At 38.4% G+C, this 72089-nt stretch overlaps 1 protein-coding gene and 1 long non-coding RNA gene across 5 annotated transcripts; both read left to right on the top strand.

The window, feature by feature from the left end:
- Nucleotides 1–23165: 23165 nt before the first annotated feature.
- Nucleotides 23166–67909, top strand: LOC114278618 (Transducin/WD40 repeat-like superfamily protein). 4 transcript variants are annotated; one of them, XM_028220702.2, is made up of 16 exons: nucleotides 23166–23499; nucleotides 24650–24994; nucleotides 26326–26455; nucleotides 26604–26644; nucleotides 38056–38144; nucleotides 38515–39929; nucleotides 45267–45398; nucleotides 46020–46089; nucleotides 47486–47525; nucleotides 47754–47826; nucleotides 62117–62182; nucleotides 62396–62473; nucleotides 62594–62766; nucleotides 64831–64877; nucleotides 66915–67170; nucleotides 67404–67909. In XM_028220702.2, the coding sequence occupies exons 4-16, from the start codon at nucleotides 26608–26610 to the stop codon at nucleotides 67724–67726; spliced, it is 2799 nt and encodes a 932-aa protein (XP_028076503.2). In that variant the 5' UTR covers nucleotides 23166–23499; nucleotides 24650–24994; nucleotides 26326–26455; nucleotides 26604–26607; the 3' UTR covers nucleotides 67727–67909. The 4 variants fall into 4 exon arrangements, 3 of the variants coding, with proteins under 3 accessions (XP_028076503.2, XP_028076501.2, XP_028076505.2); XM_028220700.2 differs by having other exon boundaries at nucleotides 23168–23499; nucleotides 38051–38144; XR_003634976.2 differs by having other exon boundaries at nucleotides 23170–23499; nucleotides 38051–38144; nucleotides 64788–64877.
- An 811-nt stretch (nucleotides 67910–68720) lies between these two features.
- LOC145798672 (uncharacterized) lies at nucleotides 68721–69436 on the top strand. The gene is made up of 2 exons (XR_014340031.1): nucleotides 68721–68960; nucleotides 69075–69436. It is a non-coding gene; the product is annotated as an uncharacterized LOC145798672 (long non-coding RNA).
- The last annotated feature ends 2653 nt before the right edge of the window (nucleotides 69437–72089 follow it).

Here is a 72089-nt window from a genome sequence, read left to right as displayed (position 1 = left end):
AGGTAAGCTACGGCACAGACTTTCAGCGGAAGGGGGCACGTCACAAGGGACAGTGAAATGATTACCAAAGGATATAAGCAAGAATAGAAAGACAAGAGAAAGGTTAAGTCTTTTATCTCTCCATCTCCCTCTCTACATTTCCTGCTTCCTCTACTAATTCTCACGCCGGAGGGTTCACTGGGGGACTGCCCCGTTCCCCTTTGGACTTGCATGCAGGTCATTTGACGGAATCATCACCCTAAACCGGAACCTGAAGAGCCTGGACCAGCCCGACCCATCCACCCGGGACGGACAGTATCATCAGTTTGCGCCGTCTGTGGGAACCCTGTGGTTTATTCGTGCGCTAGTTGTGTTCGCTATCGCCGGAGCCCTCCTTTCTCACTATTACCTTTTTCCTCTCACCCATCCAGGTGTATGGTCACGACTAGGTCCATGGCCTCCCACCATAATACCACCGATTATCAAACAGACCCTTCCCATCCAAACAACCCACCACAGTACATCATCGAACTTACCAACAGTATCAACCGCATGGCCGAGCAAAACCAGGCCCTGATCAATGCTTTGCTCCAAAGAAACCTCCTTGCTCCACCCCCAGACATTCCACCCAACCAAGAAAGAACCCCAGACCACAATGCTCCACCACCCCTTCCCCCTAACCCAGAAGGTTTACAACCCCCTCCTCCTCCACATATGAGCCTCCCACGTCTGCCTCCACGCCCGCCAGTCGTGCCACTAGCCCCTGAGGGGGAAGCCAGCAGTGTCCAGCCCCCATTGACCGACCATGGCGACAACATTCCCCTCTGGGACGCAGAACTCCGAGCTATGAAACTCCAACTACAAGGGGTCATGCAGAACATCCAGCACAAGCCCTCAGCCACCGCCAACTCGCCTTTTGTTGCCTCCATCCACGACAAACCGTTGCCCGCCAAGTTCAAAATGCCTACCATTGACTCCTTCGATGGCACAACAGACCCAGTCGACCATCTGGAAACCTACCGCACCCTCATGATCCTCCATACTTTCCCTGACAAGATCATGTGTCGAGCTTTTCCAGTGACACTAAAGGGATCAGCTCGATTATGGTTTAGCCAGTTACCGGCGGACTCCGTCTCCACCTTCCAACACCTCAATGACTCTTTCCTGAGCCACTTCATCAGGGCCCAGCGTCAGAGACGCCCAGCCACCCAACTCCTAAACATTCGTCAGACCGAGGGGGAGTCGCTCCGCAGCTTCGTCACCCGCTTCAACACCGAGGCCCTTCAAGTAGCGGAGAATGACGACAAGGTCATCCTCACCGCCTTTATGGCCGGCCTGCGGTCGTCGGATTTCCTTTTCTCCCTCTCCAAAAACCCTCCAACCACTATGGCAGCCCTACTATCCAAAGCCCAGAAATACATGAATGCTGAAGATTCCCTGGCCGTTCGGCAAGAGCCCACCCCTAAAAATCCGATCCCTAGAGACAAGAGGAAAGACTCCGAACCCAGAGCCACCCAGTATAATAGCCAAGCACCCCACTATAATGACCGACCCCCCCGTACCGACCGGTCGACTCTGACCCGACCGCCCGGTCGATTTGAGCGATACACACCTCTCAACTCCCCTATGGAGCACGTCCTCAATCAGATCCAGCGGGACTACCCCCTCAAGTGGCCCCTACCTTCACGAAACCCTTCCACTCAAAAAGATCAGTCCAAATACTGCCGTTTCCACCAAGACCATGGTCATACCACCGACGAGTGTATTAACCTCAAAGATCAGATCGAGACCTTCATACGTTAGGGCCGCCTCAGCTGATTCACAGACACCCGCCCTCCACAGAGGCAAAGAACTGACCTCACCAGGAACAATCACCGACAAACACCACCCCGCAATCAAGCCCCACCTAACCAAGGCCACGATCGCCCCCACAGCCTCGGCCTCCTGGTAATCCCCCTCCACCAGTCGGAGAAATCCGAGTTATTTCAGGCGGCCTCGCTTGCGGGGACCATACCACTCGGCTCAGAAGGCAGAACTTAGAAAAATCAGGCAGGGCTCAGACAAAGCAGTGGCGACGGTGGACCGACCTCCCAAACAGTCAAAACAATGGATCGAACCCATCACCTTCACCGACACTGACTGTGCAGGAGTCCGTTACCCACATGATGACCCCCTTGTCATTTCTGCCATCCTCTCCAACTACAAAGTCAGACGAGTCCTCATAGACAACGGCAGTTCTTCAAACATTATCTTCCTCAATTGCTTCCACCAGCTCAAGATTGGGGAAGAAAGCTTGTCTCCTCTCCAAACCCCTCTGGTCGGCTTCACCGGCGACCGTGTGACCTCCATCGGCTCCATCGATCTACCTATCACCATTGGCGAGCACCCGCGGCAGACCACTAAGTTGCTCACCTTTCTTGTGGTCGACTGCCCCTCTGCTTACAACATCATCCTTGGCCGCACAGCCCTCAACGCCTTCCAAGCCATCACATCTACATATCATCTTGCCATCAAATTTCCTACCGATCTCGGTGTCGGAACTGTCAAAGGAGAACAGACCGTGGCCAGGGAGTGTTATGTTGCCTCACTCAAAGAAGTCAAGCTAAAAGAGGCCATGATCATCGAAGGGCTTCACGTCCGAGACGAGGACGAGCTGGTCAGAGGTGAACCTGTAGAGGAACTTGTTGAAGTTAACATTGATCCCACCAACCCAATCAAAACCGCCAAGATTGGCAGCCAATTACCTCCCCAAGCCAAGGCCGACCTTACTGCTCTCCTGACCGAGCACAGAGATGTATTCGCCTGGACCCATTCTGACATGCCAAGCATCGACCCCTCCTTCATAACCCATCGCCTCAGCATCAAACCCCACTTTCGACCCCACCGCCAGAAGCAACGCATTTTCCATCTGGAGCGCAACACTCTTATAGCCGCCGAAGTTGACAAACTCCTCGAGGCCCAATTCATCAAAAATGTGGACTATCCTAGGTGGTTGTCCAACGTGGTCCTCGTCCGCAAACACAATGGAAAATGGCGGCCCTGTGTCGACTACTCTGACCTGAACCGAGCTTGTCCCAAAGACAGCTACCCCCTTCCCCACATAGATCTGCTGGTCGACGCCACGGCCGGTCATCAAATGCTCAGCTTCATGGATGCCTTCTCTGGGTACAACCAAATCCTGATGCACACATCTGACCGGGAGCACACATCATTTATTACCGACCGAGGTACCTACCACTACTGTGTAATGTCGTTCGGATTGAAGAATGCTGGGGCCACTTATCAGCGGCTGGTTAACGCCGTTTTCCATCACCAAATAGGTCGGAATATGGAAGTCTACGTCGACGACATGCTAGTCAAAAGCAAATACTCCTCCGATCACCTTACTGATTTACGTGAGACCTTCGCCACCTTGCGCAAGTACCAGATGAAGCTCAACCCAGAGAAGTGCGCCTTCGGTGTAGGGTCTGGCAAATTTTTGGGCTTTATGGTCAGTCAGCGTGGCATCGAAGCTAACCCTGAGAAGATCAAGGCCTTGGTTGAGATGCAGTCACCTAGGACGGTCAAAGAGGTTCAGAGACTCACCGGCCGAGTGGCGGCCCTCAACCGCTTCATCTCCCGTGCGACAGATAAGTGCTTGCCCTTCTTCAAAGTTCTTCGGCAGACTTTTGAATGGACAGCTGAATCCGAAGAGGCCTTCCAACAGTTAAAGCAATGCATGGCCAACCCCCCATTCTCTTCCAAGCAATCACGGGTGAACCCCTCTTCCTCTACCTAGCAGTTTCGAGAACCGCAGTCAGTGCAGCTCTCCTCAGAGAAGATGGCTCAATCCAACGGCCGGTCTATTACATCAGTCGGGCTCTCAGGGGCGCGAAGCAGAACTACCCCTTGCTGGAAAAACTGTCCCTGGCCTTGGTCATTGCCTCCAGACGACTCCGCCCATACTTCCAAGCCCACTCCATAGTGGTCCTCACCGACCAGCCCCTGAAAAAGGTCATGCAGCAACCAGAACTCTCAGGTAGACTGATGCAGTGGTCTGTAGAACTCAGCCAGTTCGACATCTCTTACCGCCCTCGGACAGCAATTAAGGGGCAGACTGTAGCTGACTTCATCATGGAGTTCACCAAGCCGACCCCGACCACTACACCTCCGCCCCCACCAACTCCAACAGAGCCAGAAGATCCTCATTCTTGGACTCTTAATGTCGACGGTTCGTCCCGAAGAGAAGGAAGTGGTGCCGGCCTCATCCTCACCTCCCCTGAGGACGGCTACTTCAAATGTGCCCTCTGTTTCTTGTTTGAAGCAAGCAACAATGAAGCCGAGTACGAGGCATTAATAGCAGGACTTCACCTTGCCAAGGACATAGGGGTCAGCCACCTCTGAGTATTCAGCGACTCCCAACTCGTCGTCGGTCAGATGACGGGGGACTTTGATGCCAAGGAAGACACGATGCGAGCTTACAGGGACCTGGCACTCCCCCTTGCTCGCCTCTTCAATACCTTCCACATCAGGCACATTCCTCGGGCGGAAAACTCCAAAGCAGATGAGATGGCTCAGTTGGCCTCTGCTGACCATCCTACTCTCAGCCATGATGTCCGCGTCGAATATCTACACCACCCAGCCATTTCACCCGATCTGCAAGTTGTACAATACATCCAAAACGAACCCATCCCTTGGGCATCCGACATTCTTCTATTCTTGACCACAGCAGCACTCCCAGACGACCAGCAGCAGGCTGCCAAAGTCCGATCCCGAGCGTCCAATTACGTCATTGTCGACGGTATATTGTACAAGCGCAGTTTCTCTCGGCCATATCTACGGTGCCTCAATCCAGCTCAAGCAACTTATGTAATGCAGGAGATCCATGAGGGAATTTGTGGTAATCACTCAGGTGGCAGGTCCCTTGCCCAGAAGATACTCCGTACTGGGTATTTTTGGCCAACTCTTAATCAGGATGCGACCGACTTCGTGCTCAAATGCGATAAATGTCAACGCTTTGCCAACATCCCTCATGCTCCTCCTACAGAGTTAATCACACTCTGCAGCCCTTATCCGTTTGCCAAGTGGGGGATCGACCTAGTTGGTCCACTTCCCACCGGTCGAGGCCAGACCAAGTTCGCAATTGTCGCCATTGATTACTTTACCAAGTGGGTCGAGGCTGAACCCCTTGCCACAATCACCGAGCGGAACACCACCAGGTTTATCTGGCAATCGATCATTTGCCGATTTGGCATCCCTCAAGCCATCATCTCTGACACTGGCAAACAATTCGATAACGCGAAGTATAGAAAATTTTGTGCAGATCTCCAGATTCAACCATGCTTCTCCTCCCCCGGTCACCCCCAAGCAAACGGCCAAGTTGAGGTCACCAACCGTTCCCTTCTGAAAATCATCAAAACCAAGCTCGAAGCTGCTAAAGGCCTTTGGGCTGAGGAACTACCAAACGTACTCTCAGCTTACCGAACCACTGCTCGCACTCCCACTGGTGAAACCCCTTTTCGCTTAACATATGGCGCTGAGGCGGTTATTCTGGTGGAAGTCGGTTTGCCCACTCCTAGGGTTTTACATCCGGATGTGGCCGCAGCCGAAGAACTCCATCGAACAGACTTGGACCTCGTCGAAGAGCTCAGAGAGACCGCTGCTGTCAGATTGGCTTCGTACCAGCAGAAAATGAGAACACACTACAACCGCCGAGTTCGACCACGAGAGTTCTCCGTAGGGGACCTTGTCTTACGAGAAGCGACTCTTGCCACAAGGAATCCAACCGAGGGCAAACTGGCAGCCAAATGGGAGGGGCCCTACGTTGTGAAAGCCCGACCACGACCAAGCACTTACCGACTTCAAGACATGGAAGGCCGAGACCTGCCCCATCCCTGGAACGCGGAACATTTTAAGTGTTACTATTAATAAGTTCATACTTTTGTATTGACAATATTGTTGTATTTCCCTTTTTATACATAATGCAAACTCCGACTGGTGACCTTGGCTTTCATAATTCAACTGTCTCTATGTCGCTCCCATAACTTTTTCACTTGCAGCATTTCAAAAGCCTCAGCCAGACTGAGCACTTCAAAGCCTCGGCCAGACCGAGCACTTCAAAAGCCTCAGCCAGACTGAGCACTTCAAAGCCTCGGCCAGACCGAGCACTTCAAACGCCCCAGCCAGACCGAGCACTTCAAAAGCCTCAGCCAGACTGAGCACTTCAAAGCCTCGGCCAGACCGAGCACTTCAAAAGCCTCAGCCAAACTGAGCACTTCAAAGCCTCGGCTAGACCGAGCACTTCAAACGCCTCAGCCAGACTGAGCACTTCAAAGCCTCGGCCAAACCGAGCACTCAAAAGCCTCAGCCAGACTGAGCACTTCAAAGCCTCGGCCAGACTGAGCACTTCAAACGCCTCGGCCAAACCGAGCACTCAAAGCCTCGGCCAGACCAAGCACTCCAAAAACCTCGGCCAGACCAAGCACTTCAACAGCCTCAGCCAGGCTGAGCACTTCAAAGCCTCAGCCAGACCGAGCACTTCAAAAGCCTCAGCCAGACTGAGCACTTCAAAGCCTCGGCCAGACCGAGCACTCAAAGTCTCAGCCAGTCGGAGCACTCAAAGCCTCAGCCAGGCTGAGCACTTCAAAGCCAAGCAGAACCACATTTTTAACACTTAGTCACATTTTGAAGCTTCTTCACAATTCCAGGACCACGTTTTTACCTAGTTAAATTCCAAACATGCTCTCACGTATTTCATTTACTAATCAGATTATTTGCCACCTCACCCAGTTTACAATTAACTGTTTAGTTACAATTTGCAACCCGCCTCTTGCCCTCATCCATGGATTCTTCATCCGTGCTTAATATTATGTTCTACAATTTCCTACTCCAATTTTTCAATCAAACACTATTATCCTTTCAATTTTTCAATCAAACACTATCATCCTTTCAATTTTCATACAACTCCAATCACACTCCGTAGGGAAGAACTTTTAACTTTCACTTTACACGATATTTTTATTGACCCAATCTTTATGACCAGTTTTCATAACAACACTTCATTCATTTTGGCAACATAAGCAAAATAAACAAAATAAACAAAATTCAACTGGCAACATAAACAAAATAACCTTTGTACACAAATTCATTACAATTAAATTCTTCATACATTCATTCATTCACTCATTCCTTTCCAATGTGTTCACAAGTTCATTACACCAAAAAAAAAAAAAAAAAAAAAAAAAAAAAAAAAAAACACACACACAAACACAGAGCACGCCCAGCTCTTCTTCTCCTTTGCTACTCCTCCTCGCTAGACGCCAGATCTTCTTCGTCAATGCCTTCGTCCAGGGGGGTCTGGGCCACATCATCTTCACCTATCGTTACACTACTAAGGTCCAAGTGTGGGAACAGCTCTTCAGCTCTGCGCTTGAACTTCTTCCAACCGCTGTCCCAGAACTCGGCCATTTCGTGCTTGTAGAAGTCTGACTGCTGGAAGCTTTCAATCACCTCTGCCTTTGTCCTACCTCCAGCAGTCTTCCTTGATGGGCCCACCCCCCCAGACTCTTGCCCAGCCAGACTCCTAGCGACAGCGGCGTCTACCGCCATCTGAAATTCGAGGGACCCTTTATATTGCTCCACTGCTGCGACGCACAAATCAGGGTAGGCCGCCCTTTCAGACGCCGCCTTCGCCCTCTCCTCGTCCAGCTCTCTTTGCAGGGCCCCCCTTTTAGCAGCCGTCGCCGCCCTCTCCTCTTCCATCCCCTTCTTCAGACTCTCCAACTCCGCCACCGCCTTCGCCTTCTCTATTTCCCACTCCCTCAGAAGCCTCCCCTTCTCCTCCTCTGCTCTGGCCCGCTTCTCCCCCAACTCCTTCAACAGATCTCCAATTCTGGAATCTGCTTCATCCTTTTGACTGACCAGCTCTTCATTGCTGATCATGGCCTCTTCATGCCGCTCGACTGCCACGGCGCAAGCCCTTTCAGACTCTTCCAACTTTTTCTGTTCACCAGCTAGTTGGAACTCGAGCGACACGACCTTACGGCGTGTGTCCTCCAGCTCCAACTTGACTGCTGGCAGATTCGGCATGGGCAGTCTTCCAGTCGGCACTGTCCTTCTTCAATTTGGCCAACTGGGCCTTGGCCTCCTCAGCCTTTAACTTGGCAGCCCCTGTCTTCCTAAGGAGGGCCCCTGCCAAGGTAGTTACCTCCATTTGGGCGGAGCATAACCCCCTCAGCAGGTCAGCCTCATTATATCCTGATGCCACGCGCAGAGCTATCTCCTCCACAATCTTCACCAGGCGGTCTGCCCCCGCCCTGGCTGGGCCTTCTTCTCCCTCCAACCTTCCAGCTACCGCGCGCGCATGATAGATCGCCGTAGCCAGACGAACCCCTCTTTCCTGGGGGTCAGGCCTCTTCTGGACCTGTTCCCTTCCGCTCGGCACCGCCTCAGTCAGCCCAGCCTCCACTTGCACTGTTGGAGCAATCTCCACAACCTCCACCAGTGGGATGATCTCCACCACCTCTGGGGCGTCCTTGGCCACAGGGACCTACACCTCAGTTGGGGCCACCTTAGCCCTCTTGGCCCCAGACTCATCTGCGACTTCCTCTGGGGCACTCCTCTTCTTCTTCTTCTTCTTTTTCAGAGCCTCCCCCTCTTTTCTGGCCTGTTCTTTTACAGGGTCTACAGGAGGCAGCCGCGGCTCAAAACTGCTTAAGTCTTTTTCCCCCAACGGCCTTGGGCGCGGTCGGATCCTCTCTCGCGCGATCGGTTGAGGCGGTCGGTCCCTTTGCGCTTCCTTCAACTTCGTGGCCTTGGCCAGAACGGCCCAATCCTCTACCTCCTGAGCTTTTCTCCTCGCCTCTAACTCTGCCCGGCCGAGGTCCCCGCCCTTCGGCTGCGGTCCCAGCCCCGCCTCAAACAATGCAGACGGTTGGACAAGCTCGTCCCATTTGGCCTTCTCTCTCTCTTTCCACTCCTTCACTCTCTTTACCCTCTCTTCCGCCATCGCCCCCAGTCTCGACTCCATCGACCTGGTTGGCACCTTCCAGATGGTGCGCACCCCCATTCCCCCATTAACTGGCACGTAGAACCACCGTGGCCGCCACCCCTTGATCGATGTAGGCAGCCCCGCCACCAATCCCCTCCCCATCACCGCCTGTAGGGTGACCCAAGTTTCTTGCTGCCCAACGCCTTGTAACACGAAAAGAACTCGTCTATCATCATGGCCTCCCCCCCATTCGCCTTAGGCCACGCACTCGCGCAGGCCAGCAGAATCTTCCATGCATTGGGCATCAATTGCCTCGGCGCTACCTCCAGGCGATTCAGCACGTCAACCACCACTTGAGGTAGTGGCAACCTCAGCCCACCTTTTAGCGCCTCCTCGTACAGGGAAAACTCCCCTGGCCTCGCAGTAGACGGCCTTTCCCTTGATGTTGGCAGCAGTAACTCTACCTCCGCCGGAATCTGGTACCGTTCCCTGATAACCTCCAAATCCATCACCGTGAGTGTGGATTTGTCCGCCTTAGTGTGCCACTGATCTGGCTCTACCTGGCTTAGTGGCTTTGGAGCCAATATCAGGGCCGACACCTGCGATTCTCCCACCGCTTCCCCCACCCCCGCCCCCACCATCCGTGTCTCCGTCCTGTATCGCGCTGCTAACTCCTCCGCATCATCATCCCCCAGTGGGTCCACCCTCATATTGACTACTTCTTCTTGCGCCATTTCTAGGGTTTGCTTACAAATCACTTCTGACGCAGGAGCAAGGAAGTTGAGAGAATGCTACACAGGTGTGTCGTACGCAGTGAAGGAATTAACACTTGGATATTTTGAGTTTTTGTAAAACAGTAGGTGAAACGCATTATACCCAACACCCACGGTTTACCCGTATTCCATGGATCCACATTAATTTTCGCCCGTTTCAAAACCTTTCAAATCAACCGCCAAAACCGCCTTTTCAAAACCCCCCTCGTGACCTATCGTTTCATTTCTGCTCCAACGCTTCACTTCCCCCACGATATTACCACGTGTATGGCCACGATGCACTGTCCCCTCCCCTTCCCCTATCCTTTCCATTTCAAATCATCACATGGCCCCACCCTACCCCCTCTCTTTTTGAGCCCCGCGCCGTCCTGGTCGGCACGCCTCTCAGTCGACCCCTCCCGCTTGGCCACCCTCGCGGTCGGCACGCCTCTCGGTCGACCACTCCCGCTCGGCCACCGTCCTGGTCGGCACGTCTCTCGGTCGACCCCTCCCACTCGGCCACCCTCGCGGTTGGCACGCCTCTCGGTCGTCCTTGTCGGCACGCCTCTCGGTCGACCCCTCCCACTCGGCCACCCTCGCGGTCGGCGCGCCTTTCGGCCGTCTTGGTCGGTACGCCTCTCGGTCGACCCCTCCCGCTCGGCCACCCTCGTGGTCGGCACGCCTCTCGGTCGATCACTCCCGCTCGGCCACCCTCGCGATCGGCACGCCTCTCGGTCGATAACTCCCGCTCGGCCACCCTCGCGGTCGGCACGCCTCTCGGTCGACCCCTCCCACTCAGCCACTCTCACGGTCAGCTTCTCCCGATTCAGTCACCCTGGCGATCGGCACGGCTTCCCGTAGACCTCTCCACTCGGTTCGAACTTCCCTTCCTTATCACTATTCCCTTCGTTGGACTAAAGCTGCACTCGGAAATGGGGGACTACTGACATGGACAGGCCCACGAGGCATACGGCCCACAGCAAACCACCCCGAACCCATCGCTTAGGACCAATAACATAACCCGATTGGCAAAGCCCAGGACAGCTGGAGGCCATGTAGATATGGGGGGCCAATGGCATTCGGGCACATGGCAGGTGGAACACGGGCCACATCAACAGACAAAGATCTGCAGAGTTATTACCACAACACATCACCATTAATGCACCCCATCACAGCATTTATTACGACAACACCTCCCCGTCGGAACAGAGCCCCCTCACCCTGAACAAGGTAAGCTACAGCACAGGCTTTCGGCGGAAGGGGGCACGTCACAAGGGACAGTGAAATGATTACCAAAGGATATAAGCAAGAATAGAAAGACAAGAGAAAGGTTAAGTTTTTTATCTCTCCATCTCCCTCTCTACATTTCCTGCTTCCTCTACTAATTCTCATGCCGGAGGGTTCACTGAGGGACTGCCCCGTTCCCCTTTGGACTTGCATGCAGGTCATTTGACGGAATCATCACCCTAAACCGGAACCTGAAGAGCCTGGACCAGCCCTGACCCATCCACCCGGGACGGACAGTATCATCAAGAATCATTAAACTCCAAACTCTTGGAAGGGAGTTAGAATATATAAAGATGAAAGAATCTAAAACTTTAATTGATTACTTCTCTAAATTGATGGAGATTGTCAATCAAATGAAATCATATGGTGAAAGTGTTGAACAAAAGAGAATTGTTGATTCTGGTTAGTTTACTAGAAAAATATAACACTATGGTGGAAATAATTGAAAAACAAATGATATATATGAAATAAGTGTCCAAGAATTGATGGGTTCTTTCAAACTCGTAAACAAAGGTTGTTAAAACAATCAGAGAAGCCTTTTGAGAGTGCATTCCAATCAAAAGATAATTTAAATTCTAAAGTCATGGAGAATCATCAAATAATGAACAAAAAAGAAGGGAATCATCAAGAGGTGGTAAACAAGGAAGGTGAAAAAGCAAGAGGTAAAGGAAGAAATTCATCAAGGGAAGAGGTAGCAATATGTTACGAGTGTACGAACGTACCAATTATGGGAGAAATTGAAATCCATAAGAATACAACAAAAGATTTACCTGTGAAACGCATCAACACATTGGTTGTTTGTGGGTATGTGAACTTTGAACTGTAAAATGTGTGTTCAGTTCAAACGCATTTCAAACATGTTTCATCAGCATACACCACAACCCAATATCCGAACAAAAACACACACACACACCCCACACACATTACTGTGGATGAAATCTAACCACTGCTCCATAGACTACACAATTTCTCAAGCCGACAACCGAACACACTACCAACCAAATGTGCCCCCCAATATTCAAATACCCATGAATCCCAAGACCTACAAAATCTTCTCATATTTGACCTTTTTCCAAAAAGTGCACAACAAACCAATGAAATAATGGAATTCAGAAATCTTGGCTAAAGCGTTTCACCCACAAAGAAAGGATAAAATAGTCGCCAAATCCATTCCACAAATATCAAATGGGATCTTGCGGATCACATTATCAACAACTAAGGACTTACCAATGTATTAAAAAAAACAGAGGACCCCTTGGACTAAAACTCTCCCAATTGGGATTTTCCAATAATTTCTCATATGTTTTATTTTAACAAAATCAGTGTATAAATTTTAAAATATAATTCTAATTTTTATAAAATTAATATTATTGAGTAGATAACCACAATATCTCTAAAACAATATTAATATTAAATATATTTAATTAAAATTTTAAAATAATATTTGAAGAATTTTTTAATTAAAATGAGATGTATTGTTAACTAAAAATTATAAAATTACTCATAAAATTAACTAAAATTCAACCAAATATTTTATATTTCAACTTTAAAAATAGTTACAAAAATTAGTTTAAAAAATTAATCGCATAGAATAAAAATTTAAATTAGTGATTCAAACTTTAAAATGATTTGTATGATTTAAGCTAATATAAATAATATATTTTCTTGAAGTACTTTTTAAATACAAAAATTATTTTTATTTGTTAAGAGAAAACGTAGATACTAATAAGAATAATAATCATGTTAGGAATACCAAAACAACTATTTGAAAATTTATCAAAACACTCACATAGGTGCGAAACCCACACCTATATGAGTGTTTAGTAATTTTTTTGTTAAACATTTCGTGTCTCTAGTATTTTTGTAAAATTATACAATTAAAAATAAAAAATAACCAGTGTGTTTGGTTTTATTTTTTGAAAACTGAGTTTTTTATTTTTCGTATTTTTTTATTTTTAGTGAATATTTTTTAAATTTTAAGCATTTTTTTTTTACTTTTTTAAATGCACCTTACTTAAATGTATCTAAATAGCAAAATATTTATGAAAAAATATTTTAAAAAATTAATAAATATACAAAAATGTGAAAAATGTCTGAATTTTAGTATTTTTTTGTATTTTTTTGTATTTAGTGTATTTTTTGAAGATTTTTTCACAAATATTATACTTTTTACGTATATTTATTTTAGGTGTGTCTAAAAATTAAAAACAACCGCTTAAAATATTAAAAAAATTCACTGAAAACATTAAAATACGAAAAATAAAAAGTAAAATTTTTTGAAAACCAAAATCAAACAAGCTGATATTCAAACATACAAAAAAATTAATATTTAATCCATGCAAATATTAATTCAAATCAATCCAATCACATATAATAAAAAAATTAAATCGAATCCAATATAATAAAAATAATACTTAACCGGTACAAATATTAATTCAAATCATACAAATAAAATATATATATATATATATATATATATATATATATATATATATATATATATATATTTAAACCATACAACTATTAACTCACAGATTGGACTTACACACATCACAGATTAGACTTCCATCATGCACGGATTAGATTTGCATTTGACACAGAGTGAACTTGCACCCTATACAAACTAGATTTGTACCACACACAAACTAGATTTGCACCAGATATAGATGAGAATTGCACTCTACATACATTCAATTTGCACCTCATACAGACTAGACTTGCACCTTACATATAGTCAACTTGCACCCCACACTCCACATAGACTAGACTTGCACCTCCATATGGATTGGACTTGCATCCCACACAGATTCGACTTGCACCATACACAAACTAAACTTGCACCCCCACACATATTGGACTTACACTCGAGCACAAATCGAATTTGAACTCCCTCATATATTTGACGTGCATCGCGCATAGAGTAGACTTGCACCCCATACAGACTAGAATTGCACCCTACATTCATTCAACTTGCACCTCACACATACTGGACTTGCACTATCACACAGATTAAACTTGCACTTTACACAAATTAGACTTGCAGCCTTACAATCTATGCTAGAGTGCAAGTCCAGTTGGGTGCAAGTCTAATTTGTGTGGGTTGTAAGTCTAATCTGTGTAGGGTGCAAGTTGAATGTATATAGGGTACAATTCTAGTCTGTATGAAGTGTATTTCTAGTTTATGTGTGGTTTAAGTTAAATATATGAGGGGGACAAGTCTAGAGAGAGTGCATATAGGTATGTATGCATGATGTAAGCAAGTAAAAAAGAGAGAGAGAGTATGTGTTAGAGAGGAGAGAGAGTATTAGACCAAAGGAGTGATGAGAAAAAAAATGGGGATTTTTTTTTAAGGTCCCTGGTATTAAAATTTTATAGCATAAAGGACACCAAATATTTTCATAATGTCTAAGGTCCCTTAATTTGATTCAGAGAATTTCTCTCCAGAGAAATTTCTCTCCAAAATTTCTCTAGACCTCTGAGAGAATTTCTCTGGGAGGTTTCTCTATTTCTCTGACCTTTCAGAAAATTTCTCAGAGAAAATTTACACAATGGCCAAAATCCCAGAGAATTTCTCTAGATAGAAATTTTTTCCAAAGAAAATAAATGAAGAATTTCTTTGGATCGCTTTAAGCCAGAGAAATTCTCTCAAAATCAATGAAATTCCCAAAGAAACATTTCCAGAGAAATTCTCTTTAACCCAGAGAAAATTCAGTTCAAATAAAAAAAAATTCAGTCCATACAAAGAATTTCTCTGGACTAACCCAGAGAAAATTTAGTTCAAATCAAAATTTCTCTAGTCCAAACACACACCATATATATACAACACATTTATATATATTCATACATATTTGAGTGGGTTAGCCAGGAAGCGGTCCGGACCAGGCCAAGAGTAGGACCCGTGTGGAACAGTAATGAAAGTGTCGAGATTAAGCTTGTTGTTGAGGACTGAGTCAATGTCAAGAGAACCATCTCGCCTTCGAAGAACCCAGAGACCGATACGTGTACGATTTCAGAGACGTCCAATTCGTCCCACCCGCCTTCTCTCAACACCGACTTGATTTGGTCAATGTACTCATCGACCCGTTTTGGCATTTTGGATCTAGGCATGTCGAAGTACCGTTCTGGGGACGAGGAGGAAGAAGACGACGAATTAGAGTTCCTTTGCCGCCGATCCACAGCGATGTCGCACCAAAACTCAACCTATCTGGGGGTTCTACCGACGGTCATGGCGTCGAGGCTTCTCCGAGAAAAATTGGATGACGACCCGACAGATTTCTCGTTGAATGATCGTTGTTTTGATAGGACCTGAGGGTCTGAGTTGTTGAACAAAGAAGACTCGCGATCAAAGAAATCAGAGAGATCGAAACCACAGCAAAAGATTCGATTCTCGTCAATAAAGAAGATGGGGTTTCCAACTAAGCAGGGATTACAGGGAATGTAGCAATGGTTGAAGATGGGTATCAAAAGGGGCGCTCGTTTGACTGTGTTTCTGGCGATTTTGAGGGCTTTTTCTGGGTCGGAGGGTTTGAGTCCCCAACGCTTTGACCAGAGAGCGTTGCGTGATCGAATTAGAGAGAGAGAGAGAGAGAGAGAGCAAGAGAGAGAGAGAGAGATTACATCTAATGGTAGAAGTGAAAAGCTTAGAAATGTGTTCATGTGTGTAGAAAGAGAAAGTGAGAGACTGGAATTTCTTTGGATATATGGGTGTAGGATTAAGGGACCTTAGACATGACAAAATAATATTGTGGATCTCTTCCATCACCAAAAGTGGAAGAGGGACCTTAGACTAATTTTCCCAAAAAAAAGAGAGTAAATTATCAATGTATTATAATTATTGGACTTGATTCTTATAAAGTCCTATTGAAAATAAATCATAGTAAAATCATCGCAAAAAATATTTTTTTTTGTAACTATTTTTTACAAATGTCACTAAAAATTAATAATTAGTGACTTTTTTATCACAATTTTTATAAATTGTTATTAAAACTTACGATTAGTAACGTTTTCTGTGATGAATTTTTTAAATTGTCGCTGAAAATTGAAAATTAGTGACCTTTTTTTTTGGTCATATTTTTTAAGGGGGACTTTTGTATAGGTTTTACTAAGTGAACTTATTGTCCAATAGGTCCTATGATAATTAATAACATTTTTCATTATACACTATTAAAAAATGTCACTAATTGTTAATTTTCAATGATAGTTTGAAAATTTTATCACAAAAAATGTCACCAATTACGAGTTTTAGAGACAGTTTAAAAAAATTGTCATAAAAAAAATATCACTAATTTTCAACTTTTCGTCACAAAAAAATGTCAATAATTGTAAGTTTTAACTACAATTTATAAAAATTGTAATAAAATAGTCATTAATTGTCAATTTTTAGCGACATATGTAAAAAATCATTAAAAAAATTATTTTTAGCAATGATTATGCTAAAACATATTTTTATTAGGATTTGATGAGAATTAAATCCAACTATTAAAACTTATTGGTGATTTACCTTTTTTTAAACTATTAATAAAACTTATAATTGTGACAAAAATTTTAAATTGTCATTAAAAATTAACAATTAGTGATATTTTTTAATAATATTTAATAAAAAAATATCATTAATTAATATATTAAACAATATGTTTACCTATGACCTACATGTAAATAAAGACTATTAAAAAGGGAAAAAAAAGCAAAAAAAAAAAAAAACCATTTATTTGTATATAGATGATTGGAGTCTTTTGGACTGTTGAGGAAGGGGTTGCAGTGTATAGATGATGGCCACTGCCGGTGATTGTGCCATGGGAGTAGTAGAGAGAGAAACAGATTCGGTGGGAAAGTGAGAGAGGTAACCGTAAGTCTAGATTTTCTGATTCCTCAGCGTCTCTTCTTTTCTAGCGCATGAAGCCCACACATTTTTTGGAGCAACTGGCAAACACAGCAGCAACGCATTCGGGCATCCGACGACCCACAAAGACCGACTCAACAACCACCAACATCAGGGGCTTTTTCCAAATTAAGGTAAAGTAGCAACTTTTTTTCCAAATTAAGTTTAGTTTGGACGGAATTTTCAAACTAAACTAAAACGTTATTACAAACCACGCTTTCACCATTTTTGTGGCCTTCCCGCGAAAAATTTGTAAAATCGTAAAAGCGTGGTTACAAACCACGCTTTTAATTAAGAAAGCGTGATTACAAACCACGCGTTTAAGAAAATTTGATTTATACATAAAGCGAATCACGCTTTTAAGTAATTTTTTTTCTCCAGAAAACGTGGTTGGGAACCACGCTTTTACTGTTGCTATTAGCGTTGTTAGGTCACAATGTAAAAATATGTTTTCAAAACACGTTTTTAATAAAAAATCAAAACCAGCACTCACACTCTTCTTTCTCACTCTCTCTCTCTCTCACACCCACAACACTTACACACTCACATCAAACATATATAATTTTTAATATATATAAATTTTATTTTATAAAATTGAGACCAATATTAAATATATATATATATATATAATAATTTATAATACCAAATAATAATAACTATATAAAATGATTACTTTTTTACTTTAATTCTGAAAATTTATTTATTTTTATTTAGGTAAATTACACTGACACCCCTTGAGGTTTATGTTTATTACAATTCCCTCCTCACCTTTCAGAAATTACATCTCTCCCCTGAGGTTTAAAGTTTCATTACAGATTCCCCCAGCAATTTAATTTTTTTAAATACCAATTTTGCCCTCACTGGATAAATTACATTGACACCCTCACATTTTAGAAATTATAATCCCCTCCCTAAGGTTTAAAGTAGCATTACCAATTTCCCCCTCGGTTAGTACTAGTTAGAAAAAAAAATTCATTGAAAAAAAAATAAAATTAATTGGAAAAAAAAAGTTATTTGAAAAAAAATTAATTGAAAAAAAAAATTGTTAGTAAAATTTTTGTTTAAAAACTAACGTAAACTCATTTTTTGAATTTACATTTTTTCCTCAAATTTACAAATTGAGACAACCATTTATAAACCAAAAAAATTATCAAACCAGTTTTTATTATAGTTTTTAAAATTTTTGTAAATATAAATTGAAAACTGAAAACGAAATGGTTACCAAACATGTCTCAGATGGTAAAAATGTCGTAAAATTAACAAATAATTAAATAAGTTACCAACGTAAGAAATGACTTATCAAAAGATTTTTAGGCTATGTATGGTTTGATTTTTAGAATTTTTTTTTAAATTAAAAATTAATTTGGTTAAGAAATAAAAAATAAAAAATAATTATCATTTAAGGGCAAAAAATAATTATCATTTTAACTTTTGGGCAAATTATATACATACGTATAGTTGTTTCAATTTAATTTATAAAAAATTATTTCTAACCACTCGAATGATAAAAATTATATAAAAATGATTTATATTTACAAAAATTATAAAAATTATATAAAAATTATTATTTGCTGTTATAAATTATTATTATTATATATTTAATATTGGTCTCAATTTTATAAAATAATATTTATATATATTAAAAATTATATATGTTTAATGTGAGTGTGTTAGTGTTGTGGGTGTGTATATCAGAGAGAGAGAGAGAGAGAAAGAAGAGTGTAAGTGCTGGTTTTGATTTTTTAATGAAAACGTGTTTTGAAAACACGTTTTTACATTGTAGCCTAACAACGCTAATAACAACAGTAAAAGCGTGGTTCGCAACCACGTTTTCTGAAAAAAAAACAAATTTTACTTAAAAGCGTGATTCCTAACAACGCTTTATGTATAAATCAAATTTCCTTAAACGCGTGGTTTATAACCACGCTTTCTTAATTAAATACGTGGTTTGTGACTACGCTTTTACGATTTTACAAATTTTCCGCGGGAGGGCCACAAAAAACAGTGAAAGCGTGGTTTGTAATAGCATTTTAGCTTAGTTTGAGAATTTCGTCCAAACTAGCCCTAGTTTAGAAAATAAGTTGCTATTTTGCCTTAATTTGGGAAAAGTCCCCAATATCAGCCCCACTGGTGTTTCCTCTCTCTCTTTCTCTCTCGCACCATTGTTGGATAATTGTTTTTGAGGTTTGCTTTATCATTATTTTTTTGTTTGATTTCTAATATACACTAATGATAGAATAGAATAGATTTGGGGTTTCTTTTAGATATTGGGTCTCTAGATGGCAATGGGGATCTTACCCTATGATACCATGGAGACCCTATCCAAATATATGGATTTTACCTTTTTTTTTTTTTTTTTAACCCATCGGGTCAATTAAGTGGCTTTTTAAAATATCCATAAGATATAGGTCGAAGATGGGTGCCGCCCATTTCCCCATATGTTGTGTTTCCCCACAGTAGCATCACAGATTTCATTCAGGGTGTGTTTGTTTGGACGGATTGGATAAGGGGGATTGTAATCCATCAGACTGTTAGTCCCGGGATACATTGTCCCCGGACTATTTGGTTGGATTCGATTGGATTTGTATTCTATGTTTGTTTAGTCATGGAATTAGACGTTTGGATTTGACTATTTTTAGTGAATCTAATATTTGGTTAGACAGACTGAATAAGGATAAATGTTTAAAAGACTATTTTACCCTTGTAATTTATAATTTTTATTTAATATATAATTTTAAATTTGTAATTTATAATTTATAATTTATAATTTAACAAGACTAAAAAAATTTAATTTATAAGACCATAATTTTTAATTTATTATTTTCAATTAAATTAAAATTAAAATTTATATTTTTTATTTAATATATAATTTTAAATTAACGACAATAAAAAATAATTTTATTTAATATATAAATTAAATTTTCAACAACACTAAAAAAAGGGAGCTTTTTTGATAAATCCATTTTCTAAGAGCTTTATTCCATCAAACCCATATTCTTTTTTACTATTCCATTAGGTCCAATTTGAGATAAGAAAACCAAAATACCCTTTTCATCTACTTATGTTCCATTTAGTTCACATTATTTTCTTATGTTTCAATAAGTCCTATGGGTGACATAATTACCAAAATACCCTTAATGTGAATGTTTACATTGTCAATGTAAATGTTCATATTGTCAATGTGTAGGGGCCCGGCCCATGTCGATCCTCGTAGGTGCCCAGAAAAATTCGAGTCGGGCCGGGCCGGCTCACATGCCAAAAAAATAGGTCCGGCCCGGCCCGGCCCGTTGATAATAGGAATATTCACATTGACAAGTTAATATTCACATTGATAGGAGTGTAAAATTGGCCTGCAGCCCGTGGGCGGCCCGAAACCAACCCGCCGCCTGGGCGCGGGCCCGGGCCGGCTCGTTCACAATGTGAATATTCACATTGACATATTAACATTAACATTAACATTGACAAGAGTGTAAAATTGGCCCATGACCCATGGGCAGCCCGAAGCCCGGGCCCGGGTCGGGCGCGGGCCCGGATCGTTGACAATGTGAATATTCACATTGATATGTTAACATTCACATTGATAGGAGTGTAAAATTAGCCCGCGGCCTGTGGCCGGCCCGAAACTCGCCCGCGATTCGTGGGCTGCCCTGGGCGGGCCCGGCCCGACCCGTTGATAATATAAATATTCACATTGACATGTTAACATTCACATTGATAAGAGTATAAAATTAGCCCGTGCCCTGTGACTGCTCGAAACTAACTCGCGGCCCGGGGCGGGCCCGGCCCGGCCTGCTGACAATGTGGACATTCACATTGACATGTTAACATTCACATTGATAAGAGTGTAAAATTGACTCGCGTTCCATGGGCGGCCCGAAGCCCGTGGCGCGACCCGGGGCGAGCCTGGTATGGCCCGTTGACAATGTGAATATTCACATTGATATATTAACATTCACATTGATAGGAGTGTAAAATTGGCCCGTGGCCCGTAGGCGGCCCAAAGCTCGCCCGCTGCCTAGGGCAGGCCCGGCCCCACTCGTTGACAATGTGAATATTCACATTGACATATTAACATTAACATTGATAATAGTGTAAAATTGGCCCGTGACCCGTGGGCAACCTGAAGCTCGGCCCCGGGCCGGGGCGGGCCTGGCGCGTTGACAACGTGAATATTCACATTGACATGTTAACATTCACATTGATAAGAGTGTAACATTAGCCTGTGCCCCATGGCTGCCCGAAACACGTCCACGGCCCGTGGGCGGCCCGAGGCGGGCCCGACCCGGTCTGTTGACAATGTGAATATTCACATTGACATGTTAATATTCACATTGATAAGAGTGTAAATTGACTGGCGTCCCGTGGGCGGCCCGGGGCGGCCCGGGTTTAGGTCCGGGCCTACCTCAGGCAACGGATAAATTTTACACTCCTATCAATGTTAATGTTAACATGTCAATGTGAATATTCACATTGTCACGGGTCGGGCCAAGCCCGACTCGGGCTGCGGTCGGGCTTCGGGCCGCCCACAAGCTGCGAGCCAATTTTACACTCCTATCAATGTGAATGTTAACATGTCAATGTGAATATTCACATTGCCAATGGGCCGGGCCCGCCCCGGCCCGAGGTCGGGCTTCGGGTTGCCCACTGGTCACGGGCCAATTATACACTCTTATCAATGTTAATGTTAACATGTCAATGTGAATATTCACATTGTTAACAGGCCGGGCCGGGCCCGCCCCGGGTGGCCTACGGGCCGTGGGCGGGTTTCGGGCAGCCACGGGGCGCAGGCTAATTTTACACTCCTATCAATGTGCATGTTAACATGTCAATGTGAATATTCACATTGTCACGGGTCGGGCCAAGCCCGCCTCGGGCTGCAGTCGAGCTTTGGGCCGCCCACGGGCTGCGGGCCAATTTTACACTCTTATCAATGTGAATGTTAACATGTCAATGTGAATATTCACATTGTCAACGGGGTGGGCCGGGCCGCGGGTGGGCTTTTGGCCGTCCATGGGCCGCGGGTCAATTTTATACTCTTATCAATGTGAATGTTAACATGTCAATGTGAATATTCACATTGTCAACGGGCCGGACCGAGCCCGCCCCGGGCCACCCATGGGCCACAGGCGGGTTTCGCGCCGCCATGGGACGGGGGCCAATTTTACACTTCTATTAATGTGAATGTTAACATGTCAATGTGAACATTTACATTAATAAGAGTATAAAACAGGACATGTGAACATTCACATTGTCAACAGGCCGGGCCGGGTCGGGCAGCCACGAGGCGCGGGCTAATTTTACACTCCTATCAATGTGAATGTTAACATGTCAATGTGAATATTCACATTGTCAACGGGCCGGGCCGGGCCCGCCCCGGGCCGCGGGCGGGCTTTTGGCCGCCCATAGGCCATGGCCCAATTTTATACTCTTATCAATGTGAATGTTAACATGTCAATGTGAATATTCACATTGTCAATGGGCTGGACCGGGCCCGCCCCGGGCCGCGGGCGGGTTTCGCGCCGCCATGGGACAGGGGCCAATTTTACACTCCTATTAATGTGAATGTTAACATGTCAATTCACTTTGTCAACGGGCCGGGCCCGCCTTGGCTCGCGGGCGGGTTTCGGGCAGCCCACGGGCCAATTTTACATTCCTACCAATGTGAATTTAAAAATATGAATGTTCACATCATTAAATTGCTAATCGTTCAAAAAATATTTATAAGGGTATCAAAATTAAATATAAGGGCATAAGTGTCCAAGAAAATAGTGTAAATCAAGAAAATGGACTTTATGGAATAAAACTATACATACATGAGACTAAATGGGTTAAAAAATTCCTTCATGGACTTCTTGGGTTAAAACACTTATAAATTGGACTTATCAATAAAAATCTCCTAAAAGAATTTAATTTATAAGGTCATAATTTATAATTTATTATTTTTAAATTAACAACACTAAAAAAATAATTTAATTTAATATGTAAATTTATTTTTTTAACAATACTAAAAAAATTTATTTTATAAGGTCATAATTTTTAATTAAATTAAATTTAAAATTTAAATTTAAAATTTTTTATTTAATATATAATTTTAAATTAATAATACTAAAAAAATAATTTATAAATGTTCAAAATACTATTTCACATTTTTCTAATTATTTACTAAATAATAGCATAGAAGGTAAAATGGATATTTCATAAAATAATTCCATAAAATATCAAAGAAACACCAATTCCATGATTTCTATCCTACCTTAATAGAATAGTACCATATTTATAGGAGTATTATTAGTGGAGAGCAAAATTTTTCAAATAAATAATGCATTATTAGTATTCGAAACAAACACACCCTCATAGGATATGGGTCGGCGATTTTCGAAGGCAAAGATATAGCGGCGGCGTTCTCCGTCGGCGTTACTACGGTGGTCTCTCAAACCTCGTTTTTCTTCTTCTTCAGTCTTTGCCTTTAACACAGGGGGACTCTTGTTCATCAATTTCGTCGGTCTCTGCTGCAACTCCTCCAGACAAACTCGATGTAAGAGACTCGGAGATTCTTCGACTACTCAGAGATTACACGGTTTATCAGCTAAGAATTGGTCTTCAATCAGAGCTGTTCTTGATCTTCAACGCCTTAAGTATGTTGCATTTTGAAATAATTTGTTTGATTTTGGAAATTTATTGTGGTATTTCGCATTTGTGAACTATCGAATGCTTTGTGAAATTGTGATGCTGTTTGGCAGGAGTATAGTTTCAATTTTTTTATTTTTCTCTCTCATAATGTAAATGAACCAAGATTCGAGTTCATTGCAGGCTGGATTTTTGGATATTGATTTTGAAGGGAGTTGATTGTTCCCATATTTTTTTTTTTTTTTTTTTAAATTTAAAGAAGAGCAATTTGAGTTTGCAATTTATGAAACTTGGGTTTTTTTATTTGGGGTGGGGAAAATCCAAATCCATTAGGAGATGGGGAGGGTAGTATCCATGGAGAATGGGGAATGGGGAATGGGGATGGAGAATTAATATCCATCCCATTAACCCCCATTGCCATCCCTAGTCTCTTGTCAAGGGTTTTTTATTTTTATTTTTATTTCTACAATAATTTTCCCAAATATTTGATTGTCTTGGTGGTCGGGACTGGAGAAGCCTTAGTCATTGTTGGAAAAACCCTTGCCAGGTCTGGCATTGGGTGTTCCCTTTGTCATATGCCTAACGTTTGTGGTCGTTGGTAGTTATATTAGTTATGACGTAGTGTGATATTAATTATGCCATTATTTTGGTTTTTATGACTCAATTTCCTTTTTTAGTTATGACCTCTTTGGTTCATGATTTGAGAAGCGATTTGAAAAGGGAAAGGGAAAGGGAAAGGGAAAAGGAAAATGCGTGTGAAATGTGGTTATATTTGATGGACATTATACCTACCTTTTTCCTTTTCCCTTTTCCCTTTTCCCTTTTCCTTCCTAAATCCCCTTCCGAATCTATGAACCAAACACAACGTAAAAGGATTCAGTTATGCCATTTGTGGTAATCAATCCCACAAATGTCCTAACTTGCATATGGTACAAACTCTTTAGCATAACCCCAATACTATTTACTTTGAAGTTGATATAAAAATATATATTTGTATATTTTTGTGTGTATGTGTAAAACACATATTGATTTGTATTTATGAAGTATGTACTATGTATGCATGTGTATCTTTTGTAATGCATGTATATTTTATCCAGCACAAGGGTGAGTATGATTCAGAGAATTGAGGAGATTACTGTATTTTGACTTGCTTGGCAGGAACATGGAAGGAGTGGTGGACGTGGACGTGGACGCTACGATTGCTGAAATGGTGACTAAAAAACGGGGGAGGAAGAAAGTGAATATTGCGGAAAGGAAGAAAACAGGCCAAGGCCGAAAGAAGAAGGTGCAATCGGTTGCAATGGATGGGGAGAGTTTGCCCGGTTCTGCGGAGGGGCACAATGATAATAATCCTCTGGGAATCACAGTTTCAATGTTTGATTATTCAGTCAAGAATCACTTTAGAGCCATGAATAGAATTCGTAAGTTATGTGGAGAGGAAGAGTGTGATGATTTGGACAAACGGGAGTTTGAACGGTTGTCCTCCTCAATCACTTTCATAAGGTACTACAATGGATTTCTAAAGAGCTATAGTATGTTCTTGTTATCTTTTATTTGTTTTTGTTTTTGTTTTTGTTTTGTTTTGTTTTGTTTTATCCGTTGTGTGATTATCTTTTTGTTAGTGTTCATTTTTAGTTGTTTAGGTTTTAAGTGAAGATATTCTTGGCTAACAACGATAGTTAAGTATGTAAATGAGTTGAGTAGAGTTGTGCATTGGTCTGTTCTACTTAGCATAGTTGAACTTAGCAATTGGTGGAGCTTACATCAATTTTGATTGTAGCTGTGACAAGTGACAAGCCCATTCAAGTTTATATTTAGGCTGTAGCCAACCCCATTTGATAGGACTTAAGGCTTAGTTTGGGTTGGTTTGGTTATGGTTGACTTGTTTTAGATTGATTTCTTAACAGATCTGACTTAGGCCAAGTTTGGCATGTCTAGAAAAAGCTAAAAAGTCAAAAAGTTACTCAAAAAGTTAAAAAGTTAACACTATTTACCAAAAGTCAACAATTACGGCTGCACAACTCCCAATCCTAATTTTCTCCTACAAACCAATTTTTACAATTTTTTATTACACATTTTTCCATAAAAAGTCAAAAAGTTAACCCAAACATCTATATTGTCTTCCTCAATTTTTTAGTCCAAAAAAACAAAAAGTACACTTATTTAGGACACCCCAAACAACCCCTTAGTTTATTTGTTGAGTTAATACAGCAATCAATTCAATGGCCGGTTCCAAACTCATACGTACACCAAACAAACGAGTAATTATAATGTATTGGCAGCAAGAGCTTGTTCAATGCTTCATTTTATGGCCAAATATCATCTATCAACTATCTTCTAAATTATTTTTTCTCTAATTGTGTTTCTTAAACAAGTCTATATTTCTTGTTCCACCTGTTGACATGTTTAATGGTCTTATGTTGCAAAATCTTGTTATGTTGAGCAATTGAGCTTGAAGTCGAAGGGTCGGGTTTGGCTGATTTGATCAATAAAATGTCTCTTAACTTGGTGAGCTAGGTTGTTGACTAAAACTTGCCTGCTTATGCTTGTAGGAAGTATCTTTCGAGTTGTAGCTTTTAAACAGATGAAAAATGTTTTCTTTTTTGTGCTTTTTTGAATTCCAGCATTTCACGAGGAATTTATGTATGAAATATTTGAAGAAAAAAAACGAAGTGAAAAAATTGCTTATCATTTACTTTCCACTTGTCTTCGATACCATGGTTGTGCTCTTCATTGCTTGTTTTTAGAGTTAAAACTTTTAATTTATTTAAATATAAATTTGTTACTTAGTGTTGTTATGCCTGTACATAAACTAGATCCTTGCATGTGTACAGAGAATGGACGCATTTTAATTACCAACCAAGAGTAGTTCGGTTTGCTTGTCAAAATGAAAGTAGTCCTCAGGGAAAAGATGTTATTGGTGGGATAACTTTATCTCAATTCTCGGCTGCTACTGTTCCTAAGGTACATGATAAGGAATTATTTGTTGAGACTTGTAAATTTTGGTTGCTTCAATTTTGACTCTCTTTGCCATAGGGTTTCTTGAAAGAGTTGTACAAAGCCTATATAATTTTTCTTTCCCTCTGATAGTTTGGTTTTCATATTGATGCAGAAGGATGGCCAAGATGGGAATATATTATCTCCGGTATCCAGGTATGTTGATTAGTTTGAAGCGATCCTTGTCTTTGGGATTCATTGTACTTTCCTTTTATTAGCTTTTACTGAGAAGGATTCCTCATCCATTTCCTTTATTTTCATCTTTCTTTTTGTTTTATTTATATATTTTTTTGATACATATTATTTTCTGTAGATTTTTAATGAGAAACTTCTTATTTTTTTAAAATTTTTATGGTGTGTCCTATTGATGTTATCAGGATAAATTTTAACTGTTAGTAATGGTGTCAGTGAGGAATAACAGGTAATCAAGAATCTTAATCAACTGATGTTGGGGGAACAAATTGCAGGCACATCCAACGATTAACAGTAGACTCTGTGATGTGGCATGAGTGCAGGTAACACTGTTCTATAAGCAGTGAGCCCAACATTAATGTAGAGCAGTGGAAAAGTAGGTTGTTGGAGCTGATTTTTGTTATTTTGTGAAGGATGGATGGGTTAAATTTTGGGGATTCCAGGATTTCAAAAGGTGCAACAAAAGGGTGGGGTTTGATAATGAAAATACAAGATTTTGGGGACTTTTCGGGGGAGATATTCTTGCGCTGTAAACAAACAGCACCCTTGTCAACAGTAGCATAGGGTTGTTGTCGGTTATTTTAGGAATTACGACTATGATTGACAACAAGTTAGGGTTGTGAAACAGTTTTTTATGGTTGGAAATGTTTAAAATAGATATGGTTCTAGAGTATTATAGGCTGAAAGCACAAAAAATTAAGATGAAACAAGAAGAAAGTCTAGGCATCACAGCTAGAATCCCATTGGCATCAAACCTAATGTTTGATTGCATTGCACAATTCACAGAACAAAGATATTAAGCTTTGAAAATTCTCTAAACATTGATATACATTGAACTAGAGGCATTGCCTTACTTTATACAAAAATTTCCTAAACAAGAAACTATGGTAGCGTTTGGTTAAAATTTAGAATCATGATTTGGATAAAAAATTTTGAAAACTATTTTCAAAACTCATAACCAAACAAAGATTTCAAAACTCAATTTCATAACTCTTTTCAAAACTCATAACCAAACTTTTTTCAAAACTCTTTTTAAAACTCTATTTAAAAAAAAAAAATTCAAAAAAATTATTTTTTATTTTGTTCTTTAAAATTATTATAATTTTTTTTGAAAAATTATTTTTTTCAAAAACTATATATATTTTTTATACTTTTATTTTTGAGGAAAAATAGTTAATATTTTTTTTATTATTTCGAAAAAAATATTTTGTTATTTTTTAAGTATTGGCCAAATAATTTATTATGATTTAGATATATATGGGTGATCTAAAATTTTTTAAAATTTAAAAAAAAAACTTAAAAAAATTAAATAGTTGAAAAAATAAAAAATATTTAAATATTTTAAAAAATAAAACATTAAAAATAAAAATTATATATTTAACATAAAAAAGTAAATTTTTTTAAAATTTTGAATATTCAAAAACATAGTGCACAAATGTGGTAAATACAACGCACATTAAAAAGAATAAATATTTGCAATAAAAAATATTTACCCTAAAAAAGTAAAAATAAGAAAATTTTTAAATATTTAAAAAAAACCCAAGATAATTTAAAAATATAACTCAAAATTCTTTTCAAAACTCATAATGAAACAAATTTTCTCTTTTCAAAACTCAAAATACAACTCAAAACTTAAATCATAATTCAAAAACTAAACCAAATGGAGCCTATAATTTTTGATTTATATAATCTATCTAAAACTAAATAAGACAAATAAAACCATAGTTACCAAGCCATAGCTACCCATGGCCAACCCCTACAATTTATGTCTTGAAAATTCTAAAATTACCAAGTTACTCATCTACAAAACACTAGAAAACATATAAACATATAAAGAAAAAATGATAGTTAATTCTAACCTAAATAATCTTAAAATATGATTTTACTAAGCCTAAAAACTTAATTATACATGACTTTAGAAAATGTATCCATCTTTGTTCTTCTTGTGGGTACCGGTATCATGCCCGATATGTGGCAAGCCCTATGGGTGGCACATCATCAATGTGATGCCTGCGTGGCAGACCGATAAGGCACCACACAGGCATATCACATGCCCAATGCAAGGTGAGCCCTACGGGTAACCATGTTTCCAATACCCTGCCTGCATGACATAGCGACAAGGCACTATGCAAAACCAAGACTACATGTTTAGCTTAAGTGGGTGCATGCACACAGGTCTAAGTATGAAGAGCCCTACAACAGGCAACCCAATGGCCCCTCGCAGGCCCATGGTCTTTTATACCTCACTCAATCCAAGTTTGCGTACATTGGACCTTTAAGAATGAGCCCTCGGTTCTCCCAAACATTGAGATAGGCCCTTGGCCACTTATCTACTCAAGTGCTTGGGTTGGGAGCAGGACCCAGGCATCACCGCTTGCAATCATCAAAAGATTTTGGATTGGAGGCTGAGGCCAGGGGATCATCAAGATGGTTGTCTTCTTACTAAGTCAACTCCATTTTGATCAGGCTTGGAGAAGAGGTGATGGGGACCTTACCCTCTTCACCTAATGTATGTATGATATGTTGCTCTCCCTCTGCCATCAAACCACAAACGACAGTAGGGCTTATATCAACTTTCGACAGAGTTGGAAAGAACGAGCCATCTGTTCAACAAATTGCTTGGGCTCCAATGCTCTGGAGGCCTAAATAACATATTATATATGCAGTAGGCAAAGACACACGGACTCACATTCACACTCAGATTCACATTCACATTCGCACTCATACTTACACTTGCTTGTCCAGTGTTGTGAAGGGCGTGCTTAGGCGCAAGGCGCAGGGCGCAGTGAGGCCCTGGTGTAGCAAGGTTGTTAAAATCGGGATCCTACGTTGGATCGTTGGAGGTCTTTATAGAATCGGATCGTAAAATCGGATCGAGGATTGTAAGATCCTACCGAAAAAGACAAATTACATAATAATTTAATTTAAATAAACATTTCTTAAAAAGTATACACAAAATGAGCCTATATTCTATTAAAAAGAAGTGAAAATATTGTAAAAAATATAATATTCCATGTAAAATGTACATATAATGTTGTACATATAACATTATACAATAGAAAACTCGATGGTAAAAGTTTTGTATTTCATCAAAAAAGAAGGTGAAGAAGAATAATTCTATAACAAAATACTTTATAATCTACAATAATGCATAAAAAGTGAAGAAAAAATATTTAACAAAGTAGGATATGAAAATAGATTAAGAACTCAAAAAGAGCAGCGTAACCGAATGATAAGGTTTGTTGTTAGCATGCCTAGTGGAGCGGATTCGAGTCACAAAAACAATCTCTCCAAAAATTGGGATGAAGTTACAATCATCTTACCCTCCTTAGACTCCACTAAAGCTAAGTTTGTTTTTCCGACTAGTTAATTTTCTTAAATTATCGCAATATTTGAATGTTTGTTTCCTAATTTGTTTTTCTTAGTCTATTTAATTTAATACTACTTAATTTTTATTATTTATTTTGATCACATAAATTGGTATTTAGACAGCAAACATAAAATTTATAATAAAATATGTCATACAATACAAAACAAGGCTTGTAAATTAGATCGGATAGGATCGGATTAGAATCGGGATTCCACGATCTTATAAGATCCCATTAGCAGGATCAAAAGATCCTACCTATAAGGAATTTTTTACACGATTTGGATCGATTATATTCAAAGGGATTGTAAGATCGTAGGATTGTAAGATCTGGATCGGGATTCTGATAACCATGTGGTGTAGTGCTTGAAGCCACCCAAGGTGAGGCGAGTTGAAGAAGGAGCGCGACTTGGCTTGGCAAACAAAGGCGCAAGTTGCGAGGCTTTTGTAATTTTTTATTTTATTTTTGTTCTTGATTGAATCTAACAGTTCATATTGTGTTTTTAGAGGCCCCAATTACAGAGGATTAGAACTCTGAGCTATACTACTCAATACCTAGCCCCAAATCGACTCGAAATGCCCTAATTGATTCGAAAGAAAGAAGAAATCTTGTAGTGTCTCTTCTCTTCCCTTCGGCTCATCTAGTCTCGTCTCTGGACCAGATGAAGTCTTGCCTTGGTTGACTCAAGCAAGACCAGGTTGGTTCTTTTTCTTCTACTTTTCTTCATCTTTTTTTTTTTCTTCTCCTTTTCCTTCTTCATTGATGTCTTTGTTTTTCTTTTGTAGCCTTTTTTTTTTCTTCCTTTATCTGTCTGTCTTCTGCATCGTCTTCTTTTTATTTTTCCCTTCTCAACCTCTTCGTCTCCTTCTTCTTTTGTTTGTTCTCCTTCTTTTGGACACACAGCTGTCTATCTGTCTAAGATATTTTTTTTTTTTTGGGAACAAGTTTGTCTATGATTCTTGTAACTTGGACAAAATATAATGTTTTAGTACTCATCAAGCATGTGACACTGTCTCTTTAGTGGAAATTAGCACGGTGGCTTCCCAAAAATATTATACATTCATAAAAAAATTTAAGAATTTAATTATTAATATTTATAAACTTTATCATTGATTTGTAATTAATTTTCAAAATATCTACTGAATTGTTATTTTCTCTAAAAGGAAGAAATTAGCAAACAGTGGTGACTTCACAAAAATAGTATAAATTCATGAAAAAATTAAGAATTTAATTATAATATTTACAAACTTTATATTATATAAAATCCTTTATTTTGAAGGGTTGGTTCTTTTGTTTATTTATTTATTTAGTCTGTTACTTTATTAATTTTTTTATTGAGACTGTGCGCCTTACTTCAATAAACCTCGGGTCTCGCCTTGCGCCTTGTGCTGAAGCCTCAAGAGACCTTTGGCACCTTGAGCCTTTAAAAACACTGTGCACGTCTACTTCTACACTCACACACTTGTATTCATATACGAGTGTTCAAGGTCCATCACTGCTAACCTCTCCCTCTTCAAGATTTGCTTGGCCTTCTTCTCTCCACCTCCTGTGATCTCAAGCCCCACGATCTTCTCAGAGGTCAACGACCGACTACCTCTACCCACAAAACCCACACTTCTCTATAAGTGCAATCCACGATATTGATACTCAATTCTTTAAGCTCTGTGAAGATCAACTGATTCCACATGCTAGACATAATAGAATAGAAGTCTTGAATACTCCAATTTCCTTGAGAATTATCTTGGATCAAATTCTTCGATTGATATTTATAGGCAAAAGTTGGTTGAGCATAAACCAAACCAAACCAAACTAAGCCTTAAGTCCCATCGAATGGAGTCGGCTGCATGAATTCTTCTTCTCCACTCGACTCTATCCATAGTCATTTGGTTGGTCAAATTAAGTAGATTCATATCTCTATTTACTACACTAACCCACGTCAATCTAGGTCTGTCCCTTCTCCTAACACTTCCCCTTATTGTCACTGTATCGTATCTCTTCACTACTGCTTCTGTTGGTCTTCATTGAATATGACCAAACCATCACAATCTATTCTCTCTCAGCTTATCTTCTATCGGTGCTACTCTTATCCATTTGCGAATATACTCATTCCTAACTTTGTCTTTGCTAGTGTTGCTACACATCCACCTTAACATCCTCATCTAAGCAACATTCATCTTATCTACATGCTCTTAGTTGCCTAACATTCCGTCCCATACAATATCGCTGGTCTAATAGCCGTTCTATTGAACTTTCTTTTTAGTCTAGTCGGTATTCGTTTATCGCATAGTACTTCAGACGCACTCCTCCACTTAAGCCACCCCGTGATGCAGGATCTTTAAACTTCAGCACCAAAATAGGGTTAAATAAAGAGAGAAAATAGGCTAAATAAGAGAGAGAGAGAGAGAGAGAGAGAGAGAGGGGGGGGGGACATATTGTGGTTTGGGTCTGGTATTCTAAAGCAAGGTTTAAGAAGTTCAAAATTGAGTTTTGAGACACAATCAACAGGCTGGATTTGATGTAAAAAATAAAAAAAATGCAGCCAAGGTAATGAAATAAAGCATGTAAAGAAAGCAAAGATAACTAGGCAATCACACCCAAGAAGAGATGTATCACACATCCAGATATATAACAAATATTTCTTATTCTTCAAGTTGTGCTCAATACATTGTGAGCTTACATATTTATAGGTATCTCAATACAATAGAAGACCAATACAAAATTCAAAGTAAAAGATACACATTAATGAGACTTTCAAAGTAAAGATATGCTTGGACTTTGTTGGTGGCTGGTGGCTAAACTTTCAACATTAACATGCTAAAAATTAGACTTTATTGGTGGTTGGTGGCTAAATTTCCAACACTAACATGCTGAAAATTGGCTGTTTTCAGACATCATTATTAGGCTAATTCTAGGGTAGAATTTTGCCAAATAGTAATGCTAGCTTTTGAATTTGGTTTCCCTCTCCTTTTGTAATATTTTTCAAAAGGAGTTGCCATATCATTTGCGTCATTTCTCCCCGGCTTGGGAAAACTTGACTCCGGCGAGTTGAAAGATTGGTACTTCTCATACAAATCTCGATCGATGTTTTGAAATTCATCATTAGAAATTCAAGTGCAATCTGACAATTTTTCCACTTCATCAAGTTCTTTTGGTATCCACCACTTCGAGTTGCAACAACACTAGTAGCCACAACATTTTCTATTTCATCACGAATGTTAGTAGCTGGAGGAAGGCGAGTAGTAGCAACATTAGTAGACGAGATATCAACATGACCATGATAGAGGGTTAGGTCTACAATATTAAAAATGTTGCTAATTCCCATGTCATCTGGTATTTCCAAAACGTAGGCATTTGAATTAATCTTGCGAAGAATTTTATACGGACTAACGCTTCGGTATTAAGGCTTTTTATACTTATTAGTTGGAAAATGCTCAGGTCGGACACGCACCATAACTTTATCTCCAACTTCACATTCAGCATGGTGATGACGTAAATTTGCTTGACTTTTGTAGCTATCATTACTAGTAGTGATTTTACGATGTACATCAGCATGAATGGCTCTGACGTGCTTAGCAAATTCATTTGCTTCCATGCTACGCCGACCAAAATGAGGCGAAGGAACCAAGTCAATTGGCTTTCTTGGTTGCATGCCTAACACGATTTCAAAAGGGCTACGACCGGTGCTCACTCTTGATGCACTTAACCTGATTAAAATCTCTAGTTTTTCTCTCTCTTATCTTAACAAGTTTGTATGTTCTCTTCTCCCTCCTTACTATTTAGTCTAGTGTATAGGTTATCATAGGCTTTCAACCTAGCCTCTCTCACTACTTTTTTGACCTCTTTATTAGCCAATTTATAGCTCTTAGGTTTTGTCTCAGTTCTATCATTTTGCCACTTTTTGAAGCACTCTGTTTTTGTCTTTACTACTGCTTGAACCTCCTCCCTCCACCACAAAGTTTTGTTAGAGTTGGGTCCCCTTCCTTTCAACTCTCTACGTACTTCTCTTGAGATGCTCTTCATACAATTAGCCATCGAGTTCACATAGTGTTAGCATCATCTTCCAAATCTCAAGTACTTTCTTTATTCATTCTATTCTTAAATATTTCTAGTTTATACCCTTTTAGGTCCTACTATCTCGTCCTACGACGCCCAATATACTTCCTAGCTTGGTATTGCCCTTTAAAGCATAAATCTAGTACCAAAATCCAATGTTGAGATGTCAGGCTCTTTCTAGGAAACACTTTACAGTTGCTGCATTTTAGACAGTCCACTTTTCTTACTAGAAAGTAATCTCTTTGACTCTTAATTGACCCACTCTTAAAGGTTATCAAATACTCTTCTCTCTTCTTATACATAGTATTGGCCACTACTAGGTCAGAAGCCAACGCAAAATCTAAAATACTCTCTCTAGCCTCATTTCTATCACTAAAACCATACCCACCATGCACTCTCTCATAACCTAGTTTATCTATTCCTACATGGCCGTTGAAATCTCCATCTATAACTAGGTTCTCTCCTTTAGGTATCTCTTGTAATACCTCATCCATTTGGTCTAAAAAATCTCTCTTAATCTGATCATCTAATCCTACTTGGGGGGCGTATGCACTAATAACGTTTACTATATTCTCTCCAATAACTAGTTTAACTAACATAATCTTATCATATTTCTTAATGACCACAACTACATTTTCTACAAGACCCTTGACAACCATAATTCCTCCCCCATTCCTGTATCTATCCTTGTCACTATAATATAGTTTAAAACCGGTATCCTCTATTTGTCTAGCTTTCTCATCCGTCCGTTTAGTTTCTTGTAAGTAAGCTATACTAACTCTCTTCCTAATCATGACATCTACGAATTCCATGGTCTTATTAGTTAAAGTTCCTACATTCCATGTGTCCACCCTAAACCTGTAGTCTTGGACTAGCTTATTTATTCGCGCTCTTCTAGAAAAACACGAAAACCTTTGCCCATTTTCACCGCATCCAGGCATTGATGCGGCGCCTCTTACTCACTTTTTGATAAACCCGGAGGCATATTATCAACCCAAAAACATAATTTTACATGTTTTTACCTATAATTTTTTTTTTCTATTACATATACCCAATAAGTGTAGTTGTGACCTACTAATTTCACGCAAATAGCGTGAAGAGAATATGTATTTCCATCAGTCATAGTCTCCAAAAGTAGATGTAACAATCAAAGCTAGGGGTCAATTCGAGTTGTTGTGTTGGGTTAGGTTGCTTATTGTTGCAAAGAACATAGAGGCCAATGAGACTAGAGTAGTGTAACTAGAAAATGACAATACCCTTGCGATTTACGTTTTGAAACACATGTTTCGAGAAATGGTACATTTTTGTTCCAAAACAACAATTTAGTAAACAGAAGTAATTATGATTATTTTTTTTCTAGTTATTTACTCGAAGGTTTTCCTCAGGAGAGGAAAAATATATATATATATATATATATATATAATGTACTAAAATCTAGGAAGAGTGGAGTTTTCGCAAGACAATTTTTAAAATGAACCATAATGCTCATAGAAATGTGTTTTTACATGATTAATTTGAAGAAAAAAATTTATATTTTCTTAAAAGAAAATTGTCGCATCACATTTTAGAGCATGTAGCGTATTGTGTTCCTGTTCTTGTTCCATGTATCAGAACAACAAGATGGACTGATATTATTTGAAGAGGGGTTTGGTTGTGGATGATGGCGATTGTGTCTTGTGTTCATGTCAGCAACAAATAATGGTGACTGTTGACCGGTTGAAAAGGAAAAAAAGGTCCAAGAACTGGTTCAAATAGGTCAGAAGAGGAGATTGGTTGGTTGGGCTTCAGATAGTTCAACAGAGGGTCTTGCTGAGAAAAAAGAGGCTCTAATTGTTTGAAGAGCTTCTACGAGGCTTTCGAGGGAGATAGAGAGAGAGGTCGACAATGAAGCGGGGGCCATGACTAGTCATAGTCATAGTCATAGTTCTTGCTGTTCAATTTCCTGAGGTCGGCCTGCCAATGAAATCAGAGAGAGGTGATGAGATCAACGACACTATGTGATTGATTAGGATTTCTCATGGGTTGGGTCGATTGGAGTTTTCGGCTAAGATGCTGAGGTCGTGATGGTCTGTTACAAAGAGGGAGTTTGCAAGGTACTGTGCCCTACCAGAAACAGAGATGCGACATAAAAGAGAGGGAACAATCAACAATGAAGATTTCAATTACTCCGACGCAGGCTGTGAACCTCCAACTTTTATACCATGTTAACAATGATTAACTACACAACGAAAGGAATAGAAAAGCTCTTAGACAACTCTAATTTTGCTTAATAAAAAAATACATGTTACAAAAGGAACACTTACTAAACAATAATACCCTAATTACAGAAAAAAAGACTACTATACTCTCAAGCACTAATATAATACAAAAATACGTATTAACAACAAGAATATAATTGTTCTGCTGATGTAGCAGAGCAAACATGATTGTAGCTATTTGACTTGACTATAACAAAGCATTGAGGTTTTATATATTCTTTTTTGAAGTACTTTTGTGGTTTTATGCATATTGTGATGACTAGGAGGGTTTCACACACATCAAACGTGTATTGTATCACACCTTCATAATATATATTTAATTTTTAATTTTTTTAAAATATTATACATTTCCTTTAAACATCTTCTACTCTCTTCAATAACGTGTCTCCTTTTACTTATCATACATCTTTCCATCTCAAGAAAAATTGGAGAGTTTAAATAAGTACCTTTTGTTTTAAATTCTTATTTTTAATTTTGCCCAATTGAGAAAAAATGTAGGCTCCGTTTGGTTTGCCTTTGGAATCATAATTCCAAAGGCAAAATTTTCAAAACATTTTTCAAAATTCATAATCAAACACACAATTCAAAATCACACAAAACTCTATTCAAAAATTAATTTCAAAACTCATAACCAAACATACGACACAAAATTGAATTCAAAACTCTTTTGATGATATAGGCCCCGTTTGGTAGAGCTGTGGGAAAGTGATTATACCTTATAGTTTAACAGCTTATAGCTTATAACTGTGAACATCAGCTGATTTCTGACTCATAAATTAAGCTTCTCCTCCCCCACTCAAAGAATAAGTTGATTTTTGACTTACAAAAAGCTATAAGCTGTATTGTTAAGCTAAACCAAACACATCAAAATAGCTTAAATTAAGCTAAAAGCTGAAATAAGCTGGAAATAAGCCCTACCAAACAGGGTCATAGTGTTGAAGATGGTTAGTGATAGAATTGTTAAATTATGTTTATAAAAAATCTAAAAAAAATAATATCTATATTTAAAAAATATCTAAAACAAATATATATATATATATATTTTTCAAATAACAGGTTGCGATTGAAAAAAAAAAAAAAAAAAAATTTCACTGTTTCGGTCAACCAGCTGAACGACCATATATATATATATATTTTTTTTTTTCAAATAACAGGTTGCGATCGAAAAAAAAAAAAAAAAAAAAAAAATTCACTGTTTCGGTCAACCAGCCGAACGACCAGCTGGCCGGATGTCCGGGAGGATGACCGGGTAGACCCAATCTGTTCTTTTCAAAATTCAAAATTCAAAATTCAAAAACACCTTTCAAAACACTTTTCAAAACTCATAACCAAACAAATTTTCTCTTTTCAAAACTCAACTCACAATTCCACACTCAAATCATAACTCCAAAAAGAGAATCATAATTCTAAAACTAAACCAAATGCAGTCGTAAAATATTATTGTTTGAGTAGTTGGCCTTTAAGAGAAGTTATTGGTTTCTTGAGATAAACTAGTGATAATCTAGTAGAGCTTCATTAAAGTAAAAAAGAAAAAAGCATCACCAAATCTGGTGTTGCCTCTATATAAGCATGGATATGATGTTTGTGAAGTAAACTCAAACTATAGACCTGCCTGGATGTTCTAATTTTTTGTTGCCTGTATTATGCTTTTTATATATAATATTAGACTATCTCATTATATCTTGTTGCAGCAAAGACTTTGTAATGTACGTCGGAGGCTCCGTTTGGGCGTTGGATTGGTGCCCTAGAGTTCATCAACATTCTGATCATCATACTAAATGTGAGGTACTTATTTTTTATTTTTTGTGTTTGTAAAGTTGATGTTGTGTTTGATATTACATCATAGTTTGAATTTGACCACTGCATCACGAAGCATGAAAGGAAGTCCTATATTTCAACCCTTCTCTGGTTCTTTTTAAAATGGTTGTAGTACCGTGGCTTGCTTTTTTCAACATCAACAATACTAAAAAAAATAACAAAATGAATAAAATTTTTATAAGTTGCTTAACTTTTAATACTCTACCGAAGTATTTCTATTGGTATTCTGATGTATGCTTTTATGTATATGATTCAAAGTATAATTTTTGTGCCAAACTTGCTGACTCTTTTGTTTTAGTGTGTATCTAACTGTTTTTAGTGCTAATTGGCCTTTCAGTTTATTGCTATTGCTGCTCATCCTCCTGAATCTTATCATCACAAGCTTGGTGCCCCACTTATTGGCAGAGGCATCATTCAGATATGGTGCATTTTAAATGTTGGTGCCAAAGAGGAAGAAGTACCTCAGATGGAAAAGAAGGCAAAGCAGAATTCTAGGAAAAGCACAACAGAAATGGTCATATCACCTCAACCAAAGAAGCCAAGAGGGAGACATAGGAAGAAGCCAATAAATGAGTCTGTAGATAATCTCGATGGCAATAATGAATATGTGCAACCTCTTGCTGTTCAATTTTCTGAAAATTCATCTCAACCAAAGAAGCCAAGAGGGATACCTAGGAAGAAGCCAATAAATGAGTCTGTAGATAATCTCGATGGCAATAATGAATATGTGCAACCTCTTGCTGTTCAATTTTCTGAAAATTCATCTCAACCAAAGAAGCCAAGAGGGATACCTAGGAAGAAGCCAATAAATGAGCCTGTTGATAATCTCGATGGCAATAATGAATATGTGCAGGCTCTTGCTGTTCAATTTTCTGAAAATTCATCTCAACCAAAGAAGCCAAGAGGGATACCTAGGAAGAAGCTAATAAATGAGTCTGTAGATAATCTCGATGGCAATAATGAATATGTGCAACCTCTTGCTGTTCAATTTTCTGAAAATTCATCTCAACCAAAGAAGTCAAGAGGGAGACCTAGGAAGAAGCCAATGAATGAGTCAGTAGATAATCTCGATGGCAATAATGAATATGTGCAACCTCTTGCTGTTCAATTTTCTGAAAGTTCATCTCAACCAAAGAAGCCAAGAGGGAGATCTTGGAATAAGCCAATAAATGAGTCTGTAGATAATCTCGATGGCGATAATGAATATGTGCAAGCTCTTGCTGTTCAAATTTCTGAAAAATCATCTCAACCAAAGAAGCCAAGAGGGAGACCTTGGAAGAAGCCAATAAATGAGTCTGTCGGCATGGTTGCCATAGATACCCATGAGCATGTTACCAAAAAGGGTTCTGGTAGAACATGGGAGGGTTGCCGCCAAGGAGTGTCTGCAGATAATTCAGTGTTGGCATCATCAGTCAAGAGCACAAAGTTGCACGCTAAGTCAAGGGCAGATAATTTTATGCATCATGATGGTCTGCCTTTATTGACACAGAATGAGAACAGGGAATCTTCCTTAGTGAATCCCATTGCATGCTTAAACTCTGGACAGGATCATAAAAATGGTTCCCTGGAAAGTAGTGTTGCTAGTTGTCTTATTCCCAAGGATGCTGCTTTGCCTAGAGTTGTGTTATGCTTGGCTCACAATGGAAAAGTGGCATGGGATGTGAAATGGCGGCCTTCTAATGCTTGTGATATGGATTTCAAACATAGAATGGGCTATCTTGCTGTCTTGCTCGGAAGTGGAGCTCTAGAAGTGTGAGATTCCTCTTTCACTTCTTTAGTTTGATGTTTCTCTATTTTTCAAATTTGCCTGTACGCATTGTTGTCTATTTGCATATCCTTTTTTGTGGCACCAGGTAGGATGTTAGTAGGTTAGGAAGTTAGGTTAGTAAATTAGGTGTTCAACTTTTCACCTTAAGCACTAGGTATGATGTTTTAGCAGGTTAGAAAGTTAGGTTAGCACAACCGGGTGTTCAACGCTTCTCCATAAGCTCAAACCCCAAATCCTTTTCTGGAAATCTAAGATGTCCAACCACTTGTGCTATATTCAAGTTCTATCTGCATTAAGCCCAAGGGGTTGGCCTGGTGGCAAGGCCTTTGTAACGCCCCAAATTTCTAGTCCAAATGATAATGCAACAATCATGGCTCTCTTAAAGGAAAACCAAATGTAACTTCTCATACTTGCATTACATAATAATAATAGTTCCTCATGCGATATTACATTGATTCAATAAGAAGTAAATAACCAAATAAGCACCCCCAAGGGTTTACAATCTTCCAAGGCTTAAGCCCAGTACACAAAATGGTTATTCAAACCCATACATACATAGCCCTTGGCTTACAAATAGGATCACAACAAATGAGAACTTTAGTGCTTTCAACACACACATTTCCACGCCCTCAATTAGGCGGATTCACCACGTCTTTTCTTGCACAAAAATCGGGTAGGGTGAGCATAAAGCCCAATATGAAATCCTTAACAAAGTATATACATTTTATACAAGTCTCAAGAGATGAATGCACGTGCCATGCCATGCTTTTTTGAAAATAAAATACATCTTCATCTTTTGAAAACCATCATGCTCAATGATATTATGCAACTTCAATTGTTCAAAATTTATCAATTTAATTAAAGGGGGCGGTAAATACAACTCTGGTAATCCCTAGGTCGGTGTCTGCAAGTAGACTATACGAGTACTACCAATTGTCATTTTTACCAGTATTAACCGGAAGGCTCGACACCTATCCGCGCGACTTTCTGGTCTTTCACCGAGGACACTCAGGCCAACTTAAACAATTTCATCTACACCACCTATCAAGACTTCCCACCATATTTACCCCAAAACCATTTCATGAAAACCCATTTCCCAACATTCTTTTCTCAATGCAAATTTCTAAAACTTAACATAGCCCAATGAATTGAAATGTCAATGTATGCTTAATAATGCAATGCGACATTGCTTCCATATTCAATTGTTCCACATAATATACCATTGTGATCAAAATTTCCAATCCTCTTTTCAACACAATTCTACAAGATGAATATATATATATATATACTTTTATATCCAATTCATTCAAGAGGATAACGTAATTCCGACATTTCGAGCAATCTCAACAATTTAGTCAATTCAAGATTAAATCAACATTTTAACAACAATTTTCAAAATAAACAACATTTCTCATTTTTTTTATTTTATTTTTTATTTTTCACAAAATTCGTCATTTATATATAAATAAACAATTTTCAAAACATCCATTTACTTTGGTACACAAAATAAATATGACATCTTTCAAGGATTTTCAACATCTTTCAAAGAAAAGACCCAATTTCTAGGTTTTCTCACCAAAACCATTCATCTCCAAAATATTTAGAAGAATCTCTCCGAAATCATGTTTCTTCAATCAATATGGTTTAAAACTTTCAATTTCTATTTTAAAAGGAAAACAAATTAAATCCTCTTTCAAAATCACTTATCTTCTTGAAATCAACAATCAATATTTCAAAGCTAATCAAAGGATGATTTCAAAAATCATCTAGATCTTGCAAAAACATATATATAACTCTAAGAAAATCCCTACCTCAAGTTTTGAAAAAGAAATGAGATGAAACTCCCAAAATCAACGGTGTCGAAACTCGATTTTCACCGCACACAACGAAGCCCTCGAGATGATAACCAACTTTGGTGAAGAACTTAGGTGTAAATCCCAATGGATTTGGAGAAATCAAAGAGAGAAGATGACTTCTAGAGAGAGAAGCTCCCGATTTGAAATTCTGGAGAGTTTTAGAGAGAGAGAGAGGACTGAAAAAGTGATATGAAATATTAGATTCACGAACTGATATAACATGGTTTGCTCGAGCGTCAAATACACTAACCCAGTACTTTTGCAGACAGGTCAAATTTTTGAAACCAAACATTCTCCGCTCAAGCGCATAAATGGCCGCTTGAGCGGATAAGCAACGTCGAATGCATTTTGCATTTTTGTTTTGGGGGCACTGCCCCTCAATCCCGCCAGGGCGCTGCCCTAGGACCCGCCAAGGGGCGCTGCCCCCTGAACCCCCGCGAGCTGATTGGGCAGCTTGACCCCCGACCGGCCCAATCGAAGTGGCAAAACATGAAAGAAGGATCGAAACCGGGATTGTTACAGCCTTGGGTCTTGGGTGTGTGCTTCCTCCAAAGTTCAGGGATCGAAACCTCTTAGGTGCTAACAATTTCTTACGACCTTCGGACGGGGGAAAACCCTTGAATTAACCGTAGTGTACTTGCGGGGAAACTCCTTACCGAGGGCCTGTGCGCCCCCGGAAATTAGTCGGATTTTGATCCGGACACTCCAGTGCCAATAAAAAAAAAGTTCTATTTGCATGCCGTTAACCTAGTCCATTTAGTAAACGATGAATGATCTAACATTGGAAAATTGCTTGTGAACTTAAAATGAAATGGAGAGAGAGCATCTCCCTACTTTATCATTGTAGACTATTGATGGTGGAAAACTGGGGTTATCGAATAGCAAAGACACTTTTATTTCTTCTACCTTCCATAAAAGTTGGGGTTATCGAATAGCAAAGACACTTATTTCTTCTACCTTCCATAAAAGCCAATCTTACAAAGCAGGCAACCACATGTTATTTTATATGATCACTTGCATACTATATTGATCAACTTATTTGGCTTCAGCAACCACTTGCTTATTACAAGAACCACCACATTAAGTATATGCTTGAGTACTTCTTACGTAGTTCAGCTGTCATGAGATTTTCTTTGAACATGTTATCTTTTCGCTTTAGTTATGGATGAGTTGACGTGCAATATTTAGGATGATGTGCCATGGTGTATGGTTTTTTACCGATGATATCGTGATAGTAGATGAGACTAGTGAACGGGTTAACACTAAATTGGAGATTTAGAGAAAAGCATTTGAATCTAAAGGATTTAGAATAAGTAGAACTAAGACAGAGTATATGGAGTGTAATTTTAGTAACATTAACAATGGAAGCAGAAGAGAAGTGAAGATTGAGAACCAAGAACTGCCTAAGAGTGAACATTTTCATTATTTATGATCTATTATCACAATGATTGGGGAGATTGGAGCGGATGTAGGCCACAAAATTAAGGCAGGGTGGCTTAAGTGGAGGAGTGCGTCTGAAGTACTGTGCGATAAACGAGTATCCATTAGACTAAAATGGGAAGTTCTATAGAATGACTAATAGAATAGCGATATTGTATGGGACGGAATGTTGGGCAACTAAGAAATAACATGTAGATAAGATGAGTGTTGGTGAGATGAGAATGCTAAGGTGGATATGTTACAAGAATAGAAAAGACAGTTAGAAATGAGTATATTCAAGAATGGGTAGGAGTAGTACCGATAGGAGATAAGTTGAGAGAGAATAGATTGAGATGGTTTGGTCATATACAACGGAGACCAACGAAGACAGTAGTGAAGATATGCGATATAGTGATGGTAGATGGTAGTGTTAGGGGAAGGGATAAACCTAGATTGACGTAGACTAGTGTAGTAAATAGAGATATAAATCTTCTTAATTTGTCTAACGAAATGGCCTTGGATAGAGTCGAGTGGAGAAAAATAATTTATGCAGCCGACCCCAATTGATGGAACTTAAGGATTGGTTTGGTTTGGTTTAGGCAAGCAATGCTGTACCCCTCTTCCAAAAGAATCCAAGTGATGAGCCCCTTTTTGTTTACTTAAAATAACTGGCATGAGAGAAATATTCAATTTTGTTGAGGCCATTTTATTAGCCTTACAACCTAACATTACCATATGAACTACCCCTTGTAATATGTTAATAACTTAAGCTCCTAAAGTGAATTCTAGTTTGAATTCTATGTTTCTCCACCTCCAGGGATGAAGGCGAGTACTGGTATGGGTATGTCGATATGATAAAATTTAAAAAAATTACGGTACAAGTACGGCTTGATACATTTGCAAAAAAATATTTATTTTTAATTCAGAGCAATGCAAAAATTGATTAAGTAATTTAATTTGTTAAGATCTAATCTACACTTAACATATAATGCCAAAAGTAAAGGTATAAACTAAAATTAAATGTCATTATATTAAATAACTTACAAATTATAACTTAATTTAAAATCATGCTAAGCATAAAATTAGAAATAAAAAAGAAATCTAGTGAAAAGAATTTTATCTCTGTAGTATAAGAAAATATTATTTCGACTGAGGTATGGTACGACTTGGGTATATATTAGGTACGTCTGGATACGCTAAAAATTAAGATGAAAAAATTTGGGTATGCAAAAGTACCATATGAACTACTATATGCTGGTAAGTACCCGGTACTGGTATGGAATTTTTGTCGAAGTACCCATGCTTCATATATATTGACAAATTGCAAAAAGAAAAAAATGTTATAGTACTATTTTTTTTTTTAAATTAAGAAATTTATTGAAAATAATTCTCTAAATTCAGTAACTCTGTATAAAACAATGTATTCTTTCAAAAGAGCTAAGCAAATATAATTAAACATAGTAACTTACAACACATTATAATCAGAATAGCTAGTTCACTGTCACAGTTTCAAGAAGACTTGGTTTAAATGTATAACATGAATAAAATAACAAAGAAGGCAAATAGATATAAATTTGTATCTGCAGATGATGTGTAAATCAATTGGCCACTATTATTTTTTTCCCTATAGCAGCTTACGGTTAATTTTGTTACCTGAAACTTAACAATAGTCCAAGAATGCTAGATCATTGATTCTTGTGCCTTTTACTTACTAGGGCCTCCTTAATAGAATTTTAATAAATCTACTTGGCATTATGAGAAGATGTAAGAAACTGTAGGGGTTTATTGCAAAATATTGGTATGAAGAGAGACGTATGATGCAAAATATTGGTCCTTGTCCACTTTTGAATCTGGACTGATATGATGGTGTTTTTGTTTTCTTACTTGGTTGATAGATACCCTCTTACTGAGGCTCTCTGACATTGTTGTTTCATCCTTAATATCACATATTGATATTGAAATATGGCTTGCTTGTCTAGCTTTTATTTGTAACATAATTGAACATTGTTCTTGCATAAGTCTCATGGTCCTACTTAACCATTGCAGGTGGGAGATTCCTCATCCTCAAACAATGAAATTTATTTATTCTACTTGTGAAGTAGAGGGAACTGATCCTCGCTTCGTAAAATTGGAGCCCATATTCAGATGTTCAAAGTTGAAGTGTGGTGACAGACAGAGGTATTTGGAGTTGTCAAACGAATGTTTTCTATAGATGCTTCGAAAGTTTGTTGACGGGAAATGAAATGCATCCTTTCCTCTGAAGTATTAAGTATTGAAAATTGACATAATCTGCTAGTTCTATGTTGGAGTCTTGTCCTAAGTTATGGAAATTGGTATGCCAAAGAGGACTTCTGGTGATGAACTTGTAACTTTTATACTATTTTCCCCCGTCGCCTGCTGCACAAACTATCCTAGACTTGAAGTCATGATGAGGTTTCTCTTCCCCCAGGCTTAGGCAAAGTAACAATAATCCCTTTATGAGTCTTCCATTTGAAGATGACATGGTCTTGTACTTGTTTAGATATAAACTATTGAACGGAATGTATATCTAAACAATTCATTTTTGTTCGAAAATTTATGTCCGAACATTTGACTTTGTTCATAAATTTATATCCAAACGACACAAATTTTGTATACTGAGATTTTCTGTGGTGTGTGAATAGAATTACCCCAGGACAAATTCTGTTATGTTCTGTATCTTGTAGATTTGTCATGACTTGAGTTGTTTGACAACTTTTTATTTTGTGATTTGCTTCATTTGACGTGTTGCCTGTTTACTTGCTTTGTTTTGTTACCCAGCATTCCCCTGACGGTGGAGTGGTCAACATCATGTCATGATTTTATTCTGGCTGGATGTCACGATGGAGTGGTAATGTTTGCATTACAACTTCTTCTCTATAAGTTGCAGTCTTAGCTGTAAGGAGAATTATTAGTTCTTTTGTTTTGTTTTTGTTTTTAAGGATTTTGGGATGACTACAATTAAAACATTCATAATTGAGACCATTAAGTACATAAATTTTTTCTTGATTCTTGATTCTTGATATTTGGAATTTATTTATAGATTGGTAAAAGACATGGGTAAAAATGACATTTTGTTCATTATCTCCATGGGCAAAAATGTCATTTTATTTGTGGTCTCCCTCACCCACCATTGCCACTGCCCATTGCCTCCAACAACCTAAGCTGCAACAATTGTTCCCTCCCATAGCTGCGGCCATAACCCCTTCTCCCTCCGCTCCCTCTGCTGCTGCTGCTGCCCCTTCTGCCTCCCCAATTATTCCCATTGCCCCATACACTGGATTTCGAAACCATTGATTATTTTATATTGATCTGTTATTGTGGATGGATTTCTAAATTTATAATTTTTCTTGTCGTGTTGTAAACTGCTATACATCCTATCAATTTAATACTTTATTTTTAATGCTTTTGAATCTTGCCTATCAGACACACACACACACACACACACACACACATCTATGGCAGTGGAACATGTATGTATCTATGGAGGTGGAAGTGCAGGGAGGGGTGGGGGAGGGAGGTGATTGTCTTGGTCACTGAACCAGGGCAGAAGACGGAAGGGGCCTGCTTTGGGAGGTGGCAGCTGTGGCAGTTGCTGCAGAGGGAAGAGGACGGTGGTTGTGGTGGAGAGGGAGGCCATTAATAAAACTTACTGTTGTCAATCTTTTGACCAAACTGTAAAGAAGTTCATAATTTTTTACCACTCTGAATAATTTTCCATTTATTGTCTTAACTATAATAATTCTTTTTTTATTTTTAGGATATCTTTGCAGCAGCTATTAGATTGAGACTGCTACTTTTCCACTGCATCGTTGTATACACCATTTTCTTTGAATCATAACTTGAACTTTGAATTCCTTGATCATTTTTTGAATAAAAAATGAGATTCAGCTTGCAGTTATGCAATAACATAGCTGTAGTGCTTCCAACACATTGCCACAAAATACTTCTAGAAATAAAGCTGCCAACCATGTAGTGTGATCCTTGGCTGCAGTTGAGGAAGCAACAGCATATATAATGAGGTTAAGCTTCTTTTGGTATAACTTTTAGCTACTATTGGCTAAGTCAGATGGGTGAATTGGTTTTGTGCATTGTCCTCGAGAAGCAGTCCAGAAATGCTGGGAGGATTGTTTTGGACTCCTGTTTTCCTGTTATTTATTTGATTGACACTAGTCATCAATTCCTTCTGCAATAAAGCTTTAAATTCATTCTCAGTATCATTAATGAAAAATTTTCTGTGCATTCAGGTTGCCTTGTGGAAGTTCTCTGTGAATGGTATATCTGAAGGTAGTGACATTGTGTTTATCACTTATTATTTTGTGGTTTGTTCTTTATGTTGATGTGGTTTGCATGTAAAAGCTGGATTTGGTTTGTGTTTACTATTCTGCAACTCTAAATGATAGAAAATAAAGTTTTAACTATTTGGGAAGAGAGGTCTTTCAGCTGAATGCTTCTCTGTTACTTATAGCATGAAATTAAAAAGTTGAACAATGTAATGCACCTTTTGAAATGCAGATACGAGACCTTTGCTTTGCTTCAGTGCGGATACAGTTCCTATAAGAGCACTTGCTTGGGCCCCAGTTGAAAGGTTGGTGATGCTACAAGACCAACTACAGTATTATTATTATTATTATTTTTTTGTTTGCAAGTTGGATCCCTTTTTGGATCAATTACACACATGTTTCTTTTGGAGATCTCTTATTTAATTTCTCATCATTTCTTTCTTTCTTCTTTTGTGAAGTTTGTTTCTTATCAATATTTAATGGTGTACACTCAAATACTCAAATATGAGAAACTTTAATCTAGTTGGCCATGTGGCACTATAACCGAAAGAGTGTAAGATACGTTTTTTTCTCGGAATATTATGTTAGAATAGGAAATAATATATGTTAAAATAGGAAATAATATGGTTTGATTTTATTTTCCCTTAATGGATGTAATGGGCTAGCCCATAATTTATGCCTTGTGGCCCTCCTGTAATTACTCATTATTATCTATATAAAAGGGGATGAGGTCTAACTCATTCCCTATCCTTTTCTCTTCTATAAACCTACATGGTATTAGAGCCAACTCACCTCATTCTCTATTAGCCACCACAGCCTCAGTCGACAACCTTCTTTACAGTCATTAGCTCTCTTGTCCCCCTAGCACCAGTCGGTGCCTCTTCTCCCTATTCCGACTTCCCTTGGCTGATTTCGGGCCATACCCATGTTGTTCTAGGGGTCGCGGCTCATCAACAGTACTTAGGTCAACTTCACGCCTCACCTTCTGTCTTTCTCTAGGCCTGTCGGCAGCCCTAGAGTACTCTTCTAGGACTGTCAACCCTCCTGGCAGTCCCCGTAGACTACTTCTGATCTGATCACCTCTTTGCCCAGTTCGATGGCTTTTGTATCGATTGGTATGCTCTTGCTGACCTAAAGTCTCGTTGTTTGGTCGGTGCTGTACCCTTATTCTCGGTTTTATTCTCTATTTTCAATAACATTTAAAAAAAAAAAAAACCAATACAGTAAAAAAAATAAAATAAAAATAATAATAATGCTGCTGAGTTTTTAATTCTTTATTTTTCTTCGAGGTCCTTGTGCCTGTATGCCTTCACCATCTTCCGGATTTGTGATTAGCACTAGTTTTGTTGAGGGTTCGGTAGTCGAGTATCCATGACAGATTCTACCAGTGTGTCTACTACTTCTCAAAAACCTAACAGTGAGAATTCCATTATACATATTACTATGACTGATAACCCCAACCCTAGCCTTAAAATCACCACCTCTTTATTCAATGGTCAGAACTATCTAGCGTGGTCGCAGAGTTTGACTATTTTTTTGAAGAACAGAGGGAAGATGGGGTATGTTGATAGCCGGATTCAGGCACCTAACACGACGGACCCGAGTTATGATCAGTGGGAGATCACCAACTCTCTCATTATGGGTTGGTTGATACATCCTATGGTCCCAGAGATTGGAGCTACCTATCTATGGACACTGCACAGGATATTTGGAAGGCTGTGGCTACCACTTACTCCTGGAAGGGGAACTTTTTCCAAGTTTTCGAGTTACGTCGCTCCATTGAAAGGTCGGTATAAGGTGAGATGACTATATTTTACCTTCTTTAGCAATTGGTGGAAGCGGCTTGATCACCTTCAGGATTACAAGCCTGTCTGTCCCATTGATTCTACTGGTTACCGGAAGTTTGTGGCCCAAGAGTGGGTCTTCAAGTTCTTGGAAGGCCTAAATGTGGAGTATGATCTTGTTCAGAGCATAATACTTGGCATGGATGTGCTTCTTTCTCTCCAGGAAGCCTTTACTTTTGTGCAGAATGAGGAGAGTCGCCGCTCTGCTATGCTTCCTTCTGCTACTCTTGGTCGCTCGGCCTTGGTTTCTGCACCCTCTCGTGATACTCGTGGTTCTCGTCCTTCCTCAGACACGGATAATCTGTTCTGTGAGTTCTGTCGTCGACCTCGACACACACGAGAGACTTGTTGGAAGTTACATGAGACTTCCTCTGGTGGCCGAGGAGACCGTCCTGGTACTCGAAGGGGTAGGTCTGGTCAGTCTAGAGGCCGAGGGGCCAATGCTTGGGCACATCTTTTAGATACTGTTGAGCCACCATCTTCATCTCCAATTGTCTTCCCTACTGCTGATATTTCGGGATTCTTTGCCTCGGATTTTGAGATTGCTCTTCACCACTTGCTAGACCGTCGAGCCTCCACTTTTGCTACAGGTGCACCCTCTTCTTCCTTTGCCAATTCAGATAACTTGGCTTCCTCCCCATATGCATTGCTATCTTATACGACTGTACCGTGGATTATTGATTCTAGTGCTTCTGATCATATGTCTGGCTCTTCTAATTTATTTTCCGAGTATAACCCCTTCTCAAGTTAGAAAAAACTGCGTATTGCTGATGGTACTATTTCGTTTATGTCAGGGAAAGGTTTAATTCATGCCACCTCTTCCCTTTCTTCGTCCTCTGTCCTCCATGTTCTCAATTTTACTGTTAATCTTTTATCTTTGAGTCGTATTACCCGTGACTTAAATTGTAGCGTGACGCTTTTTTCATGATCATTGTCTTTTTCAGGACTTATCACAAGGAAAAGGATTGACAGTGGTAGAAAGGAACATGGTCTCTACGGATCAGACAGACAAGCTGGCTCATTTATCTATTCAGTTACCATCCATCAAGGACGACATTTGGCTGTGGCATCGTCGCTTAGGACATCCCTCCTTTTTATTACTTAAACATTTATTTCCGTCTGTTTTTGAGAAAAATAATGTGTCAGATTTTCAATGCAAGTCTTGTCAACTTGGAAAACAACACAGAGTTTCTTTTGCTCTTTTTATTAATAAAAGTTCAGTTCCATTTTCTTTGATTTATTCTGATGTATGGGGTCCATCCTGTTTTGTGTCTTTAAATGGTCAAAAATGGTTTGTTACCTTCATAGATGATTGTTCCACGGCCACTTGGATCTATTTGATGAAAGATAAAAGTGAGGTGTTTTCTGTGTTTCAAAACTTCCATAAAATGGTTCGTACGCAGTTTGGGGCGGTTGTTCAAATTCTACGTTTTGATAATGGGGCGGAATATATTGACTCTGGTCTTGCCACTTACTTAGCCACTCATGGCATTATTCACCAGACTTCATGCACTAATACCCCGCAACAAAATGGTGGTGCAGAACGCAAAAATCCCCATCTCCTTAATGTTGCCCGCTGTCTATCCTTCGAGATGCGGGTTTCTCGATTCTATTGGGGGGACGTGGTTCTCACTGCCGCTTATTTGATTAATCGTCTTCCTACCCAAGTCCTTAAAAAACAAACACCTCTTCAAGTTTTGTTTGGGTCTACCTTTTCTGGGTTCTCTATTTCTCCTAAGACTTTTGGCTGTGTTTGCTTTGTCTATAATCATTCACCCACTCGTGGTAAATTGGATCCTAAGTCTCTTAAATGTGTTTTTCTAGGTTATTCTGCCACCAAAAAGGGTTACAAGTGTTATCATCCTCCCATTCGCAAATGGCTTGTCTCCATGGATGTCACTTTCTTTGAGTCTTAGCCTTAATTTCCGGCCTCCCCGGTATCACAGTCATCCCTTCAGGAGGAGTCTTGGTATGAAGAGATTCCTATTCCACTTCCGCCAGTGATTGAACAGATAGAGGATGATGAGTCAGCAGTTGTTGAAGAAAAGGAAGCAGGCAAAGTTTATGTTACACACAAGGACAGACATCATGTCACCTGGATACGAGAGACTACTTTCCCTCAATTACTGCCAACTTCTTCTCCGGATGAGTGTCCAGAGTCACCCCCTCCTCTGAGAGTCCAGGTAATTTTGATTCTAGTGCTCCTATTCTTGATTTTTCAGATCTTGATGTTTCCATTGCTAATAGGAAGGGGGTTAGGTCATGTACTCATCATCCTATTACTAATCACGTCTCTTATTCTATCTGTCTTCTTCATATAAAGCTATTCTGTCTAAAGTGTCTTCTGTGAGTCTACCTACCAATTTTCAGGATGCTATTTCTATTCCGAAATGGAAACATGCCATGATGAAAGAGATGAGAGCTTTTAGCAAGAGTGGCACTTAGGAGTTAGTGGAGTTACCAAGAGGCAAAAATCCAGTTGGGTGTAAGTAGGTGTACACTGTAAAACACAAAGCAGATGATTCCATAGAACAGTACAAAGCAAGACTGGTTCCTAAGGGCTTTACTCAGACTTATAGGGTAGATTACCAAAAGACATTTGCACCGGTTGCTAAGATGAACTCCGTGAGAATCTTACTCACTCTTGCTGCAAATTTGGATTGGCCACTTCATCAGTTTGATGTGAAGAATGCCTTCCTTCACATGGTTTTGTGGATGCTATGTCCAAAGGTAAAGTATGCAGGCTCCGAAAGCCGCTTTATGGGCTAAAGCAGTCTCCTAGGGCTTGGTTTGAAAGGTTTGCTCAAGCTATGCTTAAATATGGGTTCAAGCAAAGTCAAGCTGATCACCCCTTGTTTGTGAAACACTCATCACATGATAAGACCACAGCTCTTATTGTTTACGTTGATGATATTGTTTTGACAGGAGATGATATTGAGGAAATTCCTTGTTTGAAAGAATACTTAGCCAAGGAATTTGAAATCAAAGACTTAGGCAATTTGAAGTATTTTTTGGACATTGAAGTAGCTCGGTCCCAGGAGGGCATCTTCATATGCTAGAGAAAGTATGTACTTGACTTGCTAAAGGAAACTGGAATGCTTGGAGGTAGACCGTGTAATACACCTCTAGAATCGGGCCAGAAACTAGGTGAGGATCCAGAGGGAGAGCCAGTAGACAGGGGGAGATACCAAAGGCTTGTGGATAAGCTCATATACTTATCTCACTCACGTCCAGACATTGCCATTGCAGTGAGCATAGTTAGCCAGTTTATGCATGTTCTTAGAAATTCCCACTTAGAGGCAGTTATGAAAATCCTGAGATACCTGAAAGCCTCTCCTGGAAAGGGTCTTTATTTCTTAAAACATGGACATCTCATTATGGAGGCATTCATTGATGCGAATTGGGCTGGATCAGTCATTGCCAAACGATTAACTTCAGGATATTACACATTTGTTGGGGGCAACTTAGTCACGTGACGCAGTAAGAAACAGAATGTGGTTGCTAGATCTAGTGCTGAGGCAGAATTCATGACTATGGTTCAGGGTGTCTGTGAGTTACTGTGGATTAGACTATTGTTGGGAGACTTGGGGATACATCAGACCGATTCCATGAGATTATACTGTGACAACAAGGCCGCAATCAACATAGCTCATAATCTAGCTCAACATGACAGAACTAAGCATGTGGAGATTGATAGGCACTTTATCAAGGAAAAACTCACTAATGGCACCATATATATTCCATTTATGAAGACTGGGGACCAACTAGCAGATGTTCTCACTAAGGGACTAGGGAGCAAACCATTTAATGACATTCTCAACAAGCTGGGCATGATAGATATCTTCGCACCAACTTGAAGGGGAGTATTAGAATAGGAAATAATATATGTTAAAATAAGAAATAATATGGTTTGATTTTATTTTACCTTAATGGGTGTAATGAGCTGACCCATAATTTATGCCTTGTGCCCCTCCTGTAATCACTCATTATTATCTATATAAAAGGAGGATGAGGTCTAACTCATTCCCTATCCTTTTCTCTTCTCTAAACCTACATATTACGTCCAAGGTGGAGTGCCTATTTTTCTAATATTTCAAACATCTAAATATGTCCAGCGGGTTACTTTCTAACTGTACTAAAACAACAATACTGAATGCATGGTTTAGAATACCTGCATGTAAGTCTGCTACTAGCTTCGATATTTTGGCAAGGTATGTGCTGCTAAATATATCTTTTCCAAGAGTCAAGCGTCCATAATGTCAAAATTTTGGACTAACATATAGAGTATATTTTTTGGGTGAATAACATATAGGGTATATTACACTGAGCTCTTGAGGTTTAGAAAAATATAGTCAGTCAACTCCACAGTTTTGACATAATTACACATACCTCCTTTTTATTCTAACACTGCTAGTAGAGTATGTAATTTTACAAAATTACCCTTAAATATTTAGTTTTTTAAAAACATTAATGTCTACCACCTAGATCTGACTTCTTATTCCTTTACCGTAATCTGCTTCAACCACCAGGACTACAAGCCTTCCCCTGGTTGCTTTTTGGTGTAGATCTCTTCCACGCTATCACCATGACACCGTCCTTTCAATTCTCCCTGAACCACAAACCACCCTAAGCTGCCAACCACCCACCATTGATTGATTCCAGCAAAATCACTGCCACCATGCACCCAAAACCCAAGATACCCACCACCATGGAATCCTTCCATTGATTTCGGCAAGCGCCATTGATACCTCCTCTGGCAACACTGAATCTGTTAGAATTTACCTACACCTACCACCACCTACTACCACATCTACTACACCTACCACCAATTTACCCTCACCTACTCCTCACCTACTACCCAAACCCTCTCCTATATAATGAGCCACTCTGATTTGTAATACAATATATGAACAATATCAATCAATAATACATCATTTTTTAACATGGTATCAGAGCAAGTTTAGAATCTAATAATTCTGCTTCACCGGCGGGCGGCAGCCTCGCCTTGGCCGCCCGCCGGACCTCTACACATACCTTCACTATCGCTGTCATATTCATCACCCACCTTAGGACCTCCGCTATCTTCAAAATCTGCGCCTGCTCCGCCTCCCTCTGCCGCTGGAGCTCCGACTCGGTGACTTTAGGCACTGGAATCAACACTCTGTTCGCTTTCTTATTGGGCTTGCGTCTAGCTTTCTCGAGCTCCTTCTCCTCCTGTTCGGCGATCCGGCGCGCCTCTGCTTTGCGAGCGGCTGCCTCGGCGCGTTTCTCCTTCTCCTCCTCCCGCTTCTTGGCGGCGCGCGACATCGAGCCCTCGGCTTCGCGCCAGTACTGGTCTTCTTTATCTCCAGCAACGGAGCATCGCGATCTTTGCGTTCGACTTCGCTGGCTGTCTTCCGTGCCCTCGCCTCCTCGGCTTTGCTGTTCACGCACATCTTCTTCGGCATCTTCTTCGGCATCGTCTCTTCAGCGTTCTCCGTCCACATCCGCGAGGTCCGTTGCTGGCTCTTATGCTAAGAGCATCACCCTCTGAAACCTCATTGGTGTTTCCAACATCCTCGAGCTCTCTCTCTTCAAGGCCATGATAAATAAATAAATAAATAATAAGGGCAGCAGCGGCTGTCTCTCTTCTTCTTTTTATTTTTTTATTTTATTTAAACCAATCTCCAAGGAATTTATTCATCTGAAGGATGGTTTATGAAGTTAATGGAGGAAAACAAGCAATTCGTCACCAGGGACCCTGAAAAGGCTCACTTATTCTATCTGCCATACAGTGCACGCCAGCTGCAGATGGCTCTTTATGTGCCTGGCTCACATAATATAAGACGACTCTCAATCTTCCCGAGGGATCATGTGAACATGCTTGCTGCAAAGTACCCTTTTTGGAACAGGCCTCGTGGATCAGATCATTTCCTAGTTATTAAGGTTTTTTTTTTCTTTTTTTTTTTAGATAAGTATTATTATTCCTTCTGTTAAGTTGCTACTCGGCCCAGCTTTGGTTCCACCACCCACACCACACAACCCCTTTCTTTTCTTTTCTTTATTCTCCACTCACAAAACATTATCATCACCTTTTGCACCTCACCTGTTGCTCCACTTTCTTTCTTTTATTTTATTTTATTTATTTATTTATTTTATTTAAAAAAAAAACAAAAAAAAAAACAAAAAAAAAAAAAAACAAAGAGGAAGAAGGCAACTGCAACCTCATTTTATTCATATCGGGTCTCACCCCGATCACCATTTTACACCAAAAAAAAAAAAAAAAAAAAAAAAAACAACCACACCCACAGTGGGATTTTTCTTTTCCCTTCTCTATTCTACTGCAGGTCTCTTCTTCTTACTTTTATCTTGGGTGTCCCGTGCCAGTCCGGTCTCCGTGTTTTCTTGTCCACCGAGCACGTTCACTCCCCCATACTCCTCCACTGCAGCATATGGCGGACCTCCAAATCGGAACATCACGGTGGCCTTCCGCTTCAGCTCCTTATTTTCTGCCCTTAGCACGCTTATCTCTGCTCGCGCATCCTTATACATGCGTTGGAGCAGAGCCAGCTGGGAATTTAAATGCTGCACCTCATTTGTCCTACTCTGCAGCCGGTTCGACAAGTTTGTAACCGCCGTCATGGTTTCCACACATGACTTCAAAGTATACTGATTGGCCTCCACATCTGACTGCACTGCCATTCTTTGCTCCACCGACCGCATCGGAAAGTTCAACGGAGCAAACTCCGGGGCGCTTGGTTGAGGTTCCAGTGCCACCGCACCAGTTCTCTCTCTTGTTGACTCGTTGAGGTCGGGAAAGAGGGTGAGCAGTCCACGGGAAGACGAGGACGAGGCCATTTTCTGGGCAACAGAGTGTTACAGACTCTCTCTCTCAGCACAACGAAGAGTTTTTCAGACTCTCTTTCTCAGCAACACGAAGGATTTTTCAGAGGTTTCTCTCAGTTTTTCTCTGCTTCAGCCTCTGCCTTCGTCTTGATTATATAGCCAAGGCAGCCACGCGTATCATGCGCCGCTCGGCGCTAGACGACAACCTGGGCGCGCAAGCCAAGTCACGCGCCTCGCCATCATGTCCGGTACACCTTTTGATAAAATGGGCACGCCTTTTGATGGCACGCCTTTTGACAAAATTGGGCACACCTTTTGAGGGTGCAACTTTTACAACGGTCCGACATGACCCCATAAACTGTCCCGACATTTGATACCGGTTAGCTTTTTCAAGGGTCCGACAAGACTCTGTAAACTGTCCCGACATTGATTCCGGTTAGCTCTTTCATAGGTCCGACAAGACTCTGTAAACTGTCCCGACATTGATTCCGGTTAGCTCTTTCATAGGTCCGACAAGACTCTGTAAACTGTCCCGACATTGATTCCGGTTAGTTTCTACTAGGGTCCCGCAAGACCCCGTAAACTGTCTGCTACAACGGTCCGACATGACCCCATAAACTGTCTTCTACATCGGTCTGACACCGCCATCCAGTGTCCTCTACACCGTTATGACACCACCATACAGTGTCCTCTACATGGTTATGACACCCCCATACAGTGTCCTCTACAACGTTATGACACCACCTTTCAGTGTCTTCCCCAACGGTCTGACACGACCATACAGTGTCTCCTATCTTTTTTTATTTTTTATTTTTATGTATTTTCTTGTTTTGTTCCTCTCTCCAAACTCAAGTTGGTTAGTTTCTATCCTCCTTGAGTTTGCGGGGGCTGTTAGAATTTACCTACACCTACCACCACCTACTACCACACCTACTACACCTACCACCAATTTACCCTCACCTACTCCTCACCTACTACCCAAACCCTCTCCTATATAATGAGCCACTCTGATTTGTAATACAATATATGAACAATATCAATCAATAATACATCTTTTTTTAACAGAATCCCTCCACCTCTCTTCTTCCCCCTAGCCTAAAGTGAGGATGAAGATGGTGCGATGATGAATCCAAAGCGGTTGGAGACCAGACAGAGTTGGGAATGACTTGAACTTGATTGTCTAGGGATTTGGTGCTGAAAAGGGCAACTTATTTATGGCTATAAATGATAACTTGAGTATGTGCGTGAAGAAGAAGAAGTGGAAAAGGAAAGAGGCGCTTCACCCCCACAAGGGTTAGACAAATTCACACAAACATAATCTCAGTTTCTCACAAATTCTACTTCTCTTGAAACGATAGATTACATGCATATTTATAAATTGGAGGATGCTACACTTTTCCTTTTTCTATTGGGAGTTCGATTCCATTATTAGAAAGTTAAGAAATTTTGACCAACTGCAATATTCTTTACCTAATAAAGACTTCATAGAAGATCCAGTAATATATTTTGACCTATGACAAGACTCATAGGCGACCCTTGCAACCCATGTCCAACAATTTATAAAATTACCAAAATTCGATGTGCCACATTTTCTTTCCATGCTCATCATCACGACACCACTTAGAAGCAAAGAACTTTTTATAGCATTAGCATTGCAACTACTCATCTATCCCAAAAATCACCCCTAATTGTGTTGATCTCAAAACCTCCAAACGCACGATTCACCGATACTCTTGATAGAATCCTACTAAAAGCGTTCATCATTGAAATGAATAGCAAGCGAGTTAGGAGATTGCGTTACTTGAAACCTCTTGAATTATTATGGAGACTAGATAGTGTTATTATAAATCAAAGTTTTATGTATTAACATTGGTGTTGTCCATGTCTCTGCCGCTTCCTTTATTGAAATCTATGGATAAGAGAGGTTAGAGGTGGTCGGTTATGGACCTCTGGGTAGATGGTAGGTACGTCAATGGCTCAAGACCACAGGAGGCAATGGAATAGAAGACCTATGCAACCTTAGAGATAGAGAGGGTCATAGTGAGAGACCTTGAACATAGCTATGGAATTGCAATTTGCAGTGTAGAAGCTATGCAAGTGTTGTGTGTTTTGGCCGTTGTGTTCATGATACAGAGCATTGGAGCCTAAGCAACCTATAGTGATGCAGAGTATAAGAAGCTCAAGGAAGGCTAAATTTAAAGAAGCGATGATATTTGGACATTGGCATGATTTCATAGAGAAGCTGATAGAAATTTTCTATAGTTCTGTTTCTAGTATTATTAGTCTTATTTAATAATTATATTTATGTTTTCTAGGATTTTAAGCTTAGGGGTATTTTGGTAATTTGTAGAATTTCTGATTACAGGTTGTGGGTCACCCATGATTGTCTTGTGAGTCAAGTTATTTAATTAGTTTTTGTTTTTATTTCTTATTTATGCCTCAAAAGGCCAAAAAGTCGCTATAAGTTGTCACATCACTCTTTCTACTTTTCTACACTTCTTTTCGTAAAAAGTCAAAAATGTACTAAAATAGTCTATTCCCAAACGAGGCCTCAGTCTTAGATTAGTTTTGAAAGTCAAAAATATTATAATAATTTCTGTTTTTCGTTATAGTTGGTTTAGGAAGTTTTCTAGTTCTATATAAAGTAATGTAATGCTTATAATTTAATACAATTGATATTTTAAAGAATTTTCAGTGCTTTTGAGCCTTCTTATGGATTGTGTAATGCAATCAAACCCTAGGTGTGATACCTATGGAATTCTAGGAGTGATACCTAGACCTATTTTCTTCTTCTTCTTTCTCTCTTCTTTCCTTTTTTTATTTTTTTTATTTTATTTTTCCTTTTTCAGTTTACTATTCACAAGTTGCTGTTCACAGCCCCTTACAGTGCCAAAATCCCATCTTTTCATGTTTAAACTCAGGCATTTATTACCCTAAACAAACCCTATTTGTCCCCTATATCTTTATTGCAATTTCAGCCATAAAATCCAATTAAAATCAGCCACAAAAGCCTAGATTTGCTGCTGCCCTAATCGTCCTACATCATAGACACAAGTGGCGAGCTCTCATCAACTCAACACTCGTCAACTCAAGAGGAAGCTAATATAAGCCCTACTATTGTGCCTGTGATTCAGGCCGGCAGGTATGACATCTTGGGGAGTTTATCATGAATACAAAAGCGTGAATGTAAGTTCAACATCTGCTCTCTCTAAGCTTTGTCAAGGTGGAGCTGTCAAGGACAGCCAAGCAACCTTGACGAGCCCTTGGTCTTAGCCACCAATCCATTATTCTCCAATGATCCCTAGTGGGAGTCTCTGCTCTTAGCCTAGGCAGCCAAGTGGTTAAGTAGCATAGTTGTCAAATCGGGATTCGTATCGTGAATCGAAATGGTCTCGTACCGAATCGCGAATCGAATCGAATCGTGAATCGTAAAGATTCGGTCACTTTTTCTAAATCACTTAAAAACATATATCTACACATTTAGATGTTAAATGTATCTTATGAATATAAAATATTTAGACTTAAATCAACAAAAATGTTATTTTGAATGATAATCACGTAATTTAATAGGTAAGAAGTTAACAAAGGTTCCTATGTAAAATCACCATCTTACCTTTTTTTTTTTTTTTTTTTTTTTTTAAAGATTTTTTTATCAACCATTCTTAATAAAGGTAATAACCAAATAGAAACTATTAATTTCTAAAGTAACAATAGTTAACAACGATATTGATATTTGGACAATAAGCATATATACTTTTCTAAGTAAGAGTGAGCAAATAATAAGAAAGAATTATTTAGGATATTTTATTTTAAAGCCTAAAACATTTTAACATGTATAACTGACCTCACACATGTAGTATTCAATTTAATAAAATAGTAATAGATAATTCATAGTGTAACTCTAATCTTAAACATCTTTAGAAGATATATTACAATTTTTTGAATGGGACAAAAATGAGAAGAAAGGTTAAAAATATGTTAGGTCTGACCGGATCTGATTGGATCCTATAAAAAACTCCATGATCACTAAAATAATAACAAATCATATATATATGTTGGTTATTTTGGTATTAAATACTATTAGAAGTTATATTATGTCATTTTCACTAAAAAGATGAAAAAAATGAGTCGAAAATATGTCGAACACAATAATTTCAAAAATTGCATGAATCGTAAAAAGTGAATCGAATCGTGAATCGATTGTGAATCGTGCGATTCACTACAGATTCACTTCCAAAATAGATTCACTCATAGATTCATATCGATTTTGCAAAAATTGCGTATCGAATCGCGAATCGAATCGCGAATCGTAAGATTCTGATAACAAAGTTAAGTAGAATGAATGAGCCTCTATGAAGCATGGATACTTCAAAAAGGGAGACGTGTCCGTATCGGATACTTATCGGATACTGATACTCCTCGGATACTCGCGGATATATATCGGATACTTCTTAATTAATTTTTTGTTAATTTTGGAGTATCGGATTCTTAATTTTGAAGTATCGGATACTCAAAGTCACATATTACTTCTGATACTTTATTTAGTTCTTTGATAAGAGGAATATATTGAGAGTTAAAGTAATAGAATTTGTCAAATTGATATATCTTTATTGTCTCTCTCACTCTCTCATATTTCTTCTCTCTGCACTTGTTCTTTTTTTGGTGTTGGCATGTAAGGATTATGTTTAATTTGCATTTGCATTTGATTTTTCTTTTAATTTTAGATGTTTTATGAATGTTTGAAGACTCTTAGTTTAATAGGAATCCCTCTATTTATTTATTAATTTGCTTTAGGTTTTATTTTCATACATATTACATTATTAAAATTATAAAAAAAAATATATATTTTTTTTACGAATATATCCTTGCCATACCTATATTATACTTTTTAGATTTTGGTGTATCGCCGTATCTGGTATCCATATCCATTCTTCCAATTGAAAAGCTCAGCCTACATTTCTCCTTAAAACTCAATTATTAAGGAGAGGGAAACTATAGCTTTATAACCAGCACAGATGGGACAACTCCAAGCAATGTGAGACACATTCCAACACACTCTCCTGGACCACAATATACAGTAGCCAAACAAACAACACACCAATCACAAGCCCAACCAAGCTATGATACCAATTTGAAAAGCCTAGCCCGCACTTCTCCTTAAAACCCATTTATTAAGGAGAGGGAAACTGGAGCCTTATAACCCGCACAGATGGGGCAACTCCAACTGTTCTGGGACAAATTCCAACACACCCTCTTAGACTACAACCCATAGTAGCCAAACAAACAGCACACCAATCACAGGCCTAACCAAGCTCTGATACCAAATTGAAAAGTTTAGCTCACACTTCTTAAAATCTAAGTATTAAGTAGGGGGAAACTGGAGCCTTATAATCAACATAGGTGGGGCAACTCCAAGTGACGTAAGACACATTTCAACACTTCCTAGACGAGCTTGAATCATGGGTTTCTTCAACAACTCCTAGAATCTTGCCTACCTATACAATCATGGGTTTCTTCAGCAACTCCTAGAATCTAGCCTACCTAGACAATGAAGGTTTCTTCAATAACTCTCATGCGGACAGTCCTCTTATAGTGGAAGATACATTTGACTATTGGAGTTGATGAAATCTGAGAACTTGTTCACACGAAAGCTAGTTTAACACATCCTGACTTCTCGCTTCCATTTTCAAACTAATATATCTTGGGGGTTAAGTTAACAGTTACCAGATCTATTTTTGTCTGTCGACAAAATCTTATATCTTGGGTTGGGGACATGTTGTGTAAAAGAAAATATTAAACATGAAATAAGCTGAGTTATTGAACACTTTTTGTGTTTATGTATATATATGTATATATTTTCTTCATTTTTGTTTTGCTTGTTGATTTGGTTAATTTATTTATTTATTTTTTTTGTTGAAATTTGCAGTGATCCTGAGAGTGCAAATGTTATTGTCACAGCTGGACATAGAGGCCTAAAGTTTTGGGACATACGGTATGTATGTTAGTTGTTTCTCTTTTGTATATATTTATAGTTACAAGCCCATCTGCTATACCATCTTTTCCTTCTTTTTCCTCTGCAATGGTTGGTTGTCTCATAGTTATATGGGCGACGACACATGTTCAGCTTTGATTATGCTTTAGGTTGCTGAACTAATACAATAATAGTGTATGGTTAAGTATATATAACGTCCTTCATTGTTCACAGTGATCCATTCCGCCCTTTGTGGGACCTTAATCCAGTTCAGCGGATCATATATAGTTTGGATTGGCTGGCAGATCCAAGGTATTCTGAAGTAAAACAGAATTCTAAATCTTGTGTTTATTATGTTCTTCTTCGTTTATCTTGTCTTTTATCTTTATTTTTTGTTCCTTTCTCTCAATTAGTATTTGTTGATTCTTCTAGTTGCGTTATTGTGTCCTTTGATGATGGAACACTAAGGATCCTTAGCTTATCAAAGGCTGCATATGATGTTCCTGTCACTGGAAAACCTTTTGTTGGGACACAACAGCAAGGATTCCATAGTTATTATTGTTCATCCTTTGCAATTTGGAGTGTTCAAGTTTCACGGCTAACAGGTAGCTTTGTCATACTTAATGATATGTTGTTGTGTCTAACATTTTTACTGTTCACCATCACACATAAAAGAACTTATGTTCACTTTGAAGCCATTTTACTCTCTTTGCCTTTCATTTTCTTTTTACTTGATTGGCATATAGTGTCATGACCCAAGTCACCTAATTCGTGCATGGACCCCTCTGCTCCCTTAAGTTTTGCGAATTTACAAATTTTGCTTCAAATTTGCGAATTACCCCCAACCAATTCGTGAATTGATTAATTACTGGGGCAAATTCATTATTTATAATAAAATTTAGGCCAATGTTACCAGAAAACGCTAACACATTTGTGATTTACCTTTTGGAATGTACTTTTAGAAACATGGTACATTTTCGTTCGAAAATGGTAAATTTAGCTATCCAAACCGATCTCCTAATTTTTCTATGCTTGTCATTAAAATTCTCCGTAATAAGGAAATATAAAATATTATGAACTAAAATCTGGATAGAGTGGAATTCTGGATTGACAAAATGTAAAACATAGGTCACAATGCTCATAGAATTGTGTTATTGAATGATTATTTTGAAGAAAAATACATTATCAATTTTTAATATATTGGATGTCAATTAAGAAGTCTACTCTTATCGTACCATATTTTAAAGTATGTGGCATACGACGTTCCCGTTCCTTGTACTAGAACTATCTGTATTCTAGGTAACATAGTTTTAGGCTTTTGTGTATAAAAGCATGCCTAATTTTGTTTTTAAATAATTGGTGGGGGGCAAATTGAACATTTACTGTGTTCAAGGGTTTCATGAAAATGAATACGTAATTTGCAAAGTTACTAAAAAAAAATAGTGCTCCAAAAGTGTTGAAACAAAGACCTATTTAGGCCGTGCTTGGATTGTTATTTTTTGGCTAAAAATAATAAAATCTCAACAAACCAAAAAAGTCAAAATGTCACATCATACAATCAATCAATCACTTTTTCCTCACAACTATATATTCAACTAAAAAAGCCATTCCAAGCACTTACCTTTTTTCACCTCATAAAAAAGTCATAATGCCACTAAAAAAACCAAGTTGCCAAATGGGCACTATTCTGAAGTACTTAACCAGCCCAACTACAACTATTTTTGCTTTTTACGAAGTTTACTTTTGTTCTTTTAAGTTAACTAATCAAAATATTATTTGTAATACATAATCTGATGTTGTTATTTAACAAATTAAGAATAAATAAAATTAAGTTTTTTAATGGACAAAATAAAAAATAAATATATTCCCTGTTTGGTAGAGCTGTGGGAAAGTGCTTATAGCTTATGCCTTAACAGCTTATAGCTTATAACTATGAACATAAACTGATTTCTGACTTATAAATTAAGCATCTCCTGTCCCACTCAAAGAATAAGCTGATTTCTGACTTACAAAAAGCTATAAGCTGCATTGTTAAGCTAAACCAAACACATCAAAATAGCTTAAATTAAGCTGAAAGCTGAAATAAGCAGCTTTTAAGCTGCACCAAACAGGCACATAGTATACATCATTATATGTATAGACACTCTGGAGGAGCTCTTGTTCTCAAGATATTTTTAAAATTGAAGCTCTTGCTCTGGCGCCCGCTTCGTGAATTGGTTTGTCAACCAAAGTGGGTGTGGCAGTGTCTGTTGGGTGGATGTGTGATGTTCAGTGAATTGTTAATTTTATGTTTTGATCTATCTTGGTGAAGAGTAGAATAAATTTTTTATTTTTATATGTTTTTGTTTTTGTTTTTAGGGTCAAGCATGAAAAGACTGTACATTCTTTATTGCACTCACTTTCATGCAAGATGTACAATTCTTTTAAACTTCTTAACATGTGTTCCCAATGCCCTTAGGGCACATGTTAGCAAAATCCATGTTTTTAATCTGTTGGATAAGTAGTTCTCAGTAGAATCTTCAATTCTGAAAATACTGAGTTTTTGTGACAATATTGTCTTACTGAAACTCTTACACACTGCTGTGTTCTATGATCATAATACTGTCTCTCTGAAATTCTTATACAGTGCTCATTCTCTGATCGTTGACATATTTCATTTTAAACTATAGGCATGGTTGCATATTGTAGTGCAGATGGTACTGTTCTTCGTTTCCAGGTGAGTTTTAAACTTGTGGTTATATGTTTTGCTGGCAAGTTCTCTTTATCATTGTTATTAATTTAATGCTTACTATTTTATCAAATATGTACTAAAACATTATACTGTATCCAAGTGTTTGAATGTACATGATCCTTTATCTTCAATAAACTTCTTTTTCCTAGTACACGTATTAATATGATAAACAATGTCGGGTCCATTTCCTAGTAGCTCAAGCTTTTGAGATAATTTGTGACTCAATATGGTATTAGAGCTCTAGTTTTAGGCTATGAGGCACGAATATTTAGAAAGGAGTCAGTCATGCATATCATATTTGTATTGGATACCAATACTCCTTTTATGTACTTACTAAATGTATCTGATAATTGATATTAATTTTCTTTAATTTTGCGAAGTATTGGATATTGTCGGTCTTATATCTGAACTATAATGAAATTGAGATTGTAATAATTCTTGCATAGTATAGAGCATACCAGTAATGACAAATACAAAAATAGTTTTCCAATATTTTTATTATGGGGGTAGGTTTGTCCAATAAAACTAAAGAGTTAACATGTTTAAAAAATAAATAAATAAATGTACACTTCCCTACTTTATCAAAATTTATCAAATTAATGTTTGCTTAATGTGTGGTCCTACATTTGTGTCCATACTTTGTATAAATAAAAAACTACAATCATCATTGAAAACACATTTAAATAAGCAAGTAAACTTGCATAGAATATTTTTGCATATAATACTTTGAAAGTGTGAAAGGAAAAAACACTAGGACAATATAAATAGTTTAGGCATGATATTGAAATTAAATTTGTATAGGATCCAGTGAAAAAATGAAGTACACATTGACTCTTAAACTAATACCTAATTCTTAAATTGTGATTTCTTGCTATTCTTTAAGCTTATTATGTGTACGACAATGCTAGAAATTATATTTTATTTCCAATTTGTCAATCAGTAGGAGATTATTAAAATGAGAAGAGAATTACATCGGACAAATATAGAAATCCAACAACTAGCGCCATAATGGGGAAAGAAACAGCCAACACAACAAACCTCCCACCTAAGAAAGTACCCCATAATAGGGGAGAAATGAACAATACAACAAAGAGCCCCATAAAGAGGAAGAAATTATCAATCCTTGCATATAACAAGGATGATCCCCTTAAAAACCTGCATAACAATGTAACAATTAATTACTCTTGGACTAAGGAGATAATAGAGATGGTTCTTCTTACAAAGACATGATAGCCTATTGTTTAACTGAACATGTGGCCCTTGATAGAGTTGGATAGTGAAATAGGATTTATGTAGCTAACCTTAAATGGTTGGGACAGAGTTTTCTTGAGCTGAATTTATGGATTGTATAATATTCTTGATCAACTTCCTGTGTGGATTGGAGGATCTTCTTCAGTCAGATCATTCAAAGTTTTCCAGACAGGCCCAGTCATTGGTAGTCCCACAGCAGTATACATACGCGTAAATGTTTTCTCAGGGTGCTTATGAACTCATGAAGTCATGAAATGTAGAAAGGCTTGGTCTACTGGATAAAGTCACCTAATTTTATTCACTTGTTGATCCCTCATGTGTTAGGGTAATCTGAAATTAATAGCAACTTTTATTTCTTTATTTAGCATTAAGAGGAATTCAAATGATCCAAGTCATCCAGTGAGTGGAGCTGGTGACTTGTTTTGGTGTTCCCTGTAAGCACTGCATGTATTATGTGCCCAGATGGGGCCATTTTTTGTCCTACATCTTTCTTCACTGTTAAGGAGTTCGGAAAGAGAATGTGAATATGTTTGGCTAAACGACTAGATATTTATTTTTGTCACTTTTCCCTTCCCTTTTGTTTTCCCTTCTACAAATCTTACTCAAAACCATGATCCAACTACATCTAAAGGTATTGTGTTTGATTTTACTTAAAACTAAGTTATCCTACTTAACCAAACAACTTGTATTCACTGTTGCATCATCATACTGCTTTAGGCTGGCTGCTTCAATGTTTTTTCAAAAATCTGATCACGTTTTGACCATAAGCAGCTCACAACCAAAGCAGTGGAGAAAGACCCTTTGCGCAATCGGGCCCCACATTTTCTATGCGGATATTTGTCCGAGGAAGAATCAACTCTTACAGTAATCACTCCATTGCCAGATACTCCGTTCCCCATGAAGTCGTCGTTGAATGAATGGAGTAATGCCCCAAGAACCATACGTGGGTTCTTATCTGTATCAAATCAGGCAAAAAGAGCAAAGGAGCAAATGACAAAAGGCCATACATTTGATGGTCAAACTTTAGGTAAACTCTTACAGTTCCTGCACTACATACATATAAAAAATGTTAGGAACACAGAATGGATCACAGACACACAATTGTGGGGCTTACACAGTGTGCGGTCCATAAATATTAGTGTCTATGATCTATTATGTATTTGGTTTGTGTGTTAGTAGCACTGCTCCATTTTGCTCCATAATTTTTCCATGCCATATCCTGTCTTGAGCATGTGTATCTGACTTGCTATTTTGTTTAAGCTCTGTGTCATGGTGATGATACGGGAATTGAGATTGGATCTGAGGACACATTGGTGTCACCGAAGAGCAAACAAACACCAAAATCCAAGACAAGCGGTAAGAAAAAGCTGACAGCTGATGATCAAGCATTAGTGTGCAGAGATGAAGAGACGGAGAATGTTGAGAGGGGAGACAGTGAAAAAGGGGAGACTGGGAATGAAATTGAGGTGTTTCCTCCGAAGATCGTTGCTATGCATAGAGTAAGATGGAATATGAACAAGGGCAGTGAGAGGTGGTTATGCTCTGGAGGAGCTGGTGGAATTGTCCGTTGCCAAGAGATTTGACAAACCTCTTTTTGATAAATAATTTTATACTTAATCATGAAGTGTAGCCAGATTAAAAGATCCATATGTTCATACCATAAAAAGAGTTTTTTTTTTTTGGGGGGTATATTATTTACTGCTTGTGAAATTCATTAATGTTGTTTAACTTATTTTGCTAAAATGAATTTGAAAGGTTTCTGTAAATATCTGTTGTTATGCTTCTGGGTGATGCAAGTTACTGTAATATGAGAAATCTGTATTTACAAAGGCAAAAAGAAGCTAATTCTTGGCTTAGTTTTGAACTAGCTTTTTATATCTTCTTTAATTGACCTTTTTCTTTTTATGTTTTGATAATTAGGTCTTAGTTTGGGGATTTGGTGATAGATCCTCACTATCTAATTTGTCTTTCAAAATGACAAGAATTATAGAGGTACTTTCAAAATTTCCTAATATTTTAAAACTTGTTTTTTTTACTATATTATCTTCAAATCTATCAGCTCTCATATGAAGTCATCCTCACAGTGTATTTTAGAGTAAAATTTTACTCTGAATGATAGTAAATTTTACTTTGATTTAGAGTAAAATTTTATTCTGAATCAAAGTAAAGTTTACTATGATTCAAAATAAATTTTTATATCGTTAAGCAAATTAACATGTTTTTAACCAGAGTAAAATTTCAGAGTAAAATTTTACTTTAAATCATAGTAAATTTTACTTTGATTCAGAGTAAAATTTTACTCTGAATCGGAGTAAAGTTTATTATGATTTAAAGTAAAATTTTATATTATTAAGCAAATCAACATGTTTTTAACATAGTAAAATTTTACTTTTACTATGAATCAAAGTAAAATTTATTATTATTCAAAGTAAACTTTTATATTGTTAAGCAAATTAATATATTTTTAATCAGAATAAAATTTCACTGTTACAAAAAATAAAATATATACTAAATGAATCAACCAAGTCAAATTTTATCTCGTGCGTATTATAATACAATACACCCCATTTCTCTGTCTTGGCATTTATATTCTATTCTCCATTGCTTTGCTCAACGCCGTTCAAAAGCACTCAAAGCATATAATTAGAAAAGAAAAAGCACTCAAAGCATATAATTAATAATAATTAAAAAAAAAAAAGAGTTGAACATCAAAATGGCATCTAGATCAGCTGTTGAACTCGATTTCTTCACAATGGAGAGACTGCTCCTCCAAACCTCTTCCCAATAAGCTCTTCGATTGTCGTCGAAGCTTTCGAGGTTCGTCCTCATCAATTTGAATTTGTTTTTAAAATTCATTATCTCTCTTATTATGTGAAAATCATTTCGTTGTATCTAATCTTCATATATATATATATATATATATATATGTAGATATTCAAAGTTACGTTTCAAAGATGAACCCCGAGCTTTTGAAGACTGTGATTGCTTCTGGCTCTGTGGACCAGAGCACCAATTTGTCAAAATCGTCTTCATTTTCAGCTCCGGTGACTCCGAAACACGAAGAGAACGTCTCTCTCGCTTCTCCCTCTACACTCCGACCAGATCTCCTTTGAAACCCTAACCATGGCGTCATCATCTATGTATAAGCAATAGTTGTATCAGACAAAACTTGGGAGATTGAGAGGGTGATTAGGGAATATTTAATTGAGGGTATAATAGTCTGATAAAATATTTAAATAATAAATTTTGTCATTTATACAAGATTTTATAATTATGAGAGAGTTTTAAAAGTATAATTTTTTTCTTAATTCTTTTAACAATAAAAGAAAGATAAGAGGGATTTATACCCAAATTTCCCTTTTTGTTTCAGCATTCAGTAAAACAGAACGACAAAAAAAAAAGAGGTCAAAAGCTCACTCTAAAAGACTAGGGTGAGTGGTTTAGATTTGTTCGGTTTAGCCACAAACTAAGACCATTTCATTACTTATGGTTCTATCAAATTTAGAATCAAACTAATACATGAAAATCTTGGAATCAACCTGAATTGAACCACTAAATCACTGTTTCGTTTGGTTTGGAATCGTGGATTTTAAAAATATTATCATTATTCACAATATTATTACAAAATATTATTTACAATTACTTACATGATTGTTTAAAATTAGTTTTATAACTATACAAAAATGTACTTAGAATAATAGAGAGTTATAATTTATATATATTTGATACTAACAAAATATTTTAGTATTTATATTTGGTAACAAATTTCTTTAAGCATAAATAATGTTTTAATTCATATTCTATTGTTAGAACAATATAAATATATTTGTGATAAAGAGTTTGCACCTGTTCCGCGTGGTGATTTAACTCTTATCATCAAAATTATTGATGAATCACAATGGTTTTTTGGCAGATAATTTTAGTGAAAATCTATTAAAACTGTGGTAACGTAATCCGCATTATTGTAGTTTGAAACTGAATGTGATCATTAGAGTAAGACCAATGATCTATACTAGACAAGATATAGATGAATTTGATATTCAATTTCAGAAACTTTACACAAAAAGTTAATTGAAGAAACTAGAAGCCCTCACTCTAGTCCAACTTTTATGGTAAAAAACCATGTTAAAATTAAAAGAGGAAAAGCCCGAATGATAGTCAACTATAAATGGCTAAATGAAAATTTAAAATTTGATAGATATTTCATTCTAAGAAACAATGTTTTGATTTATTTAACCAAAGGATATATGTAACTATAAAATCACAAATCGAATTGTGAAGCATGATTCGCCTATTTGAAAAATTAGAACCGAACCGTGCATTGAAAAGATAAACCAAACTGTATGGTTTGGTCTGAATCGGAGCAGTTTATGATTTTTTTGATTTTCACTCAGTCCTATAAAAGACCCTAAAATGTAAAATATATAAATATGCAATTGAAAATAATAATAATAAGTCCCCCAAAAAAATGAAAAAAAAAAAAAACAAATAAATAAAAGTGGGTTTTTACATTTGCCAAAAAGAAGAAAACCAAAGCAAAAGCCAGGTGCTTCTTACTCACCCCTACTGCAACTTTATGGAGGATTGGAGAAGATATGGCACATTCTTTGCCTTCCAAAATTGCATCAATTTATTTGATAGAGAGTTCCAACTGTAGTGGCAAGTAGCAACTAAAGAAAATAACATCGGAAATGTCCAAAATAACCCCACCGTGGTATTTGTAAAGAAGTAAAATTCATATAACATAATTTGTTCAGAGACCAAGAATGTTTGGTTTGGTGGTAAGGTGTCATATAAAGTTAACAATTCTGTGCCAAAGGGTTTCAGATATGAATACACAAGACAAAGATGCACAAGAATAACAAAACAAATTCTAATTCACTCAAACGAATTCAAAATAAATACAAAAATCTCACAAACAAATACAAAGGAGAGATAACCTCTCCTAACTCATAATCTCTCTCAAATTCAGTTATTTTTTATATCTAATATAACACATTAGCTTCCTATTTATAGGCTTCTGAAGAGGATGAGAGACGGAAGCGGTGACTCCAAAATCATCTTGTTTCGGACACATTCAAGAAGTTTCATTGTGGCTCCCATTGTTGACCAACTAAGAACTTCAATTCAAAACCATCTTCTTCAGTAGCTTCTAGATCATCTAGGAGCTCCAGGGATAATCTAGGAGCTTCTTTCTTCATGGTGAAATAGAGAGAGGAGAAGTTTAAGCCAACTTCCTCACAATTCTCCACCTTGGCGAAAATTCTTCAGTACATAAATTTGAACAAAACTCCACCTTAGCAAAATACCATAAACAAATAAACAACCAACCATGCGAGTGCTTTAAAGCAAACACACTCCAATGCCCAAAACAAATTCTGCTGCACCAAACAAAACAAACGAGCGCTCTTCAAACAAATCAAAACAAAACATCAGACTCAAAAGCTCGAGACATATCAAGCCAATATAAACAAACTATAGAACAAAACAAACTAGTTCTTCTAATTTTCTACAACAAATCCAAATTCCAAACTCCATCATGATGTCAAATTCCAAAATACCAAAAAACCAAAGTTTTACTAAAATTTGAAGTAGATTGCCACAAGATCTTTTTCAAATCGACAAAAGCGAATTGTTTTCTAAGACCGACAAGTGGCCGAAGACCATAACAACGACCTAAAATTCAGATTCAGTATCATTCTGTGCTACATTGACTTTGGAAACAACATTTCTTTTTCCCTTCAAACTTGGACAATCTTTCTTCCATTGCCTTTTCTCATGACAATAAGCACATTTATCTTTTGCGGGATTAACTCTAACGCCTGCTAACTTCGAATGGGATCTACCTTTAACTGTCAAAGTGTTACTAAATGTGTCATTGAAGTTCTCTTTGGCTTTCTCGCTGTACGCATTGTTAATCAAACTGCTAGACACATTTTTAAAACA

The sequence above is a fragment of the Camellia sinensis genome, chromosome 9 (genome assembly GCF_055761805.1).
Source record: "Camellia sinensis isolate YWXY chromosome 9, ASM5576180v1, whole genome shotgun sequence".
NCBI lineage: Eukaryota > Viridiplantae > Streptophyta > Magnoliopsida > Ericales > Theaceae > Camellia > Camellia sinensis.
The sequence above is the reverse complement of the archived record's forward strand: the minus strand, read 5'-3'. Positions and strand labels throughout refer to the sequence as shown.

Bases quoted from the DNA above. Each gene is read 5' to 3' on its own strand.
- LOC114278618 (XM_028220700.2), top strand. From the start codon at position 24,654: ATGGAAGGAGTGGTGGACGTGGACGTGGACGCTACGATTGCTGAAATG. The intron at 24,995-26,325 runs GTACTACAATGG...GCATGTGTACAG, and splicing joins TCCTCAATCACTTTCATAAG to AGAATGGACGCATTTTAATT. The intron at 26,456-26,603 runs GTACATGATAAG...ATATTGATGCAG, and splicing joins CGGCTGCTACTGTTCCTAAG to AAGGATGGCCAAGATGGGAA.